The sequence below is a fragment of the Cyprinus carpio genome, chromosome A10 (assembly GCF_018340385.1).
Source record: "Cyprinus carpio isolate SPL01 chromosome A10, ASM1834038v1, whole genome shotgun sequence".
Classification (NCBI taxonomy): domain Eukaryota; kingdom Metazoa; phylum Chordata; class Actinopteri; order Cypriniformes; family Cyprinidae; genus Cyprinus; species Cyprinus carpio.
The window spans coordinates 19,739,249-19,811,337 of record NC_056581.1 but is presented as its reverse complement, the minus strand read 5'-3'; the positions used below and the strand labels follow the sequence as shown (position 1 = coordinate 19,811,337).

Genomic DNA, 72,089 nt, shown 5'->3' with positions numbered 1-72,089 from the left:
ATATCAAGAGTGAAGAGTGAAGACTTCAATGATGGAAAAAACTACAGTCCCATAAAGCATTGCAAATGACACAAGATCTTTCCTCTGACTGCTGCGCTATAATCGATCATTAGTCAGACAAGCAGCATTGCAGTCTAGTGATTACTCTAGATCTCTGGTAGTGTGTAATGACCGTTAATGACCAGTGATGATGGTGTTGTGCGCAGGTCCTCATCAAGCCCAAGCCCATGGCGTTTCAGACGGCGGTGGTCAGTGAACAGACCCGTCAGCTGGTCAGCGAGACGCTGCAGCAGGTCTCCCGCAGCGCAGAACCCCTCGCCGGCTCCGGTCAGGATGGCCCGTATACCGAGAGCAGCCCGGCGGCGTCAGACAGCACTCACGGTCAGCAGATCACGGCTTCAGAGTTTTATTCTTCTCTGTGTATTCTGAAGGTTAACATTTCAGGAAACTGTAGCCTCTTACAGTCCATTTGCATTCAAGCCACGCCCACATGCCAGCATCCAATCAGCATCTCACTCGGCTGTGTGTCAGAACTCTGTTTCAGTGTTTAAGAAGGTTCTCTGTGTTCAGACGCTCAGCCGGTGATGCACCTCATCACCTCCAGGGGGCAGGAGTGGACGGAGCAGGAGGTGTCTGTGGAGGCCAGTCCCAGCATCATCTACCAGGACATGACCGGAGAGTCTCAGTCGGCCACGTCCACCATCAAAGCCCTGCTGGAGCTGCAGCAGACCAGCGGTGTGTGTGTGTGTGACCCGCGTATCTGAGCACCTCTGTCGCGCTCCTGCTGAATGTGTGTGTGTGTGTGTGATGTTACAGTGAAGGAGAAGAGCGACGCCAAACCACGGCAGCACACTATCGACCTGAGTCAGATGGCAGTGCCGATCCCGGTGACGGCGGAGCGGAGACAGTCCCCGGAGCCGTCGGGTCAGAGCGCCGGAGACACGGACGCCGTCACCGAGTACATCCCCATCGGTAACATCAACACCTCGCTCAGCTCAGACCACACTCCAAACAGCTCATATTGCATGGTCACTGCGGGTCCAGAAGTCCACGTTGGTGCCTGAGATACATGATTCATACAGTATTCATTTTATTTATGCAGGTCTTAAAGACACACTTCTGTCATCCTTTACTCACCCTCAACCTGTGTGTTTAACCAAACAGCTGCTGGTCCCCATTGAGTTCCATAGTATGGAAGAAAGTACAGTGGAAGTCAGTGGGTACCGTCAACTGCTTGGTTATTACCAGCGTTCTCGTACAGGTTTGGAACAAGTGGAGAGTGAGTACGGGAGGACAGCTGTCCCTTTAATTAGATTTGAAAGACTTCACTGTGATGTTGCTCTGCTGTTTCAGGTAAAGTGTGTAAGGCTGTGATCGGAGGAGACGTCACTGCGTCCAGCAGCCAGAGTCAGTCAGTGTCCTGTCCGGCGTCAGCCAAGAGCAGCACCGCCGCATCCGCAGCATCCGGACACGCCACGCAACAGGTCAGAACCACACAGAGCCCGCGTCTGACGCATAAACACATTTACACTACTTTTACTTTACATGCATTTCCTTGATCCATAACCTTGGCAGTGAGCTACAGGAATGCATCTAAAACTGCAACAATAATGTTACGAGATTAATGTTTTAAATATGTGAATATTAATGAGAAAAATTTGGAAAATTCACTGGCAATTTTGTACCAGACTTGAAATACTAATATTAAATAATTATTTAAATTATTAATAAAAAATAATTTTAATATTTAATAAAAAACAATAACATTAATTTTAAAAAAATAAATTATTATGTTTATTTTTAATATATTGTATTATCATTATTGTTATTATAGTAAATTATTATTATTATTTTTAAATAGCAACAACAACAAAATATATATATATATATGTATTATTTTAATTGCATTGTTGCTATTTAACAATAATAATTGTTAATATTTAATAATTGTAATTATTATAACAACTAAATATAACAAAATTAAATTTAGTTATTTTATATTTAGTATTATTATTATTATAATAACTAAATTAAATAGCTAAATAATTATTATAATAACCAAATGAATGCTCTGATGCTGTGTATCATCTAAGACGACCCAAAGAGGCTCATACATTCACCTTTAAATCTTTACATTGCATCTTTACACTGAATTTTAAGCAGCCACAGAGCAGCTTTAACTCAGATGTGTAAAGACACTGTGTGAGCACCAGAGGGAGCTGTTTACCATCTTAACTAGATGTGCTACTTAACTTCACACTGTTCAGTATCAACCAAACACCTGAACTCTGCTGTCAGATGGACTCTAAACACTCCAGCATTGTTGAAGGTGTGTGTGTGTGTGTGTGTGTGTGTGCAGGTGGAGGTGTGTGTGCCGCAGGTGAAGCCGCTGCAGGAGCAGGTGGTGGTGGATGAGGGTGAGTTAGAGGGAGACACTCTGGATCCTCAGACAGGTTTGTTCTACCGCTCGTCTCAGCAGCACCGCAGTCCTCCACCCAAACCTGCAGCCGGCCCGCCTGACACGCCCACTTCCTCTAAGAGGGCGGAGTCACTGACAGCCCGAGTCTCCGTACAGAGAGCGTCTGCGTCTGCGTCTGCGGCCCTCGTCTCCTCGAACCCTCCACACACACCGCAGCTGCCCAAACTGCAGCAGGCGCCCTCCTCACACAACCGGCCCAACACACACACGCAGCTGTCGCAGCCGCCGCCGCTGCAGGCGCATCACCCCGTGGGCTCCAGCAAGACGCCCGGCAGCAGCCAGGTGAGACCTGCACATCTGCTGAGGGACATTTCATGCATCTGAACAGACAAAACATATTTAGTTTTATTTAATACTATGACAATAACTGTGACGGTAACTATAAGGATAACTGTTATGATAACTGTGATTATCATTGTATTGTTAACCAGGATGATAATTATAATGATAAGTAAAACCATATCTATATGTTAGCATTCACACCTGTGGACGATATCTTTGTTTATTAAAAGCATGCACTGCAGTTTTGTTGTGAAGGTGCTGGTTATAGTAATGGTGCGGTCAGTGACGGCTCTCTGTGTGTCTCAGCTGCAGCAGCCGATCATCACGCAGGGAGCGTCCGTCACCAAGATCACGTTCGGCGCTCACCAGTGTCCCCCGGTGTCCAGCAGCGCCGAGGCGTCCGTCAAGCTCCAGCCGGAGTCCAGCTCCAGCCTGACAGCCCCAGAGAAGCCCTCCGACATCCTGAAGATCTCCATGATGGAGGCGGAGATCGAGCCCATGGTGGTGGACTCGTCCAGTGACTGCGGCCCGCTGACCAAGACCCCGAGCGCCTCGCCGCTCATCAGCAGCTCCAAACAGACGCTCGCTCACGGAGCCTTCGGCCGCGTCAAGAGCAAAGACCTGGACATCATACAGGTGCTCCTCCAGCTTCACTCCGTACAGTACTGATCCTTTCAAAGCAGCTTCACAAGAGAAGAACACAATCAGTGATGCAGACTCCATCACATACGAGACAAACTCAGCTTAGCTGTAAGAGTGTCAGTGTCATCAAATCAATCATATTCCTGAATATCAGGTGTGTTTAGGCCCAGCTAAGCAAGCCGAAATAGTAAGAAACCCAAACCCTGTTGGTTCTTCTCCATAACATCTGTTACGTACAGCCCTGTGAAATCTGGTTTATGTTTTCCCAAATTATGTTATTTATTTATTTCTAAATTAAATTTCTTCTGGATTCCATTTTAATGGTTAAATATAAAAATTTTAAAAATCAAAAAGCATATCTAATTGAAATCATGAAGCATACAATTAAAAAAAAATGTATTAAAAGTTTAACAAAAATAACATTTTAGGACCTTTTGAAATAATACATTTTAATTGTTTCTCAAGTTCAGTTTTATTTTTACCAAATTCTGTTTTTTCCTGTTTTAAGTTTTCGGCATTCCATTTTTATGGTTTAATTAAATTTTAAAAATCAAAAATCTTGTCTAATTAATTTAATTCTTAAAAAAACAAATTTATTCATACTATACTATTTTAATTAACTGTTTAATCAAACGAAAATGAAACAATTTTTAATCCTTTAATTTGAAATATTACATTTTTTGGCAAACGAAGTGCTATACGACAGGTTTACTGTTAAAATTAAAACATGATGAAAAAGTGTGAACAGGTTTACTGTTAAAATTAAAACATGATGAAAAAGTGTGATTATTTCTTTAAAAAAAAAGTTTTACTAATTATTTTATTAGTAGTCATAGTATTAGAATTATTATTACATTACCTTATACATTACATTGAGAAATGCAATCTAGGGTTGTAGTTCAGATCTTTGTGTTTCAGTGTGTGTAGTAGAGCAACAAACTTTAATTCAGGATCTTTGTATTTCAGTATGTGTAGTAGAGCAAAACTGTAAATGCTGCTGAAGTGACACTCAGATGAAGGTGGTGTACAGACCTGCTTCTGATTTATTCACACAATAACACAAACACACACACACACCTAAAAACCCCAACACAATCAACCAGATCTGATTCAGTCTACAGACCTGCTTCTGATTTATTCACACAAGATTTATACTGTTAACTGTCTGGATTCTGCATGTTCCGTGTGGTTGAAATCATGTGTGTTTGTGGTCAGGTGATCCCGCAGTACTCCATCATGCCCGACTCCAGCCAATCAAACGTGGTGGTGGAGCCCAGCGGCTTCCTGGAGATCAGCGACTACACCAGCCAGCGTCTGGACGAGGAGGCCGCCATGGAACAGGAAGTGGACAGCAGCAACGACGAGGGGGCGGCGGCCAGCGACCAATCGAGTGGCATTTGATTACTTCAGAGGAGAAAGACCTTCTGTCATCACGTCATGCACTGAGAAAAAAATATCATTCAGACCCTGTTCACTTTACTACATCATATTAAAAACACCATCTCTTTAGTAATACACACATCTGAAGAGAATAAGATGCATGGAGATAAAAAAACACAACAGAAGATGTTATGAAGAATGGTGGTAAACAAACAGCCTTTGGTCCCCACGGACTTCCATACTAGAGAAAAAGGGAAGTCAATGGCTACCAGCAACTATTTAAAAATATGTTTGTGGAACAGCAGAAGATATTTTACTGGGCCCTAAAAATTTTATTTTTGTTAAAAAAAAAAAAAAGAAAAAGAATGTTAGTAACCAAACACTTGACGGCAGCCATTGACTTCAACAGTAGGGGAAAAATACAATGAAAGTCAATGGGGACCAAAATATTTTCTGTTGTTTTTAACAAATCATTCGAGATATTCCACAGGATTAAAAATCTAAATATATATTTTGAAGAATGTTAGTTAGCAAATAGTTGACGGCAGCCATTGAGTTCTACAGTAGGGGAAAAAATACAATGGAAGTCAATGGGCACCAACAGCTGTTTGTTTATCAGCATTCTTGAAAATATTCATACAGCTCTGAAACAACTTGATAGTGAGTGAACGATGACAGAATGATGATTTCTGGGTGAACTGTCGCTTTAATTTATAGTTATAAATAGAGCTGATGGACTGGAAGCTTCCAGATGAAGATGATGATGATGAGTGCTGCTTCGTCAGGACGTTTCGTGACTCCGCCTCCGCCTTTGTTCTGCTCTCTGATTGGTGTAAATAGCGTTTGATGCTCATGTAAAGCAGTGTCTCGTTTGTGCTCGATGGATGTAACGCTCAGCATTTTAACTCTATAAACTTTACTACAAAGCTCTGTGATTGTGTGTGTGTTTGCACAGGTGAGCGGCTCTCGGGTTACGCGGCGGGGCTGAGGCGGGTGTGTCCGCAGGTGCACTCACACACACACACCTGACACTGAGCATGATCATAAGAGCGTGTGTGTGTGTGTGTGGAAAGTACCAGTGTCATTATAAGGGCCGAGTTTCCCTGTCACTCCTCTTTGTGATGGAAACAAACGCGCGGTGGGTGTGAGCGTGGGACGGGGGTTTTGAGTGTGTGTGTGTGTGTGTGTGTGTTTCTGGGTGGATTCCGCTCCTCTGAAGTGGGCAGAGGCTCCAGAGGATGGCGGGACTTTCCTGCTGTCCCCATGGATCGGAGCGTGCTCCTCTGGGACGCGTCCTTCATTTGAATCTTCATCGGTCTGCTTCCTTCATCTCATCCACGTCGTTTCACTTTCAGCTCTACAGAAGACAATCTCTGTTAGATCCAGTTCTGTTCTCATCTAATACTGTCAGGGCCATCAAATACATATCACTTCACTTTAATTATTTTTTTATTGAAATTCTGTTTTTTATCCCCCAATTTCATTTTTTTCTGTTTTAATTTACTAAAAGTTATTTTAAATATAATACTAATTATTATTAGAAAAATTGCACTACAAAATACATTTTTACTTTTTTTTTTTTTTCTGTTTTTAGTTAAAATTTTACACAGCAATTAAAAATGTGACAAAAAAATACTTTTTTAGGGCCATATGAAATATATTTTATTTTTTCTCAAATTTTTAACAGCAATTAAAAATGTGACAAAAAAATACTTTTTTAGGGCCATATGAAATATATTTTATTTTTTCTCAAATTCAGTTTTATTTTTACCCAGTTCTGTGTTTTCAGTTTAAATTGTTCTGGATTCAATTTTAATGGTTTAATTAAATTGTAATAATCAGAAAGCATGTCTAATTAATTGAAATCATGATGAGCAATTCATTCAAAATTAAAAAAAAAAAAAAAAAAAAAACATTTTTAGGACCCTATGAAATGCATTTTATTTTTATTTAAATTTTTAAATTATTTTTTTTCCAAGTTTTGTTTTTAATTTTTCTGGATTCCTTTTTAACGGTTTAATTAATGTGTAATTCAACAGTTAATTAAAAGTTTAACAAATACATGTTACAAGTACATTTTGAGGGCCATATGAAACAAATGTAACGTTGTGATGCCTTCATTGAGTCGGGACAGAAGGGATTGGATCTCTTCTCACATCGTTTCATTTTCTCAGAAAAGCGGCGTTTATGTAACCGCTCATTAAACTAATTTGTTTTCCCAGAAGTAATTGTCGTGTTGCGTAATGCGTGTGTTTGATCGGGCGGAGCGAGGCTGTGATTCTCTCTTCCACATCAGCTTCACTACTGTCCATTCACACAATAACCATAAGCAGAACTCTAGAGCTTTAATAATCACTCTGACTCACACCACAGCTGTAATGATAACGGCAGAGGAGTCATTTTCTTCCAGATAATAGCTGTTAGAATAAAACATTATGCAAGCATTATGGAATATTAATGCATGCTAGTTTTAAACTGAAGTGATTAAACTATCAGTATATTCTGTAGAATAATAATGATATTCAGTTGTTATTACTGTATCTTTTATGTTTGCAATGAGCAGGGTTATTATAGTTCATTGGTATTATAGTTAGTGGTCCTGTGGTAACTGTAATAAAATCTAAAAAACTTATAATTAAAACTGAAATTAAAATGAATAAAAACGGTGTGGACTTTAAAAAAAAAAACAATTACTGAAAATGAAAATGGTAGTTATGCTTGTAAATCTTAAGTTACAGTGATTAAACTACTTTATATTCTGTATAATAATAATCATGATATTTAATCAGTCATAATGTGTTTTTATGTTTGCTGTGAGTAAACTATTATAGTAAAAATAACTTTTAAATTTATCTAATGAAAAAATAAACTGAAAAAATGCAATAAAACCTGATTTTATTTTGGCTCGTTGGCAAAGCAATATTACAATTTTAATTTCAAATTTTCATTAATGTAATAAAATAACTAAAACATAAATAAAGAAATAAAAACAAAATTAACAAAAAAAACAACTTAAAAAACATAATAAAAAAGCAAATAAAAAAATACAAAAACAAACAACATTACTAAACCTTTATTCACCTTAAAATAAAGACTAATTAAATATATATATATATAAACTGTAATGTATCTAATGGTATTATGAAAACACTGGCTGTATTTCCTGCTGATGTCTTTCATCATGACATCATCTGAGATCAGCAGAAGTTCCCCGGCTGAGGTCTTTGTTTGTTTTGTTTTTAGAGCTGTAAATAAAACTTTGATGTGTTTAATGCAAATAGCCGTCGGGATCCACCAGACGAAGGACTTTCAGTTTCGCTCTTCAGCTGATCTGCAGTCAGACGCTGGAAAACCCCTGCAACGGAAGATGACCTTCATCTGCTCTTAATTATAGTGTGGGGCCTCAAACGAGCTGGCAGGGGAATGAAGGGGAACGGCCGAAATTAAAGAAGTTGTAAAGGTGAGAATCTTCCAGCGGAACTCAGAAGTCAAACATCACAACAACACACAGATCACACTAAATCAGAATGACTGCGGGGGAGACGTACGGCGTGTACCTGCGGGGGCTTGTGTGTGTGTGTGTGAATGGAGCCGGTCGGCCCCATGTGGCCCCAATCAGAGACCTGTCTACGTCTGAATTTACGAGCCCAGGCTCCAGCTGGAGTCGCTCTCACAGACGTACGGCGTGTTTGCTTTGGACGCTCATATTTCTATTCCTCCACACATGCAGTGAGTGTGATTTGTGGCGAGTGAAGCTGAGCTCGAAGTGAAGGAAAGCAGCTGGGAGTTTGTTTCCTCGCACCGCTGAAAACAAAACACACATTCTCCCCTCAGAAATTCCTAGCAAATTTCACAAACGATTACACAGGGCTAAAACCAAAACATTAAAAACGTTTCCATCTAAAAGCCTTTAATATGCAGTGCATTATAAAGTAGTTTTGATGCATTAATTGTAATGCAGCTTATAATGCACTGTATGATCTCCACTCGATCTGGTTCTGTTCTCACACACACACACACACACACACACACACACACACACAGTTTCACAGGAGTGACCGCGAGCGATGTTGATGATGATGATGATGATGATCACAGACAGGTGTGTGTCTTCATTCATTCTCTGGAGTTTCTCCCATCAGTCCTCAACATGACAGTCACGTGTTTTGTGTATTCGGAGTATTTTTCTGTCTTCACTGAATGCCAGAATGAATTGAGATTTAAGAGTGGGAAGAGATTCTCAGAAACCAGTGAGCAGCACAGATCCCTTCCCTCTAGAAAAGCAATTCTATTGATTTTATTCTATCCTGTCTATTTTAATTAATCTGGAGTTAACCAGTGATTTGATTCTTTACTCGCTTTCTGAATACAGTCCATTTACTGGTTAAATATAATATTTTTCAAAAAATAAAAAATGTGCAAATGTCTAAAGATTCTAAAAATCAAGATACATTTATTTGGGAAACAATAACATAAGTTTTGCTTTCTGTAAAACTGATCAAAATGAATTGAGTTAATGATTAAAACAAGAACAAATATCTGCCAGAGGGCTGAGAAAAATCAAACCAAAAACAAGATTCGTTATATACGATTATATTATATATATATACAGTATAGATATCAGTACGACCAAAAGTTTGGAAACATTACTATTTTTAATTTTTTTGAAATAAGTTTCTTCTGCTCATCAAGCCTGCATTTATTTGATCAAAAATACAGAAAAAAACGTAATATTGTGAAATATTATTACAACTTAAAATAATTGTTTTAAAATTTATTATACTTTAAAATTATCATTTATTTCTGTGATGCAAAGCTGAATTTTTAGGATCATTATCACATGATCCTTTAGAAATCATTCTAATATGATGATTCTTATCAAAGTTGGAAACAGAGTTCTGCTGCTTAATATTTTTTTCAGAACATGTGATACTTTTTTAGGATACTTTGATGAATGAAAAAGTAAAAAAAAAAAAGAAGCTATGTTTTTAAAATATAAATATTTTTGTAATAACAAATATACACTACTGCCGTCAGTAATTTGGGGGTCAGTAATTGTTTTCTTTCTTTTTTTTTAAATAAAATCAATACTTTTATTCAGCAAAGATGTGTTAAATTGATAAAAAGTTATAGTAAAGAAAATATATTATTAGAATATATATTATTAGAATTGTTTTTTTATTTTGAATAAATGCAGTTCTTTTTAACCTTTTTATTGATCAAATATATTAGACAGCAGAACTGTTTTCCAACACTCATAATAAATCAGAATATTAGAATGATTTCTAAATGATCATGTGATAGACTGGATGTTACATGTGACACTGAAGGCTGGAGTAATGATGCTGAAAATTCAGCTTTGCATCACAGGAATAAATTATTTTTTTTAAAGTATATTCAAATAGAAAACTATTATTTATTACTGTTTTTTCTGTATTTTTGATCAAATAAATGCAGGCTTGATGAGCAGAAGAGACTTCTTTCAAAAACATTAAAAATAGTAATGTTTTCAAACTTTTGGTCTGTACTGTATATATATATATATATATTCGTTTTGATCAGTTTCTCAGAAATCAAGATTTCTTCTCTCATTTTGCACCTCCAGTAAATGTATCTTGATTTAAGGATATTTAGATATCTGTAATGGAAAACAATACCTTTTTTATTCACATTTTCAGAGATTTTCACATTTGTTACTTTGCAAAATTACCATATATTATAAATCACATTAAGTTTCTTCATCTTCCTTGAATATAATGATTTAGTTTTAGTTTAGTTTAACCCCACGATGCTCCAGCATCACAGCGGTGAGTTGGGAATATAATAGCTGCTCATGTTGATTTCTGACTGTAAGTGTAAAGAACTCTATTTAATATGAAATGAATTAATGAAATCCCAAACACTCATCAGCCCCGCTGTAGTGTTACTGACGTTCCTCTCACAGCCTCATCATGAGACGAACCAATCAGGTGATTAGGAATTATGGTACATGACATTTGATTATCTGTACAAATATAGTCAGACAGCATCAGAAGCTCATGTTATTGTTAAGATGAAGTGAATATAGACGTGTGACTCATTTAGTTCATCTGAGACAGGAAGTGTCAATCTGATTCTGAGTGTGTGTGTGTGTGTGTGTGTGTGTGTGTGTGTGTGTGTGTAATGATGTGGGATGCTTCAGACGCTCGGTGAATGTCAGATATGAGCGAGTGGCTCATTCCACAGAAACACTGAGGCAAAGCCCTTCAAAAAGTACCAGTAAGTGCCCTTGAGGAACTAGTGCGCACTAAAGTGTTTCTCAACCGTCATGACTCCATGAGCCTGAATATAACATTAGAATATTCATTTGTGTCTCCCTCATCTAACACACATCATTAGCAGAGACTGCGAGCTGTAGTCTGGATTATGCAATCAGATTCCACAAATTACTCATAACTGTGAAACACAATGTCTTCATCACATCCAGTGACCTGTTGATTCTGGGAGTCTGGACAAAAATATCTCCGTGCTGGAAGACTTTGGGTTGTGTAACGTGGTTGCTGTTTTCATGTTTATTAATGTTTGTTTGTATAATTAATTGATTTCCCAAACACCTCTGGCATGAAATATTTACATGAAATATCTCTCAGGAAGTTAATATTTAAATAATGTGACACATTTGCATATTTGATATTGGTTAATGGTCACTTTGACATGCAGGTCAACAAATAAAATACTTCTATTGTTAGTGTTCAAGTGCTTAAATTATTTTCATTTCACATTTTTATGATTTAATTATTAGCTCATTATCAGCTCACAAACCCACTGCGGTTCTTACATCAAGCCCAGTTTCTGATGTTGATATAAAAGATGGAATATATTTTCTTTCTCTTTGCTTTTTCATGTCAGTACGGTGTTTTAAAAAAGTTTAAAATAAGTTAAATTAAAAGTTTTCATCATGTAATCTGTAATCAGTAACAAACTACCCAGCGCTGCTGATATGTTCCTCTGATGCTTCTGTGGCTATAAAAAAAAATAAAAAATAAAATTGCACATCTTCAGCTGTGTGTTTTTTTAAAGCATTTCACATTTGAATAACTGTTAGACTCTTTGGGGATGTTCTTGGTCAGTTTTCTAAAGCTCCTGGTTGAGGAGGAGGAGCGCTGGTTTAGTGACACCCTCTGTGTGTTTAATGAACAAACCAAGAGAAATCCTGCTACAAAGCCAGCAGAGGAATCTGATTCAACACTGATAGAGTGTGTGTCAAATGCAGAAATGTTAATCCATGCGTTCATGACCTCAAGGTTAGATTATTGTAATGCTCTATTGGGTGGTTGTTCTGCACGCTTAGTAAACAAACTCCAGTTAGTCCAAAACACAGCAGCTAGAGTTCTTCCTAGAAGCAGTCCTCTGCTCAATCTGAGCTGCGCTGCAGCCTGGAATTAAACCACACCATGCTGGTTTGGTCTGGTCAGAGGAGAACTGGACCCCCGACTGAGCCTGGTTTTTTCTCCATTTCTGTCACCGATGGACTTTCAGTTCTTTTGGCATGTTTAGTTGGGGACACTTGACTGATTGCACAGACACTGTTGAAGAGAGCTGAACTGGACGATGACATCACTGAATCATCAATGAACTGACTTTAGCTGTTCTCTATTGTCCTCTTTCATTATCAACACGTTTTTCCTGTTTGACTCTATAAAGCTGCTTCGATACAATCTGTACTGTATAGAATGCTATATAAATAAAGGTGACTTGACACGACTAGTGTTTTAATCGTTGAGACTAAACGGAGATAAGTGAGCGTTCGGTGTTTATATCAGCAGATTCTTTTCTGTGTCAAACATGCTGTGTATTTATAGAGCTCGTCCTCGTGTCGTCTGCAGCCAAACAACTGCAACCATTCTGTCTGGAATCTTGTTGATTTCAGAAATGTGCCATGTACGTGTGTGTTTGTGTGTGTGTATCTGGTGTTCACAGTGTTAATCGGACCAAATGTCTCCACAAGGACAGTAATACTAGTAAATTCTGACCTGGTGGGGACATTGTTTGGTCCCCATGAGGAAACAAGCTTAGAAATCACACGGAATGGAGGGTTTTGAGAATCTAAAAATGCCTGTAGTCTTGTGTGAGGGGCAGGGTTAGGTGTAGGGTTGGTGTAAGGGGATAGAAAGTACAGTTTGTACAGTAGAAAAAACATTACGCCTATGGAGAGTCTCCGTAAACCACACATGGAAGAATGTGTGTGACCCTGAGACCACATGTATACCTCCGTATACTGTTATTCATCAGCGATCGAAGCTGAGATTCCTCTCTACACAGAGCAGCTGTGATGAGTGTGGTTTCTGCTGTTGTGAATGTGTCTGTGGGTTTGTGGGATCATCATGACTCGTGAAGTGTGTAATTGTGAGTCGGAACATGTTTCTTCTTTTTATAGCTACATGGTGTGTTTTATTGCCTGTGTGTCGAGCGGCTTTATGATTTGTTTGTTTGTGTGAAGAACATGAGAACATCGACATCATCTGAAGGTCTTTCTCCAGATGTTGGTTTATGGTTTGTAGATCAGATGGTTTGTGTTTCTGTTGTTTCTCATTACAGACACTTGAGAAGAACAAAAACATTCGCTGCCAAAACACCAAGTGCCTTCATCCTGACGTCAGCCAGCAGAGATCCAAAAACAGTTTAATTAGTCATCGAAGCAGTCGAGTGATTCCTCACATCAGACTCATCTGATCTCCACACATCCACACAGAATGTCTCAGTGTTTACATGATTCACGTTCATTCATCCAGCAGACGCTTTCATCCAGAAGAGAAGCATCACAAGCAATTATCAACCCCATAGCAACACCCTGGCAACCATAACAACATCCTTTCTTTCTTTATCTTTATTGTCCTTATTGCCATTTCTTTATGTAGACAGCAGTATACAATACATACACATACAGCAGCAGAACACACAACACAAAACACATCCTAGCAATCTCTGCTAACCATGACAACACCCTGGTAACCATAACAACATCCTGGCAACCATAACAACACTCTGCTAACCATAACAACACTCTGCTAACCATAACAACACACTGGTACTGGTAACCTAACTACACAATGCTAACCATAACAACACCTTGGTAACCTTAACAACATCCTGGCAACCATAGTAACACCCTGGTAAACATAGCAACACCCTGGTAATCTTAACAACATCATGGCAGCCATAGCAACACCCTGCTAACCATAACAACACCCCGGTAACCTTAACAACATCCTGGCAACCATAACAACACTCTGCTAACCATAACAACACACTGGTAACCATAACAACACTCTGCTAACCATAACAACACACTGGTAACCATAACAACACTCTGCTAACCATAACAACACCCCGGTAACCTTAACAACATCCTGGCAACCATAACAACACTCTGCTAACCATAACAACACCCTGGCAACCATAGCAACCCCTGGTAAACATAGCAACACCCTGGTAACCTTAACATCCTTAACAACCATAACATCAACCTAGCCAAACAACCCTGGGTCAAACATAGCAACACCCTGGTAACCTTAACAACATCATGGCAGCCATAGCAACATCCTGGTAACCATGACAGCACCATGGCAAACACTTAGTAACAATCTGAAAACCACATAGAAACACCCTGGTAACAATAGGAAAACCCTAGCAACTACACAACTACACCCAGGTATCCATATCAACACTGAGCAACCATAGCAACCCTGGTAAAACATAACCTTAACAACATCCAGGCAACCATAGCAACACCCTGGTAAACATAGCAACACCCTGGTAACCTACACCCTTACAACCTTATAACAAACCCGGATAAAGCTATAGCCTGGTAACCAGCCATATCAACACTGAGAAAACCATAGAAATACCCTGGTATCACTAAAGTAACAGGAAAACCCTAGCAACTACACAACTACACCCAGGTATCCATATCAACACTGAGAAAACCATAGAAATACCCTGGTATCACTAAAGTAACCCTGGCAACTGTATAACAACACCCTGGTAACCATAGAAACACCCTTACAACCTAATAAAAACCCAGATAACCATAGCAACACCTTGGCAACCACATAATAACACTGTGAAAACCTGTGAAAATCTGTGAAAATTATAGAAGCACCCTGGCAACCATATCAACACTCTAATAACCATAACAACACCATGAAAATCATAGAAACACCCTGACAATTATAGAAGCACCTTGGCAACCATAGAAAAAACATGGCAACCACTTATCAACACCCTGATAACTCCACGCCGCTCCAGCATCACATCGGTGAGTTGAGAATGGTAACAGCATTCATGTTTTTATAGAAGATGTTAAATCTGTTGATGAACTGATGAACACTGTGATGTTTCCAGACGGAGATCAGAGATGCAGAGAGAGACGTCTCCTCTTTTCTCAAGGACAGACAGAAGGAGCCGTAGATGAGATGAGAATGACCATCATTCCAGCCGCGTGAAATCACAGCGCTGTCAAAATCAGAAAGAGGAAAGTGGTTCATCCGTGACCCGTCTGACCTCCAGAAAGTGAGACTAAACTCATGCCTTACTCACAAAGAGCTGTGACTCACATCCAACTCATGAAGCCCCACGTCTGCTTACAATTTACTGACTGCAGGAACTTCCTGTGCCTCCCATTAGCTTGCACGCTAGTGTTCAAGACGCTGACATGCGTGACGTCACAGTCCTGAAAAAAACATCATTAACTACCTAAAAAAAAAACAAACAACAACAACAACAAACTCTCAAACATAAACAAAAATATTAAGTATAAGTATCAATGAGCTATAGCTTTTACAGATCTTTGTCAATGTTAGTTACTAAAAAATAATGTTAGTTCACAGTGCAACCATAAAGTACAGTTATAACAAAGCATTTGTTTTTGATTCTTGAACAAGAGATTAAACACAGCAAACTTATTCTTTATTCAGATAATAAGAAAGCTGTTAAAACAGCATCTGTGAATCTTTAAACCTGTTTCTGTCATTTTTAGCCTGACCGTCTGTCAGAGTTGACCAGACTGTAGGTCTGAATACACTTTTTCTTTATTGAAATTCAATTGAGAAACAGAAGGAAATACAAAAGTCAAGTATCATGTATCCTCTGGGTTCATCTGTGCTGGAAATACATTGGGACTGTGTGTTCTCAAAGATATGAGACGTGTAGAAGATGAGCAGATCCACTCATGACTCTGAATGAACAGCCTTATATGGGAATGTGTGTGTTTGGGAGGAGATGGAGCCGCTATCAGTGATTCCCACATGTGTAATTTAACCCCATACATGCGTCTGTCTCTGTGTGTCTCTAGAGGAGCGTCTCAGGAACGTCATGAACTCATCAGGGACTGGAGGAGGTCATGAGAAACATCTCCGCTGGCAGATCTACAGAAAAGCTTTTGTTGTCGCTTCACAACGTGCGAGGGAATCTGAGTTAGTTACAGTAAACACGCTCCACTTTCACTCACCCGAAAGCGAGCGGCGGTCAGTGGGTTAAGAAGACCACTTGTCCAAACAGTGTGTGTCGTCTGGAGCTGCTGGAGGCTCGTTCGTCATGTGAGGAGAGTCACTGCGCTCCAGTCAAATGAAAGTCTGCTAATTGACACCAGTTGTGCTGGTAAACTCACCGCTGGAGCTCCAGGGCCCGTTGGTGAGGAAGCTCATGTTCAGATTCACGTGAATTTGCCTCATTGTGGTTTTTGAAAAACTCAGTGTCTGAGGAAAGAAGCTTTGACTGATACTGAGAATCGAGCTCTTTAATGTCCCTCACTATCAGACTCTTCTGGAGAATTATGAGTTCTGATGCAGGCCACACACAGTGGAAAGAAACGTCACTGCATGGTGATAAAGCAGCCATCATGAACTAACTTGCATTATAACAGTTAGTTTTAGTGGAAAAGCGGTGTGTCACAAACTGACATTCAGTCAATTCAAGTCACATTTATTAATAGCATTATATGCAATGCATAATGTTATAGAAGCTTGTTTAATGTTATATGTTTTTTCACCACATTTCCAAAATTCCAAAATATAATTAAAAAATATAAACTCAGAATTGAGAAATAAACTCAGAATTGAGATATAAACTCAAAATTGCAAGATGTAAATTCAGAATAACTAGATATAAACAGAATTATGAGATATAAACTCAGAATTGCTTTTTTTATTTAGTGGTGGAAATTAGCTTCCATAGATTGTTTCAAAGCTGCTTCAAAGTGATAAACAGGAAAATAACTGTGTTAATGTTGCAAAACATCCATAAAGTATCAATAAATATTAGATGTTATTTAAAATATTCAAATTCAAATCAGTTACGTTCAGGTTTTGCTTTCCTCTGGCAGTTCCATCAAATCAATGATATTACTGAATATTAGGTGTTTTTTAAACTCTGTTTGTGTGTGAGTTTCAGAGTTGATGTGGATGTGGTGTGTGTGATTGATTTCTCTCCTGCTCTGTTCTCTCTCTCCAGGAACATTCGGAGTGGAGTTTCTCTCTCCAGGGATCAGCGAACGGGAAAGACTGAAAACCTGAACCCGGATGTTCCTGTATGAAATTGAACTCCAAATGGCAGTAAAAACCGAGGTACTTTCTGAAACACACCTGAGGTTTGGTGCTGTTTCACCATCAAAACCACATGAACACCTCACAGTCCCCCTCTTCAAACATACAAACTGTTCTTGACCGATTATATGTTTGTGCAGAAATAGATCAGACTGAATCCAATCCGATCCATTCTCATGAAAAACACTTGACACCTGAAAACAAACACAAACAGTAACAAAGCGGCTGTCAGCAGGATGAGTCTTATATAAGTGGATGGGTGTTCAGTAAACCGAGTACAGCTCTTTGTTCATGTTTACAGAATTCCAGTTTCAGGGCTGCAGGGTGAAGCAGAAGCACAAAGGAGTGAAATCCTGGAAAAAGCCGCCGCGAGGAGCGTCTCTGATGTGCTTGTGTGAAGCGTGTTTGTTGGCCTGTAGGTGACTATGAAAGACTCGCTGAACTCTCGCTCTTTTCATTCTACTTTAATTATCTGGCTCAGATATCCACTCATCTGATTACAGTGTTTCCTTTAATGTGACAAAGCAGCAGAGAATCTTGTGATCCGGCAGAATCCACATTCAGACCTTCTGAAGGCCTCAGATTTAACACAGATCTTGGTCAGACGCAACATGTGTGTGTGAATGTGTACCATAACCTAACCAACTAATACTAACACTGCAAGAAATGATGTTCCTCCTCAGTATTCTTGTTTTGTTTTCCAGGACATATCTTTTTCATTTCTTGCAATGGAAAAAAATATATATATTTGTGAATTTTTATGCCATTTTTACAAACAATGACATCCCGAAAAGGAGTTTTTGGGAGGTTTTGTCATGTTTAACCCACTTTTGAGAACGAATTTGTCCCTGAAACATGGTTAAGTACAAGTTCAAGCACATGATAGCATCAGTATTGCTAACAGAATTTCTTCTGAGCTTCAAAGCGCTGAAGTGAAATCAAAGGAATTCCGAGTGAAATTAGCAGCAGATGGAAGCAGACTGGAGCGCAGACAGACCAAACAAATCAGACACAGCCGATCTCACAGGATCTAAACAAATCATTCCACTCATATTTGTTTATCCGCCGTCTGGATCTCTCACACACCCACCATACACACAGTGACTGTTCTGTTTAAACCACATTAGTTCAGTTCAGAACTCCAGTGATCTGTTGTGTTCCTTCTTCACAGGCTGGTGAAGTTTCTTCCTCACCAGAACAGAAGCTAAAGTGACTCAAACACTGAACACACATTCATTCACTCTCTCTCTCTCTCTCTCTCTCTCTCTCACACACACACACATTCACACTTGCTCACACACACACCCATTCACACTTGCTCCCACACACATTCACACTCGATCACACACATACCCACACTCACACAAACACAAACACACACACACAAACACACACACACACTCGCACACACACATATACACTCAATCACACACACATTCACACTCGCTCGGCTCACAGACATTCACACTCGATCACACACACACATTCACACACACACACACAAACACATTCACACTCGATCACACACACACTAACTCACACACACACATACACACACATTCACACTCACACACACACAACACATTCACTCACAATCACACACACACACACTCACACACACACACATTCACACACACATCTCACTCATCACACACATTCACACTCACTCATACACACATTCACACTCGCTCACACACACATTCACACTCGATCACACACATTCACTCTCGATCACACACATTCACACTCGCTCACACACACATTCCCACTCGATCACACACACATTCACACTCGCTCACACACACATTCACACTTTCTCACACACACACATTCACTCTCAATCACACACACACACACTCACACTCGCTCACACACACATTCACACTCGATCACACACACACATTCACTCTCGCTCACACTCGATCACACTCACACTCGATTCACACTCGATCACACACATTCACACTCACGCGGCCACATTCACACTCGATCACACACACACATTCACACTCGATCTCACACACACACACACTCACACTCGATCACACACACATTCACACTCGATCTCACACACACACACACACACACACACACACACACACACACACACACATTCACACTCGATCACACACATTTACACTCGATCACACATACGTTCACACTCGATCACACACATTCACACTCGATCACACATACGTTCACACACACACACACACACACACACACACACACATTCACTCTCGATCACACACATTCACACTCGCTCACACACACATTCACACTCGATCACACACACATTCACACTCGATCACACATACGTTCACACTCGCTCACACACACATTCACACTCGATCACACACACATTCACACTCGATAACACACATTCACACTCGATCACACACAGATTCACACTCGATAACACACACATTCACACTCGATCACACACATTCACACTCTCTCACACACACACACACACACACACACACACACACACACACACACACACACACACACTTGCTCCCACACACATTCACACTCAATCACACACACACACACACACACACACACACACAAACACGTTCACACTCCCACAAACATTCACACTTGATCACACACAAACATTCACTCTCGCTCACACACACATATACACTCAATCACACACACATTCACACTCGCTCACACAGACATTCACAATCTCTCAAACACAAACACACACACACACACACATTCACTCTCCACAAAAAAAAATCAAAACCCTCGCTCACAACACAATGGCACACACACCACACACAGTCACCACACACACAAACACATTCACACTCCCAAATAGACACACACACACACACACACACACACACACACCATTCACTCTCGATACAATACATTCACAATTTCTCGCTGATAAACACACACATTCACAATCAAATCACACACACATCTAATCACACTCGATCACACACAAGATTCACTGCAGTCGATCACACTCACATTCACACTCGATCACACACACATTCACACTCAATCACACACACATTCACACTCGCTCACACACACATTCACACTTTCTCACACACACACACATTCACACTTAATCACACACATTCACACTCGCTCATACACACATTCACACTTGATCACACACACATTCACTCTCGCTACACACCCGATTCACACACCACACATGTCACACTCGAAAAACACATTCACACTCACGCAGCCAAATGACACACAATTTCTCGATCTCACACACACACACACACACACACACACACACTCACACTCGATCACACACACATTCACACTCGATCACACTTAGTGCTAGCGTTCACACCATCGCTCACACACACACAGATTCACACTCGATCACACATTCACACTCGACTCACACACATTTACACTCGATCACACACACATTCACACTCGATCACACACACATTCACACTCGATCACACACACGTTCACACTCGCTCACACACACATTCACACTCGATCACACATTCACACTCGATCACACACACATTCACACTCGATAACACACATTTACACTCGATCACACACACATTCACACTCGATCACACACACACGTTCACACTCGATCACACACACATTCACACTCGATCACACACATTCACACTCGATCACACACACATTCACACTCGATCACACATACGTTCACACTTGCTCACACACACATTCACACTCGATCACACACATTCACACTCTCTCACACACACACACACACACACATTCACACTCGATCACACACATTTACACTCGATCACACACACATTCACACTCGCTCACACACACATTCACACTCGATCACACATTGCAGAGGCACTCGATCACACACACAAACATTGATCACACTCGATAACACCACACATTTACACTCGATCACACACACATTCACACTCGATCACACCCACGGCTTCACTCCTGCGATCACACATACGTTCACACTCGATCACACACATTCACACTCGCTAAGGTCACACACACACACACACACACAATCACACTCGATCACACACATTTGGCTCCACTCGATCACACACACATTCACACTCGATCACACACACGTTCACACTCGCTCACACACACATTCACACTCGATCACACACACACATTCACACTCGATAACACACACATTCACACTCGATAACACACATTCACACTCGATCACACACAGATTCACACTCGATAACACAAAAATCACACAGACAGTCTGGATAACACACACATTCACACTCGATCACACACATTCACACTCTCTCACACACACACACACACACATTCACACTCGATCACACACATTCACACTCGATCACACTACAAACTCTGAACTTAATGACTAAAACAATCCAAAGAATAAATTCACAAAAATCATGAACAAAAAAAATAAAAAAAAAAACGAAACTGGTGATTTAAAGATGTTGGTTGTGTGTACTATATTTAAATTCATTGCAAAATATCCATATTTTTAATATTATAGCAGTGCTTCATCGGAGTGGGTGGTGCTTTTTGCACAATTTGCTTGTCGCAGTTCTCTGATTGGTGGAGATTTCTCTACAGAATCATGGGGAATGTAGTTTTTCACCAGGAATTCTGCTGTTAAACAATTATTTACAAAAATAAGTTGAAATAATGTGGTGTGATGGCTTCAACAACCTCGTAGCTCACATTAGGTCCGTCTTTAACGGTGTATATGTTTTCATTAAAAATCACTTCTCTGGAGAAAACGAATGGGATTTTTACTTTTGGAACCATCTGTTGCTCGGGACTTACTCCATCAATCTCCCATTCATACTAACCTCCTGGTTATTATACACCGTCTTTATTCGAAATCAAGTTTGATACTACATACAGAGACAAAATCAACATTTCTTGACTTCTGTATCATCTCAGATGGACTTTTCCTTTCACTCTGGCAAAGTAAGGAGTCTTAGAAGGCAGCATGTGTGTAGTGCTGTCTGTTGAGGTTGCTCACTGGGTTAGAAGTTGTAATGTCACTCATGCTGCTTTCATCTGAATCATCACAAATAGGAGCTTCCTTGTCAGAAATTGGACATGAACGGCTTCTCAAGTCATATTTTCAACCGGAAAAGTTTAAACATGGCTGAGAAGGGAACCATTCCTGTAGTGACTGTTTTGTTAGTTATCTGCTTTGCTTTCTCTTGCCGTTACAGTCATGTGCGTAAATAATCCGTTGATGCATATTCTATGTATTTTACTGTTTTACTGAAACTTCAGAATCATCAGCCGGATGACTATCTAGATATACGAGTGTATACAAGTAATGTTTATATGGCTGTCAGTGAACGATACGCTACATTTTATTCAAAATCCAATGGATACTGGTTGTATATTTTCAGGCTTTAATAAGATTTCCCCAAGAAGCAGGCAGGAATGAACCTGGTGTCCTCTATGATTCCTGTTCTTTCTGAAAACAAAGCACTTGAGCAGGACAAACTCGTAATTATGACTTTAGAAGGAAGTTTCCGAAGTTTCCGGAAGTAGGAAGATTCCTGACAGAGGCGGATCTGATCGACCGGACCAGTGAGGAAACACACACACACACCCATCAGAGCCTTCAGCCTGATGATGATGATGAACACGACTATTATTTCAGAGATTCCACAGAAACAAAGACACTCTTCAAACATGTGATTCCCATTCCGTTTCTAGTAATTACACGTTCATGTGAAAACAAGAAAGTCCTACACATCATAAAGATGGGATTTACAGTAATTATATAAATAACCCGCTTCTATTATAATGCATAATTGCCGGTCTTCAACTTGTTCACAAACAGAACCTGATATAGAAAGAAAGAGCTCAGAAACTCATGATGGTTTACCGCCGTCACGTCAGGAGGAATCATGTTCTCCTTGATCTGCACGGATGAACGGCTTCATTGTGCCATTAAACATACAGTAACGTTCACAACAAAGAAAGAAGAGTCGATCTGTGACATCATGGTGAACATTACGTGACCTCATTTACATATCAGCATCACATGACCTCATTTACATATCAGTTGACCAATCCGATCACAGAGAGGTCATGAGAAGGAAGTGCGATCGATACTATGATTCCTGAAGCGTTTGAGCGCTGATTGTTTGATGAATCTGTCATGATGAGGATCAAAACAGAAACCCTGTTACTCATTTCCCATGTGAAGAGGCGTTTACATCGAAGACTTGAAGCAAAGAAAAAACACCCGTTTCACTGTCAGGTGAAAAATAATCAAGAAAACCTAAATCTCAATGACGTTATCTAAATATCAATAACAAGTTTCCATCATGTTCAGTTTTGTCACAAAATAAGAATGAAGAATCAAATTCAAATGTAAAACATTTCTGCTTTAATGACTAAAAGAAGTATAAAAAATACACCGTTTAACTTACATCTGCAAAGGAGTGGGAAAATATGATCAGATGCCCCAATTCATGCCAAAGAACTTTACATAAACACAAGTTAATAAATACACTTTTCACTGAAAAAAAAAATGTAGCTGCATTAGTTATTACCATTTAAAATGTGTTCAGTTAATATCCAAAGTAACTAAAGTTATCATTTTAAATCAAGCACGAACACTTACTTTTTTAAAGCCACATTATTACTTATTTTAATGTTGAATTTCAAGTTGTGATAACTGTGATCTGTGATTCTATGTGGCTGTTTGGATGCAGTAGAAGCAGAAAATATCCGGCTTATATTTGCATTTTCTTCTGCCATAATTTTAACCTTGAAATCAGAAAATTCTCTTTAAATGTCAAAAAATGTCAACGTGTAAAAATGGGCTGAGAATTGATCAAATCTGTCTTTTTCTGCTGATTCCGAGAGAACACGAGACTTTACCACATAAATACTCATCGAAAGCAAAAATGACAAAATGCATCATATAGTAAAGTATTAAATATTTTTGGAATTGTTAAGAAATTAGTATTGGGTTTCATTCAGCACATATGATGCAGGGCTGTGTAGTAAATTGATAATATAATTTGAAAAATGAGCCCTTTAAGAGCTGAAACAGTGGGGAAACTGCAGCCAAGCACACACCAGCGTGTTTTTGAGAACTTGGTGTTCCATGTTTGTGCTGTGCGTTTCCTGTAGCACTACTTCCTGTTTGGACAGGCCTGATGGGCATTGTGCTGGAGTCGCTCTGCCAGCCCACACTGAGAACAAACATTTCTCTAATTATTGATCGTCCGTTCTGTTTAATAACCACATAACTGATTGTCAACAGAGCATTTGTCCTTCTGTAAACTCATTATCACTGCAGGACTGTTTCTATGAAGCACAGGCGCTGTAGGCTTGAGTAGCTGATGGCATCCGCTGGGATTGGTGGGTGTGAGACATCAGAATGCAGCCAAACTGCGTGTGAGTTTCCTAAAACAATGACTAAATGCACTATTGTCTAATATTACCCAGTAAGGAGTGATGTCAGTGGAAAGGTCATTTTAGAGAACCATTTCCTTTTCTGGTTATCAGGCAAACTGCTTTAGTATTGGTAATGATTTGGTAACAATTTATCTGCTTTAGACATTTTACTAATTATAAGCAACTACATGTCAACTAACAGTCATTAGAGTATTAGTTGTTTTATAGTATGTGAAGTTAAACTAAAAGAAAATGAGAAATGTTATATTTGAAACTGAAATAAAATGTTTAATTTTTTTTTTTTTTTTTGTAGTTAATATTTTACTTTAAGTAACAATTTTAATGGTTTTATTATTATAATATTTACTATGATAGCCCTAACAGACATTCTAGTGACTATGCAAGTACATGTCAACTTATTCTACTAACCCTAACCTAACTAATAAGCTAAAGAGAGTTAGGTATAGTTAGTGGAATGTCTAAAATGGACTAAATCGAAATTTTGCATTTTCTTATATATAATTTTCTTTGACATAATGAGCATTATGATGTTGACTTTAGCCTAAAGTCTTGATGTTGAACTAAAACACTGATTTGGAGGAACAGTGAACAGACAACACATAACAGAGACCTTTTATTTAGGAAAATACTTCATAAATAGATTTACACAGTAGTTCATTATACAAACATTGTGGTTATAATTCCTTCATATAGTGCTGGTGTGTAGTGGCTGCTCATACATGACGTGTGTGTGTGCGTGTGTGTGTGTGTGTGAGACTGCGGGTTTTGTCATGTGTAGCTGGAAAGCAGAAGGGGGCGTGGCCATGACTCAGACTGACAGGAGGAAGCTGCTGTCATTAGCACGTCAACAGCTCTGAAACAAACCTCTATTAATATCTGCGGTGATGATGTGCGCTTCCCTCAACAGGGATTTCCTGTCTATCTTTATCCACGCCTGATATAGACACCAGGGTCAAACTTATTTCAGCTCCAGGCTGAAAATATTTTTAAAAAGACCCGACTGACCAAACAAACATCGCAGGCGGTGTGTGTTTATGTGTGTGTTCAGAGTGGAGCTGAACCTGATCACCTGTCCAACACAGTTTAGTGTCACTGAAAGAGACTGAATGAATAAATCATCACTGCGAATGCAATGCAACGTTCACCGATAGGAAACTGTGCTCAACAACAGGAAAGCGACGCTGAGAGACGCTCTGCTGCAGGTGTTCCACCACTTCCTCCAGCCGATGAAATTCCTTCGGCTAATGCACAACGTACACGCCACATCGATATTGAAAACACACTCCTGCAATCAGGTGTCTCGCTCTAGAACTCTGTCCAGTGAATCTGACCTCTGCTTGCAACTTGTTGATGCAGTTTTCACATTATGCAAACACATCGCAGGTACATTTCACTCTCATATTCACAAATCACAATCCATAAAGTGCGTGCATCAGAAAGTGTAGTGTAGTTGCAGAAGATATCCTGTCTTAGCACAAAAAAAAAAGTTTCGTTTCGCTAATTCAGATCATTTGTGTAGTCTGAGGAGCCGTTCACTCAGGATGTGTTCTTGCATTTAGCTAGTTTTGAATGCAAGCACACGTCCCGCGTGACCCTCACTCCTGTTCACAAGTTTATTCTGTGAATATTGCATGCATTTCTGTTTAAATAGTAAATTTATGTGTGATGGTGATCAGGATTTCACATTGAACTTGTTCCAGATCACCCACGCATCACATACTGAAACCCGCTGCTGTGGCTGCTGTCATGCATGCGGCACCACAGTCAGGTGAGAACGCTTCGGTTTCTTTTCCCTCTTTGTCTGCAGACTCAAGCCTTGATGCCTCTTTTGAATCCATGTGTTTTTGAGTGACAGAGTTTCAAAGCGACAACCGACACCAGCGTCAGTCCGAGCACGAGCACGACAAACACACTGATCCACAACACCTTCCTGTCCACAGACTTGCAGTGCTCCGACTGCAAGGCGCTCACGCTAATCTCAACGCTCTCCGAGTCTCTGGTGTACCAGCAGGTGGCAGCGGCGATGTCCGGCACGTTCAGTCTGTCCTGCTGGAGCAACGTGAGGAGGTACGGGTTTCCGCAGCAGCTCAAGGGGTTCGAGCCCACGTATAAAGTTCTGAGGGATTTCTGCAGAGCGAAAACCGTGTCAGGTGTAAGCGTGACCAGACTGTTGTTCTGCAGGTTCAAGGACTCCACAGAAGAGTCTCCACTCCACAGAGAGACCCCCGTGAGCCGGTTCACCGACAGATCCAAAGAACTGAGTTTCTGGAAGAAGGTGAAGTCGACGGCTAGGGTTCGGAGCTGGTTTCCTCTTAGAGAAAGATGGGCGAGAGACGTCTCCAAACCTGAGAGAGACGACGTGCTGACATCCAGGCCGGGGTTCAGGGACAGATCCAGGATGAGCAGCGGGCTTCCGTGAAACGCACCTGGTGGAACCGATACGAGACTATTCTCAGAGAGGTAAAGGTAGCTCAGGGTCGGGATAGAGGACAGTCGGATGCAGCCATGCATTGGACCCTTGAGAGGAGGACAGATGCTGAACAGGTTCTGCTGAAGGTGAAGGCTTCGTATGTTGGGGAGCCTTGAGAAGATCCCGGCGTCTAACGTGCTCAGAGCGTTTCCCTGAAGGTGCAGGACTTCCAACGCAGCCAGCGTGCTCTCGCCGAAGGACAAGTTCTGCAAATTGTTGTAGCTGATGTCCAAGGTTTTCAAAGACTTCAGAAGGCCTTCTGAAGCCACATTGAAGCTCTCTAAACAGTTATTGCTGATGTTTAGGCTCTCCAGAGAAACCATGCTGCTGAAGAACGAGGACGGAATCGCTTTGAGCTGGTTGTAGCTCAAGTCCAAGTAGAGCAACTTGGGAAGTTCCTGGTGCCTCTGATTGACACAAAGGCAAAGGGGTTTGTCGTGGTCTGTGAACAGATACCCGCTAGCCTTCAGGTTCTCCAGTTCTTCTAGTGGACCGGAGCAGTTCACGCTTCTCAAGAGGTTTCTGGACAGGTCCAGGTACCTGAGTTTGTTCCTCTCGGGAAGCACGGGGAAGTACAGGATTTTATTTTCCCTCAGGTCCAGATACTGAAGCTCGAATTCTAGAGCCGAATCAACGGTCTGGAAGTTATTCAGGCTGTTTTTGCTCAAGTTTAGAGTTTTGAGCTGAAAGAGGTTAAAGTCTCTGATGCATGAAATGGAGTTCACCGACAGATCGAGTTCAGAGAGTCCCGTCAGCGACTCGAAAGCACCTTCTTCGATTTCTATGATGACGTTATTGTGCAGGTCAATGTTTCTTAAAGCCTGAGATCCATTAAATGTGTGTCTGCTTATTTTAGTAATGCTGTTCCCGTCTAAAGAGAGGTTGGTGAGGACCGGGGCGTCACGCAGGAAATAGTCGCTCATATCCGTGAACAGACCATTTCCGGACAAATCCAGATGCCGGACTGATTTGAGCGGCCCGACGTGTGTTTTCAGAGCCGCGTAAAGGTCCAGGGAGTTTCCCGATAGATCCAGCACCTCCAAATGGCTCGTGTCTTGGAACAGGCCCGGCTGGATGAACTGGATCTTGTTGGCGTGGAGGTTTAGATGCTGGACGGTGGAGAGCGCCGGAAGCTCCCGGTCCGTGAGGTTCTGCAGGAGGTTTCGTGACAGATCGAGGAGGTGGATGGAGGCCGGCAATTGTGCCGGGGCATGTTTGAGCTTCAGACCGCTGCAGTCGACATCCTCGTGGACCTTAAACCAACAAGAAAGAGTGCAATTAGCCAACATTATTTACCACAAGTGATGTCCAAACCATACTGACGTACACTGTGCATTACTCATGACATCATACAGCTGTTTCCTGGAATATTTCAACACAATGGACCCCACGGTTTTTAGCATGATGAATGACTGAAAGCAGCTCTCAGTTTACACTATCTGCGCTCCATCTACACGCCTGAGCCACACATTATTTATGCTCTCTGGATAACTGTGGCTCAGGAATGGTGTTTCAGGATTTTCCCTCATCTCTGGGATCGACCCTTTGTTTCCGCCAGAGTTCAGAGTTCAGAGTTCGACGTTACGGAGCACTGATGTATTTCATCCTACACAGACTTCCTCTGCACTCATTAGCCGTGTGTCACTGATGTCCAGTCACATGGCCAGAGGAGATTTCCTGTCACCCTGAACTCACTAGCCTGCTATAATCAGTTCATCTTATCAGACTCCATGTTTTAGTCTAAGACTCGTAATCATCCTCACTGGACGCACTGGGAGGATGTTTCTGCCTAATATGGTTCTCTAGTTGTGGGTCTATTTGGTCTTTGCCAATGTGTGTGAATCCATTTAACTAATACGAAAGCATTTTATAGACCCTGAGGATTGAGTGAGTCAATAGTAAGTCTTTAAAGCTACAAAATGAATGTGGAGCAACACGGATGATTTAATGAGAAACTATTGAATTATATTTCAAGGCTTTCGTTTACAAAACCGATCATTTGAGCATCTGAAGACACTTTTGAGTCACTTGTGGTTTTTCTTTCCTACAGGTCGACATTTAATTCAAGCAGCTAATTTATGAAGACTTTTCTAAATCTGATTGGCACTGAAAATATTCAGTTTCTTGCACATGATCATCAGTCGTTATAGTAATTGGTTCACTCAGAGAGAACACCAAAAGGCTGTTTGAGTCCGAAGTTGAACACCAAACTGATCAGACTTGGAGACTGAGAGATGCTGTAACTCACCACTTGACAGAGTGAAGCTTCTCCTGGACGTCTGTACGGAGAGACCTGGTTCACCACGAGCATCAGTATCCAGAGACGCGTCCCCATGATGCTGCAGAGACACAGAAGAGCGAGTGAATGAATGAGGATGAATGACACCAACATGACATCACTCCGCAGGCGCTCACGTCACAGCTTCTGTTTTTAACTCGTATAAAGTCTGCTGAAGTGGAACACTGAATCCTTCTCGATGTCAACAGATGTGTCACTCCTGTCTCAAATGCACTGGTCTAGTTTCTGTGCTGATATTTGACATGAACAGTAACGCCCACACGTGGTGAGCACAGCAGAAATATTAAAGGTTAATCTCCATTACCACATTATGTGTTAAACATATATCAGGGGGTGATGTTTCAGCAGAAATTAACCCTCTGATCTCCAGCAATTACTCATCTTGTGCCAATCAAAGGAAACCCATAAACCGCAAGAACAAAAAAGCAAACATCCGAAACATAAGTCTGACTTCAGAGTGAGGTAACAGTGAAGCGCAGGTGTGTTTGAGGTGTGTCACCTCAGTAGTGTGCTGCTCCTGTGCTGTTCTCCGCTGCTGACGGTCTCATGCTGGTCTCCTCAGCGTCTCTCTACAGCTGCGTGTGCTCCTCCGTCTCTCGCTGCTCCTCTACACATCCTGCTGTGAGAATATCCTGCAAATACGCTCTTGTTTTTTCCTTCTGCGCTCAAGCCTTGTATGGGATTGGACCTTCCTCCTCCCTCCTCCCTCCTGCTCTCTCTCTCTCTATATGTGTGTCTCGCTCTGTGTGTGTGTGTGTGTTTCTTTCTCAATTCAATTTAATTCAAATGCAGTTTATTGCCATGACTTGTACAGTTTAGCCAAAGCATTGGCCATTACATGAGCAATGAACAAAAAAGGTCATATAATACAAAAGCAAAACAAAAATGAATCAATTATTAAATTAACAAACAAATACAGATCATTTTTATAAACAACAAGACAATTATTAAGTCAAGGTTAAAAGCTTGTGCTCTCTCTCTCTCTGTTCCTGAAACATGTTCAGCACAGTTCCTTATTAACCTTTACCCGGTGTTATACTGTAAAACCGGAGTTAATGATGCACCTTCTTCAGACTCTGTCAGCTTCCACAATCTTTTTTTTTCTCTCTCTCTCTCGCTTTCTTTTTTAACTTTAATGTTAGTGTTGCCTGAATTCAGTTTAACTGAATCCTAAAGCGCTGCGTCAGTGTTTGCGTCTCATATGACAGTCTGATCGCGCCGCGTCTTCAGGGATTCCCGCGCGTCATTCAGGATTCCCGGCTGGGAAAACTGGAAAAACTTTCTTTTCACTCGAGCGCGTTGCTTTTGCTTGGTTTTTAGTTAGTTTTTTTTTTTTTGTGGTTTCTCGCGCGCAGCTCATGTTCTGTCGGATCAAAGGCAGAAAGCACGGCGTTACGACACTCGAGTCCACAGAGCGCGCGCGCTGTGCGGTTGTAGCGTCGCGTCACGCGGATCCGCAGCGCACGCGTTTGTGAAGCATTGACACACAGGCAAACAGAACACTTCCAGGTAACTTATGATTAGTTACCATCATAATGGCGTGTTTCTAATAACAGACACGTTGCTGGTGTTCACTGCGACGCGCGTCGCCGACGCTCACTAACACCGCGGCGTGTGCCTCCATCTAGCGGATGATTCTTAACATCACTGAACTCAAAACAGTCTCAGGTGATTGTCAGTTCTGTTTCTGGAATTGTGCTGAACACTTAAAGGAATAGTCCAACCAAATGAAAATAAAATGAAATTATATGTACTACAGTCTTTCAAAGTGTTATTATGGATTATAGACTCTATGTATTTTAGTTAAAAACGTCTTAATGCTGGATGTGTTTCATCTTTTGTCTTCTCCAGATGTTCACTGATGGACTGGAGTGGTGTGGATTACATGTGGATTATTGTGATGTTTTTTCAGCTGTTTGGACTCTCATTCTGACGGCACCCATTCACTGCAGAGCATCCATTGCTGAGACACTGATGCAGTGCTACATTTCTACAAACCTGATGAAGAAACAAACTCATCCTGATCTCAGATGAACTGAGGGTGAACACGTTTTCATTATTTATTTATTTTTGGGAGAATTATTCCTTTAAGAAATTTAATGTAACATTCACCTTAAATTTTTGATCAAATAAGTAAATAAATAAATAAATAAATATGTTTTTAAATAAACTTCAAAATAAGGCCAAAATATTTGCTAAAATATGCTTTAAAAAAATTATTAAACATTAAACATTATTGAATCATTGTAAATCTGTGTTTGATCTGTAGTGGCCTATTCCATCCATATTTGCATTTAGGTAAGCCAAGTTTATTTATATCACACATTTCAAACACAATGTCAATTCAAAGTGCTCTACATGAAAGGAAGTAAAATAATCATTAAAAAAAATAATATAAATAAAAACAAGGAATTTAGACTAAGCATAGGCTATACTGTAAGATTGGAAACGGATTTTCTTGCCCCTAAAATACATCTTGAAATATATTTTTCTATATGAATGTTGTAACTAAATACAGGTGCATCTCAATAAATTAGAATGTCGTGGAAAAGTTCATTTATTTCAGTAATTCAACTCAAATTGTGAAACTCATGTATTAAATAAATTCAGTGCACACAGACTTAAGTAGTTTAAGTCTTTGGTTCTTTTAATTGTGATGATTTTGGCTCACATTTAACAAAAACACACCAATTCACTCTCAACAAATTAGAATACTTCATAAGACCAATAAAAAAAAAACATTTTTAGTGAATTGTTGTCCTTCTGGAAAGTATGTTCATTTACTGTACATGTACTCAATACTTGGTAGGGGCTCCTTCTGCTTTAATTACTGCCTTAATTCGGCGTGGCATGGAGGTGATCAGTTTGTGGCACTGCTGAGGTGGTCTGGAAGCCCAGGTTTCTCTGACAGTGGCCTTCAGCTCATCTGCAGTGTTTGGTCTCTTGTTTCTCATTTTCCCCTTGACTATACCTCATAGATTCTCTCTGGGGTTCAGGTCTGGAGAGTTTGCTGGCCAGTCAAACACACCAACATCACAGTCATTTAACCAACTTTTGGTGCTTTTGGCAGTGTGGGCAGGAGCCAAATCCTCAGAGGCGTGTCTACGTGGTGGCCAGGGGTGGCACCGGCCCCCCCCCTGAAATTTGGCTGGCCACCCCAAAACTGGATGTGTGCTTTTAAATATACATTGTTCTTCTATGAATTGGCTCTGCTTTTGCTCAGAGATTACGTGTATGCTCAAACGTTCTTGCATCGCTGAAGACTAGAAGCGCCTTTTTTCTAATTCAGATGAGGAGTAGGCTTATCTCATTAAATGTAAGCAAGCTGATTATAGTCAGCCTTCTTTAGTTATTTATTTTATTAATAGCCTACTTATTTTAGTTAGGTGCTTAACTTATAAATATGCATTTATTCAATTGTTTTATTAAGTGCATTTGTATTTTGTTGTTTTTGTATATAGTTTTGCAATAAAAGCGTATTAACCAGGTTCCAGAAATAATCACAGAGGGTGCTTCTAAAATTAGTGAGGGTGCTCTAGACTCAATTCTCACCAAAACACCCCGACTACTTCTATGGTCATCATTGTGTCAATCTCTGCTACTTCGAGAGTGAATCCCACATAAATATGCAGATGTCATTCCCGAAACTTTGCAACGTGTGTGTGGCTGAAAAACAAAGTTCTACATTTTAAATGGATCATAGACTAGAAAGCTTGCAAAGAGTGCTCTTTACCACTAAAAAAGCTGTCACTCTTTGTTTAGTGAGTGTATACACGATGTATTTTAACATACATCGTGCCGCAAACCATAACCCCCCCCCCCCCCCCAAAAAAAAAAGCTGGTCAGCAGAAGGAAGCATGAAGTGCTCTAAGATTTCTTGGTAAATGGGTGCAGTGTCTTTGGTTTTCAAAAAAAACAGTGGACCAACACCAGCAGATGACATTGTACCCCAAATCATCACAGACTGTGGAAACTTAACACTGGACTTCAAGCAGCTTGTCCTATGAGCTTCTCCACCCTTCCTCCAGACTCTAGGACCTTGGTTTCCAAATGAAATACAAAACTTGCTCTCATCTGAAAAGAGAGGAGTTTTAACCACTGGGCAACAGTCCAGTTCTTCTTCTCCTTAGCCCAGGTAAGACGCCTCAGGAGTGGCTTAACAAGAGGAATACGACAACTGTAGCCAAATTCCTCGACACGTCTGTGTGTGGTGCTCTTGATGCCTTGACCCCAGCCTCAGTCCATTCCTTGTGAAGTTCACTCAAATTCTTGAATCTATTTTGCTTGACAATCCTCATAAGGCTGTGGTTCTCTCGGTTGGTTGTGCATCTTTTTCTTCCACACTTTTTCCTTCCACTCAACTTTCTGTTAGCATGCTTGGATACAGCACTCTGTGAACAGCCAGCTTCTTTGGCAATGAATGTTTGTGTCTTACCCTCCTTGTGAAGGGTGTCAGTGATTGTCTTCTGGACAGCTGTCAGATCAGCAGTCTTCCCCATGATTGTGTAGCTAGTGAACCAAACTGAGAGACCATTTTGAAGGCTCAGGAAACCTTTGCAGGTGTTTTGAGTAGATTAGCTGATTGCCATGTCACCATATTCTAATTTGTTGAGAGTGAATTGGTGTGTTTTTATTAAATGTGAGCCAAAATCATCACAATTAAAAGAACCAAAGACTTAAACTACTTCAGTCTGTGTGCACTGAATTTATTTAATACACAAGTTTCACAATTTGAGTTGAATTACTGAAATAAATGAACTTTTCCACGACATTCTAATTCATTGAGAAGCACCTGTATATTTTCAATTTCAAAAACATTTAATTTAACTTCACAGTTTACAACATATATTTAAAATGTATTTAATATGTCGGCCAAAAAATAAAAATATTTACTGTATTTACTGTTGTAAATAATACAGTAAATAATGGCAGGTTTTAGGAGGTTCTTTGTAATTTGACAGAATTTGACACTAGTTTCTAAAACTTTATTATGAAAATCTGAAATTAGAAACATTCTTAGTATTCTTCTTTCTAATTCGGCTTTTATTTGACACTTTATATAAGCTTGTCATACTATTGCTGTCGAAAGCCTATTATTTAATCTTCTTTCGTGATTGTAATATCTCAACCAGCCTGAACTGATAATGAAACCAAAGATTGTATCAAGCAGCACAATGATCTGTATGCTGATACACCTGTTTGCTTCTATCTTTGAACAAACTCAAGCGCTAATATTTCATGCCTGCTAAATTATTCAGAACAAAAGATGATTAAAATTGATATTTTATTTTTTATTTCCAAAATGTAAAATGATTATTAGCCTATATATTAATTTAAAATTACGCTGCCGTAAAATCAGTGTCTTGCTGCTTTTATGAAATCAAAAACTCCCAATGCTCATTAAACAATTACACAGAATGCGTGTATATCATAATCATACAATAACATGCAGACTCGTCTGGTTTGTTTTATGAAAGCCAGTATTATAACAGTTACAGATTTGTGTTATTGATCCTACAGTAAACTCTCAAAACTTGACAGCAGTTTCCAGAATTCATACTAAAGCACTGAAGAATGTTATTTAGTTCGTGATTTCGCAGCACTTGTTTGCAGTGAAGCACTACTAGAGAACAGGGAAGGGAAGTTGATTTAATGGGAACAGGAAATGAGTTTCCACGGCAGCCAGTGACATCACTGCTTGTGTATGTGCATAAGCTCCTCCCACTCAGAACGCAGCAGGTATAAACGTGTTGCAGGTGACGCGGCGCTCAATTCTCACCGCTGGTCTGAAGACTCTCTGAGCGTCCTTCACACAGGTGAGCTCTGATAAATACATGCTTTGCATCTGAAATAATAATTTATTGCTTTCATATAAATGCAGCTGAAAGACAGCAAACATGAAAAAACAGAAAGTTTGGGATAGTTGATGCATAATGTGACAGCAGAATTCTGGAGATGTTTAAGGGAAAGAGTTTGTTGGATTTTCATCATTTTTAATGATGTATATAATATATATATATGTGTGTGTGTGTGTGTGTGTGTGTGTGTGTGTGTGTGTGTGTGTGTGTGTGTGTGTGTGCGTGTGTGTGTGTGTATAATATGTATTTTAGGTTTTCATTTTAATTTTAGTTTAATTAATTTTGTTGTGTTTTTGTCATTTTTATTAGTTTTTGTTTCTTTTAAATCTTTCTGTATAGTTTATTATAATATTATAAATATAATAATAAAATAATAAAAATATATAACAATAATATTTTTATTTCAGTTTTAGTTTAAGTTATTTTAGCACTTAAAATTAAACTAGATGAAAATTTGCTTTGGCAAGTAGCTGAAATAAAACAAGATTTTTATATTTTATTTTATTTCATCCCAGCTAAAGTTTATTTTATAACAAAAATTGTAAAGTAACAAAAATGCTTTTCGTGGTTTCAGATTTAGATTTAGTTTTAGTTAATTACAATAACCCTGCTTGAAATAAAATAAACATTAACTGAAACAAATTTTTAAAACCTAAGCATATTATTTTTCAGCTAGTTACCAAAGCAAATTTTCACACTTTAATTTAGTTTAACTTGATGTACTAAAATAACTCAAACTAATACTGAAGTTTATTATTAAAACTAGTACTTAAAATTAATAAAAACTCAAACTACAAAAAATTTAAAAAGCAGACTAAATTAATGAAACTTAAAATTAATATAATATAACATATATTAAATTTAATTACACATATATATATATTAGGGGTGTAATGGTTAAAATTAATCACGGTTCGGTTTGTATCACAGTTTTATAGTCACTGTTTTGGTATGGTTCAGTATGTGTTTTTTTTTAGGGATAAAAGAAGTATACTGTCGAATAAAAATAAAGACAATATGAACAAATAATCTAAATACAAGCAACAGAACAAATAAATACAACAGAGCAAAGATAAATAAAATAAAATAAACAGTGCTTTTCAGGTTTTCAGGTAGGTCAGAAATTGAATAAATTAATCAAATGTAAAATAACATTGCTTGCATTTGATTGTATAAATTGAAGATTCATCCTTATTAAAGTTACAGAAGCTATTCAATCAAGAGCAGTGAGTGATTTCTTTGTCTTTGGTTGTTTGATAGCATTAAAAACTTAAAGACAATGCACAGATCTAGTTCAGTGATAGTGTAATGTTTGCTAGGAAACGGGTCGTGTTGACATAATTGTATTTGAATGTGAATTTGTCCATTCAAGTCTTCAAGAGAGCTCTCTGAGACACGGGTTTGGAGGAGCGCACACAGATCTGTTTAAACAGGCAAAGCTTGAATGAGTTTAGTTTAAACACAGATAGCAGCGAGTGCCGTTCAGGTCTTTAAACGATGCTGTCGCTCCTCGCAGTCGTCATCGTCCAGAATGGGTTTTGGCACGAACGGCGAGCTGATGGACGGCAGGTCAAAGGTCAGCTTCTGCTCGGGCTCGTGTCACGCCGAGCACATCCTGCAGGTGCTGAACTCGTACCGGCGCAGCGGCACCTTCACGGACGTGGTTCTGCAGGTGGACGGATGCGAGTTCCCGTGTCACCGCGCCACGCTCTGCGCCAGCAGCCTCTACTTCCGCACCATGTTCAGCAGCAGCTTCCAGGAGAACCAGCAGCCCGTGGTCAAGCTGCAGGGCATCTCCAGCACAGCCATGGACAACCTGCTGGACTTCATGTACGAGGGCCGGCTGAAGCTGGACGAGGAGAACGTGGAGAGCGTCTTCCAGGCGGCGGATCAGCTGGACGTCCCCGTCCTGTCCAGAGCCTGCGTGCAGTTCCTGCAGGAGCGCGTCAGCCACGCAAACTGTCTGGGGCTGATGGACTTCGCCAGTCTGTACGTGCTGCAGCCGCTGCAGGAGCAGTGCCAGACGCTGCTCTACCAGGACTTCCAGGAGGTGCTGCAGCACGACGAGTTCCTCGGCCTGCCCAAAGCCCGTGTGCTGGAGCTGCTGGCCTGCGAGCGTCTGCAGGTGACCGAGGATGTTCTGGTGACCGCCGCGCTCCGCTGGGTCCATCACCGGCCAGACGAGAGGAAACAGGAGCTCAGGGAGCTGCTGGAGCGGCTGCGTCTCCCTCTGCTGGACCCGGCGTTCTTCACCGCTGCGCTGGAGGCGGATGAGCTGGTGCAGGAGTGTGTGGAGCTCCGGCCGCTGCTGCAGGAGGCACGCATGTACCGTGTGTTCGGACGCGAGGTGCAGTCGGAGCGCACCAAACCCCGCCGGTGAGTCCACACACAGCGCTCAGCTTTCATTCGACCCATAACACGCAGAAAAACAGGCCTTCGTATCTGTGTTTTAACACCTTTTGCAAAAATTATATTTTGTAGTACATTCAGCTCAGTTTTATGTTTATAAAGTGACTGTTTTGCAGCTGATATCCAGGTGAACGAACGGAAACAGACTTTTTTTCAATAATGTGTTATAACATTCACATGCATTGGTTTAAAATCAAGAAAATGTATAGAATAAATTCAATCGAGAACACAATATGACAATTTGGACTCTAAATGGGAATGTATTCGCAACACTAGTTTAAAAAAAAACAACAGATCTCTGTTACTTTTTAATTCATTTGACAAAAAAGCTTGAATATCTCTGCTCCAAACACTAGAATATGGAAATAACTTTTACTGTAGCTTCTGATCACGCTACAGAAAAATGACCAGTCTACAGATTCTTAAAGCGAGATGCATTTACTTCAGAAGATGAGAAAAGATAAGTCTTTGTTTTATGAAGTGAGTTTAAGATTAAAACGATAACTAATATCTGGCAGTGGAGTCAGAAATATCAACTTAATTCAAAGGGAAAACGAGATTATTTTTCTGTTGACGCCGGAAGATATTTATTTTTTGTTTTATCCGCAAACTTGATTTTGTTCAATTTCTCAGAAACCAGCAGTAAATGATTCTTGATTTGAGGATGTTTGGATATTTGTACTGGAAACAAGACAAATACTGAGGAAGAGATTCATTTTTAGCAGTCCGTGCAACATTTAACGCCTCGACTTCACGAATCTAAGACTTTCTGTTTTGATTTAAGATCTTCAATTGCAGGACGAATAATTTTTACGACCTTTTTAAGATCTGCAGAAACCCTGTTAGAGGCATCAGGTTTCATCTTCATGCTTTGACATAATATTCAGTTTTAGAAAGATCCCCCAGATTTACCTGCAGAATGTTTTTGAGATCAACATAAAACTGAGCTGCTCATACCACACAGACAGTAATGAACTAATACAGCAGAGCACAGACGAGACGCACTGCTGATCACTGATTAATCATGAACGTGTGTGTGTGTGTGTGTGTGTGTGTGTGTGTTCAGGTGCTCTGGCTGGGCTGAGGTGATCTTCGTGATCGGTGGCTGTGATAAGAACGGTTTCTCCAGGCTGTCCTTCACAGAGAAGCTGAACGTGTCGTCAGGAGAGTGGACGTCCGCCGCTGCTCTGCCCGGTTACTCCAAATCTGAGTTTGCGGCCTGTGAGCTTCAGAACGACATTTATGTGTCAGGTATCACTGCTCATTCCCTTCTCTTCCCTCGCACTGATGACTAGCCTTAAAAACATCACAGAGCTCAAGATGATTTTAGGGTGTTTGGTCATCATTTACAGAGAGACTGGTGTAGTTTGAATCTGAAGGATGAGACGGATTGCAGCTTGGTCAAACTGTTGTTGACACTCAGTCTGCAGCGCTGTGTTTATGCAGCTGTCTGCGTGCATCTGTCTTCTGTGTTACTCTATCAGCTCCAGCATCAGCCTGGAATGTTTGACACGTGATTCCAGAGAATCCGATCAGGATCACAGACAAACACGCCATGATTACAACCTTGTGTAGTTATGGGCTTCTGTTAGGTCTGAGATCTGCATTCTTTCTTGTTTTTACTCACTTACAGACCCCTATGGTTTTCTCTCTCCTGTCAAACATAAAAGAGTTTTTGTCCGTGCGATGAAAGTTAAAGTCTAGTGTTGTTTGGTTCAAAGTATCTTTAAATCATAGAGGAACGAAATGAGGGAGAAGAAATGATGACAGAACGATGGTGTGTAAAAATACAGTTATGAGTGTCAACCAGCATATTTAATGTTTCATCTGGAATCTTCCGTGATATTCATGTAAATATGTGTGAAGCTGATAACTGTTGTGAGTAATCTGACCGTTAAATGTAGATGGGGGTTCGTGAGTGGATGAAAAACTATTTCAATCAAATGTTAAATTAAAAGATGTACTTGGATGCATCTTAGAGCAGAATTCAGTCTTGAATTCATAAAGTCATAGCATTGAATGTTGCATGAACTCCTTAAAAAAATCATATCTTCATTAGAATTTTAGTTGTTTTTCAAATATCTAAACATCCTTAAATCAAAATCAAAATTCTGAAATAAAACAATGCAATTATTGAACACTGTTTAATTAAATAAGCAGCCCATATATAGTCTGTTGTGCTGCATGTTTCAGAGCGAAAAGCATCACTGTGTTCATTTACACTCATTCAGCTGATAATCGCATGTTTTTAATGTTTAACATGGGTTTTGGAAATGCAATGTGTGCTAGATTCACTTTATTTATGACATTTACATCAATGATATTCACATAATTGCTATCAGAAATTTACAGCATTTTACCGATATTCCACTAAAATGAAAACTTGAGGTTATGAATGTTTGAACGTCAAGACTTGAAGACATAAATATTAGTGAACGGCCTTAAAACATTTTGTTTTGTTTTGTTTTTTGGTTGAAAATAAAGTTTGTAGAACGCTGAAAGAAATGTTTTTGTAACTTATAAATACCGTTTTAATCACTGCAGAACAAATGGACAGTTTAATGTTTTATAAATATTTTAAAACAAAGTTCCCACAACATTTTAATAACTAAATTTACAGCATGTTTCAAAGCAGCTTCACAGTGATAAACAGGAAAATAACCGAATCCATGATGCACACTTCAAATATGAGACAAATTCAGCTGCGAAGACAAACGTTCATCATTCGTCTGATAGTGTCAGAGATCAATTTCTGAATATGACGTGTCTTTTAAACCCAAACTAACATGATTTTATATGAAATTAAATGTACAAAATTGCAATTGTAATATATGACCAAATAATCACAATATAATGTTGGCCATCTTATCCAACCCTATAAAAAATTATAATCAAACAAAACAATTAAAATAAAATAAAACACTTACTAAAAGGGTAAACATTAAAAAAGTGAATTTGTTTATTTGCATGTCATGTGGTCATGTGAAAGTGTCCTCTTTCCTCTGCTATATAAATGAATGTAAATGTCCAATTATAGAAAAGCTTGAAATCTCATGTCTAAGAGCTTTGCCGTTGTAATGAGTGTGTGTGTGTGTGTGTGTGTGTGTGCAGGCGGGCAGCTGAACAGCGCAGACGTGTGGCGCTTCATGCCGCAGCTCAATCACTGGGTGCGGGTGCGAGGACTCATCCGCGGCCGCTGGAGACATAAGATGACCTCCTTGTGTGGGAAGGTGAGTGGACCTGAGACAGCCTTCAGTCAGACGGGTTTGAATGCGTGTGCTGACGTGTGTGTGTGTGTGTGTTTGCAGCTGTACGTGGTCGGCGGTTATAACGGCCGCGAGCGTCTGTCCAGCGTGGAGCGCTACAGTCCTCATGAGAACAGCTGGACGAGTGTTTCGGACATGCTGCTGCCGGTCAGTTCGGCCGCTCTGAGCAGCTGCTGCGGGAAGCTCTACATCATCGGAGGAGCTGTGAGTGACCACAACAACACTGACCGGGTGAGAGCCGAAGCCTCCTTCTCTGGAGCAGTACTGAAATGTAGAACAAATTCACTACACAATAAAACTAGATCTTCCATGGAACAGCACAACGTTTATTTAATGATTGTAAATTTGCTTGTGCCTCTTGGGGGGACTTACATTATTGATTATTTCCTAAATTTGACAAGATCTGTGAATTCAAAACAAATTTTCACAAAAAATTTCTTTCCCAAAAACTTTTTTCTCTCTTGTGAAATACATTTTTTCTCACATAAAAACATATTCACTTTCTTCAAAAACGTTTTCTCGCCAAAAAAAAAAATAAAAATTCTGTCCCAAAGAAAACTTTTTTCTCTTCCAAAAACATTTCTCTCCCCAAAACTTTTTTCTCTCTTGTGAAATACATTTTTTTCTCAAATAGAAACGAATTTTCTTTCTTTAAAAACTTTTTTTCCTTAAAAAAAAAATTCTCTCAACAAAATTCATTTTGTTTTCATTCTTCAAAAAAACATTTTTCTCTCAAAAAAAAACAAGAAATGAAACATTTGTTTCTCTCTTCAAAAAACGTTTTCTCTCTTAAAAAAAATTCTTAAAAAAACTTTTTCTTAAAAAAAAAAAAAACTGACTACAAAAAAAAATCTTTAGAAACATTTTCAAAAACTTTTTCTCTTCCAAAGAAAACGTTTTTCACTGTAAAAAAAAAAATCCGAAAATAAAACCTTTTTGTCAACAAAAAACTTTTTCTCTTCAAAAACTTTTTTCTCGAACTTTTTCTCTCTTCTATTTTTTTCCTTGAGAGGCAACACGAGAGAAAAAATATGAAAAAATTACGTCACAATAGGAAGAAAAGATCTATCTCTTGAACTACTTAAATATGAAGTATATAATGAATTATTAAAATATTTGAAACGGAGTTGTTAAGAGCCCAGGTTTATTGTGTGTTTGATGTGTCGCAGGTCCAGTGTTACGACCCGGTGAGCGACAGGTGGTCATACGTGTCGTCCTGTCCCTTCACCCAGCGCTCCATCACCGCCGTGACGCTCAACGGCTCCATCTACGTGACCGGAGGTCTGCTGGACCACATCTACTGCTACACGCCCCGCACAGACTCCTGGAGCCGAGCCGCGGAGCTGCCCGTCAGACTGGTGCGACACAGCCTCAGCTTTCACTGCGTGAGACCGTCATCAGCACTCAAACCACTGACCGTGTGTGTGTGTGTGTGTGTGTGTGTGTTTCAGGAGGGCTGCGGGCTGACCGTGTGTGACGGGAAGGTGTATGTGGTCGGCGGTCGTGATGAACACTCGGTTGCCGTGGATCAGATCTGGGCGTTCGACCCGCTGAGCGGTAAAGTGACGGAGGAGAAGCCGCTGACCCGCTGCCTGAGTTATCACGGCTGTGTGACCGTCCTGCAGCGGCTCTGACCCCAACACACCGCATCAAGCTCACTGAACCATGTGGACCACTTACCATTCATGATAATGTGATAACAAGTAGCTATGGAAAGCTGTTTTCACAATTATTCGATATACGCTCGGAATTCTGAGAAAAAAAGTTAGACTTGCAACATATATTCTGACGATATTTCTTGCAATTCTGAGTTTATATAATTCTCAGTTTATAATTCACAGCTCTGACTTTTTTCTCTGCAGTTGAAATTGCAAGTTTATATCTCATAATTCCAAGTTTATATCTCATAATTACTATAATTCTGAGTTTGTATCTCATATTTCTGACTTTTTTCTTGCAATTCTAAGTTTATATCTCATAATTACTATAATTCTGAGTTTGTATCTTATAACTCTGTTTATATCACAATTCTGAGTTTATATCTCATAATTACGATACTTCGGAGTTTGTATCTCATATTTCTGACTTTTTTCTTGCAATTCTAAGTTTGTATCTCATAATTCCAAGTTTATGTCTCATAATTCATATGTGAATATTTATCTCATATGTGAGATAAAAGGTTGGAATTACCTTTATTATCCCTTGAAGGAAACATGCTTCCATTAATACCAGTTTGGAACATCAAACATCATAAATGGACTTGGACAATGAAAATGACACCCGTAGCCTCGCACATTAAGTTAAAAATAATTGAAACTGTTCTTACATAAAAACTAAGGTGGATAAGTGAGATTTCTAGCTGAACTAGATAAAGCAGTTCTTCATTTTCTGATGATAAGACACAATCAGTTTCTCACATTCCACATGACTGACAAACCGGAAAAACTCTTGCGTGACTACAGACCTGCAAAATCTGTAGCAGAAATGTGAACGCGTCACTAATGCACCAACAGTTACATTATTGCTCGTTAATGAAGTCTGGGGATATATTGCCTGTGTGTATTGTGTATTGTGTTTGTGGAAACATTAGCGTTCTATAATACACAATGATTTATTTTCTAGTTATGGACTTGAACTTCTGGAAATCCCAATGTGAATCTGAATCATTATAGACTGTGAACATGTTTTTAACCACTTTGTATATATGATGTTAGATACATTTAAATAAAGACTGCATCATTTTATGTGTTTTTAATGTGTCAAATTGCTTTATAACAACAATATACTGCACAAATAAAAGATGCTGCATGAACTGAGACAGAATTTAAAATTAATATTCTTAGCGATGCTTAATGTATGCAGGAAAAACTATTTTCCATTAACTTAAAAAAACTCATTCTTTTGATCAAAATTAGTTGAGTGACTAAATATTTAATTTATATTAGCTCTGATATTAGCATAACATCACACTGTTATTATTTGAACGATGGTTTTGATCCTGTATGTTTGTGAATTCATGAAAGCTCATTTTCATAAAAATGTTACATTTAAATAATTTATGATAAAAAAAACTTTTAAATAAAATATTTAGATTTTTTTTTATTTCTTTTTACGTTAGTATTTTTGTCAACTTTTAGGGCCAAGCTATAAAAAAATAAATAAAACCATCTTGAGATTAAAGTCATTATAATGCAAGATTAAACTCGTTAAATTTCAAGGAAAAAGTCCAAAAAAAAAAATGTTGAGAATAAACTCATTAAATTCCGAGAAAAAAGTCCAAATAAATTGCTGAGAATAAACACACTCGTGTTAAATTAATGTTAAATTTCATTAAAAATGTCTAAATAAAATGTTGGAAATTTAATCCTTAAATTTTGAGAATAAAGTCGTTGTGTTTCGAGGAAAAACTCATTACATTTCAAGAAAATAGGTAATTTAAATGTTGAGAATAGATTCATTATATTACGAGAAAAAGTCGTGTTTCGAGAAAATCATAAAATTTCGAGAAAAAAGGTCAAAATAAATAGTTGAAAATAAACTCATTAAATTATGAGAAAAAAGTCAAAATAAATTGCTGAGAATAAACACTCGTGTGATGTTCATCTGATCTGGTTGGAGAGTGTTAGCGAGCGTCTGCAGTGTCGCGGGTCGTAGAGAGCGATGCTCGTGGATGAAGCGATGCGCTCGACCAGAGTTCAAATCCGCCTTTTGCTGAACTCACTATTCTTCTTTTTTTCATCACATATCACTTCGGATGCTTTTTACACTAAGTGAAAACAGTGATATATTCTATTTACACTAAGTGACAACGGCAGCATTTTTAGCGGTGTGCTATTTACACTAAGTGAAAATAGCGATTCTGTTTACACTCTTGTAAAAGTAGCAGTTTTTTTTAAATCTCGTTAAATCATTTCCCCTTTCTCAAATCTAGCCAATCTCAGATGCCTGTCTTTGTGACGTCCCACAGACAGGCCCCTCCCACAACTATTTGATTGACAGTATGTTTGTTTTCAGCACAGACTGGACTGGCGTCTTATCTTAGCTCCGCCCCCTGAGTGACTGTCATCAGTCTGCCATTGTCCACCAGAGCAATGTAGACAAGAATGACTAGTAAGTGACTGAGGTGTTCTGTTGTTGGATGTCATAATGAACGCAGCAGTCGTCATCTGAAGACGCAGTGGATAACGTTTGTTTCTGAAGAGAATGCGGCTCTGATCTATATTAATGCGTTTATGTTCGTGCGAATCATTCGTGATCCAGCTTCACCAACAGAAGCAGTGAGTGTAAGGTTTTAATGAATCTTTGCAAATCACCTTTCCTAATAATGTGCTAATTAACAAGTTTCACAATGAATGCTGCTAAAGTAAACAGTCCCTCAGAGAGCAGCTCGGAAGAGAGGGGCGGAGCCAGCAGAGCTCATTAACATTTAAAGGAACATGCACTAAAACAGCTTGCTCTGAAAAGAGCTGTTTCCGACAGGGTAAAAGGGTGTTTTTTACACTACCATTGAGAAATTTTAACTAAACTATGTTACAGACTTTTTATTAAGACCCTAAAGAATCATATCAACTTGTGAAAAATGGACATCCGATGACCCCTTTATCAGGATACAATAATAACAGTGTAAATGATTTCAATTAAAATGGTACAAAGTCCTCCCTAGAGCTTACTAACCTAAACCCACCCAATTAATACATCATTCATTACATATTTGTTGCAATTGATTTCCACTTTTCCGAAGTGATATGTGATGAAAAAAAGAAGACGCGCGAGTTCAGCAAAAGGCGGATTTGAACTCTGGTCGAGCGCATCGCTTCATCCACGAGCATCGCTCTCTACGAACCGCGACACTGCAGACGCTCGCTAACACTCTCCAACCAGATCAGATGAACATGACACGAGTGTTTTATTCTCAACAATTTACTTTGACTTTATTCTGATAATTTAATGAGTTTATTTTCAACTATTTATTTTGACCTTTTTTCTTGAAATTTAATGATTTTCTCGAAACAACTTTTTCTCGTAATTTAATGAGTCTATTCTCAACATTTAAATTACTATTTTTCTTGAAATGTAACGAGTTTTTCCTTGAAACACAATGATTTTATTCTCAAAATTTTATGATTACATTTTCAACATTTTATTTCTACATTTTTAATGAAATTTAACAAGTTTAATCTAGTATTATAATGACTTTAATCTCGAGATGGTTTTATTATTTTGTTATTGCTTGGCCCTTATCCTCTTCCGTAGTGAACTGAACGTGAATGTGTTGTTAAATTAATGACAGTAAATTTTTTGCTAAAAAAATTATAGAATAAAACAATCAAAATAAAACATTATTTAAATAAAATATTTCAATGTTTATTTATTTTTTATATAATTTTTTTATTTTTTAGTATTTTATATATATATATATATATTTCTATTCAGAGAACCATGAACATGTGTGTTCATAAATGACAGAAAAATTACAATCAAGTAAATATATAAGCTCAAACTGGTTGACAAACATTTCTTTTTTAATTTATAGGTAAAATTTTATACAAAGTCTGCTATGAATGCTGAGCTTGTGTCCAGTCAGATCTGTAAACACATGGTTTCCAGAGAAAGACTAAGACAATACATTAAACACATATTTCAAATTCTTCCACTGAGCTTCCTTTGAAAATAAGCAGGACTTTAGGTTAAGGTCAAGTAGAATGCAGTATGGCATGTTTCAGTGGCTCAGATTACAGATGAATCAGTAGATCTTCTTCTGAGGAAGGACACTGGAGCGGCTGTAATGTGGACGAAGAGCTTTGCGTCCCTGCGTTTGTTTGCAGTCTCATTAAATCACTTCCACTTCGGACTAACTCTAGATAACATTCTTCCCTGACACAAATTCTTTCATCCACTGAGAGTAAATGTTTGTCATATTTGAGTTATGTGTTTCTTTAAACGCTTTTAAGAATAAAGAGATTGAGTGTATAGCACAGCTGATATGGAAAGATGAAGTGCAGATGGTCATTCAAAATGGAAACAAAAACAAACCTGCTTTCATTCTAAATTTGGATTTCAGCCAAATTCAGCTGAAGAGTTTATCCCCTGATGAGTCTGGAGTAATTGTGCAGATTATTTCCCAGTAACCCATTACTATGGAAGCTTGTTTCCACTACAGAATAAAAAGATTAAAAGACAATTGTGACTTATCTCACAATTCCTGCTTTTTTCATCAGAATTGCGAGACACAAACTTGCAATTGCAGAACATCAATTCTGACTTTTCTTGCAACTATAAATTATATCTCGCAATTCTGATTTTTCTTGCAATCACAAGGATACAGGTGCTTCTCAATGAATTAGAATGTCGTGGAAAAGTTAATTTATTTCAGTGATTCAACTCAAATTGTGAAACTCGTGTATTAAATAAATTCAGTGCACACAGACTGAAGTAGTTTAAGTCTTTGGTTCTTTTAATTGTGATGATTTTGGCTCACATTTAACAAAAACCCACCAATTCACATCTCAACAAATCAGAATATGGTGACATGCCAATCAGCTAATCAACTCAAAACACCTGCAAAGGTTTCCTGAAGCTTCAGAATGTTCTCTCAGTTTGGTTCACTAGACTACACAATCATGGGGAAGACTGCTGATCTGACAGCTGTCCAGAAGACAATCACTGACACCCTTCACAAGGAGGGTAAGACACAAACATTCATTGCCAAAGAAGCTGGCTGTTCACAGAGTGCTGTATCCAAGCATGCTAACAGAAAGTTGAGTGGAAGGAAAAAGTGTGGAAGAAAAAGATGCACAACCAACCGAGAGAACCGCAGCCTTATGAGGATTGTCAAGCAAAATCAATTCAAGAATTTGAGTGAACTTCACAAGGAATGGACTGAGGCTGGGGTCAAGGCATCAAGAGCACCACACACAGACGTGTCGAGGAATATGGCTACAGTTGTCGTATTCCTCTTGTTAAGCCACTCCTGAGGCGTCTTACCTGGACTAAGGAGAAGAAGAACTGCACTGTTGCCCAGTGGTCCAAAGTCCTCTTTTCAGATGAGAGCAAGTTTTGTATTTCATTTGGAAACCAAGGTCCTAGAATCTGGAGGAAGGGTGGAGAAGCTCATAGCCCAAGCTGCTTGACGTCCAGTGTTAAGTTTCCACAGTCTGTGATGATTTGGGGTGCAATGTCATCTGCTGGTGTTGCTCCATTGTGTTTTTTGAAAACCAAAGACACTGCACCCGTTTACCAAGAAATCTTGGAGCACTTCATGCTTCCTTCTGCTGACCAGCTTTCTGAAGATGCTGATTTCATTTTCCAGCAGGATTTGGCACCTGCCCAAACTGCCAAAAACACCAAAAGTTGGTTAAATGACCATGGTGTTGGTGTGCTTGACTGGCCAGCAAACTCTCCAGACCTGAACCCCAGAGAGAATCTATGGAGTATTGTCAAGAGGAAAATGAGAAACAAGAGACCAAACAATGCAGATGAGCTGAAGGCCACTGTCAAAGAAACCTGGGCTTCATACCACCTCAGCAGTGCCACAAACTGATCACCTCCATGCCACGCCGAACTGAGGCAGTAATTAAAGCAAAAGGAGCCCCAACCAAGTATTGAGTACATGTACAGTAAATGAACATACTCTCCAGAAGGACAACAATTCATTAAAAATGTCTTCTGAAGTATTCTAATTTGTTGATACTGAGAGTCAATTGATGGGTTTTTGTTAAATGTGAGCCAAAATTATCACAATTAAAAGAACCAAAGACTTAAACTGCTTCAGTCTGTGTGAACTGAATTTATTTAATACATGAGTTTCACAATTTGAGTTGAATTACTAAAATAAATGAACTTTTTCACAACATTTTCATTTATTGACATTCTAATTTATCTCAGAGAGCTTTTGTATGCACCTGTATATGTCACAATTATAGCTTTTGCATATCTTGCAATTCTAGTTTTTTATTTCACAATTCAGATTTTTTCTTATATTCCTCCATTCTAACTTTGTCTCGCAATTCGTACATTTTTTCTCGTATTCACAAACTCTTTTTTATTCTTGCGGGTTAATGTCAACTCAGATTTTGTAACTCGAAACTGTGAGTCTATATCACAACTCTGAGAAAAAAGTAAGAGTTGCGAGATAAAAGAAGTCACAATTACCTTTATTGTTTTTTCTTCAGTGGTGTAAACAAGCTTCTGTACAGTACACAGTCAGACACACAAACACACATAACAGGCGCTTTAATTCAGTTTGATATATTTTTATATATGTATGTATAAAATTAGACAGATATGACTGTGTTCATATACAAAAAGCAAATAAAACAAGAAAACACAGGAAGTGTGAAACAGGCATTAGTCGATGAAGGCACTCTCATCCACAGTGTTCCAGTTAACATGATCATGTGACGCAATAGTGCTGCAGTCTGAATCAGAAACAGCGCAGGATTTGCAACCGCAGTAACAGAATCAAACCAGTACCGACAGGCATCATGGAATGTGCAGTACAAAAAATAATCGTCATCTAGGCAAAAAACAAAATAAAACAGGACTCCAGCATCAGAAACGCAAAGGAATGATCCGTCAATCACAGCACATTTTGGTCTCAATAGTGTTCAAAAGTGTCAGAAATAAAAACAAAACTTAAGTTATGACACATGAAATGTACATAAGAAGATTTTTTGTAAAAACTTAAGACTTAAAAGTGGAGTGTTTGAACTCAAATGGCAGACATGCATTAAATGCAGAACATACAGTCGAGTTGACTAAACTATCACTGAAGACTAGGAATTTCTACACACCTATGCTAACAGGATTAGTGCGGTCTTGTTAACAAGCTAACTAGTCTAACCATTGAGACGTGCAAACAGTCCTCCTCCGTTTGGCAGCTTCTGGAGTGTTTTGGAGTGTGTCTTCTTGCATCATTGACAAACTCTTTTCCCGTTTGACACTGTAAAGCTGCTTTGACACAACCAGTACTGTATAATACTGGACTGTAGTGTACTTGATCTGACAGTGGTTAGAACGTCAGTTACATGCAGACGCAGCCAGACCGGCGCAGACGCTGCAGTCGATCTCACGAACGCATGCGGATCACGTCTCACCACACAAACTGGAGTCTCACATCCAAACATTCTACTTCTCTTTGGGACAATTAATGTAAAAAAACACAATAACATCACAATGCAAATTCTCATAATGCAAAAATAATATGTAATGTAAATTTAAAGTATTTATACATAATGGCATTTTGAAATGTTGATTAAAAACTATTACAGTTATGAAATCGAGGGTTCTTAATTATCTTTACGGGATGTGTGTGAATGCACACACAGATTCTGGAAAATCACTAAATCAAACGATCCTTGGACAAATCACAGGACACATTATCGGTGTATTTTCCAGAATTTCTTTGTGAAAGAGCCTCTGGTCTAATAGGCTTCATTTTCTCTTCACAAAACAAATTTTGATTTGGTGGTGAAATGTGCATAAAAATAGATTCTTGACCATTTAAAAATAAAAATAATTCTCATGATCAATATGCAAAATATATTACTTAAATTGAAAAATATTTATGTTTTTTTTTTCGTTAATTAAAAAAAAATGTATTACAGTAATATTATAATTTAATGCAGTAATGAGAATATAATTTCTTTGTTTGATTGATTTTGTGGTGAAATGTGACATGGATGCTTACAAAAAAATATAAAAAGTAACTTGGTCATTAACTTAAGAAAATAATAATTGATATTAATGACAAAGCAAAAATTGGCACACTTTCCCATAAAATCTCATGATCATTATGTAAAATCAAAATATATTACTTCAATGGCAAAATATTCATGCATCATGATAGTACTTATGTTGATTTAAATGTAACAAAAAACAGTATTTTTGAATTTAATACAGTAAAAGAGTACTGTACTCCAGTAATGAGGATCTAATGAGACTTTCTGCATTCATGAGGATTGGGGGTGATCGTATCATGACAATAACGTCATAAAAAAAAACATTCTCTCTATGCAACGTCTATATAGTTTGAGTGGTGAGACGTGTGAGATCCGTCATCTACAGCTGCGTTATTTTATTCTAGAAACTCACATTGACATAAAAACAGACACAGAAACAGAAGAAAGAGTCTGTGGTCACGTGCCGTCATCAGTCCAGTACTAACCCACCCGTCTGACCGATCACGCCAGTCTCACAGGACCTCTGAATGACGTGAAGAAGAGATGCACATGCCGAGGCGCTCTAGTTCTTGCGGATGTCTGCGTACACCACCGGCTCCATCTTGTGGAAGGAGTTCTTGCTGCCGGAGTGATCGAGCTGGGCGTAAATCACCGGCCCCTGGACAGAGACACACACACAGTGAGAGAGAAGCACGTGCCTGACACACAAACACACACACAGATACCCGCATGAGCGGCACTCTTCAGCAGAGCGTGAACCTTTGAGTTTACACAATGACAGCAGATGGTGATCGCTCAAGCTCCACATAACAGAAAACACAGCGCAAACGCCAATATGCCTGCTTTCACGGGAAATGTGTTGCGTGTCAACAACTCACTCAGATTAAAGACAAAAACCTGTTCCCCCCCATTCAACAACAAAAAATACTATTATCACTCAAAATATTATTTGTTTTAATACAAATTACCAAAGAAATATATTGCTATTGTATTGTAAAGAATATTTAATGATGCTAATAATTAATATTATTACTCATTTTATTTAATAAAACAGTAAAATTAATAATAATATTTATATAATATTTCTAAATTAACAAAAATTGACGATCCATTTCTGTAGTGACAATAAGACTAATTATTTTACAGAATTATTAAATTCAACTCAAATCAATTTCAAGCAACACTCACTTCACAAACATAAATGTAAATTAATTTCTTTAAAAACAATGATGTTTCAGGGACCTTTAACAGGCTTCCCTAATGAGTCTGATGTCTAATGACAGTCATGAAGTTCGATGAAACTTTTTTTTAAAGGAATAAAGTCACATTTATGTTTGTAGAGTGAGTGTTGCACTATTTTCTAGAATAGAATTATTTTTAAAAATTGTCATTTACAATTATTGTTGTTGAGTCTTTCCAGTTGGTGTCACTGTTGTGAGTATTTGAAGTGTTTGAATCCTAATTTAATTATTGTGTAAATTAAACTAATAACTGAGCAGATACTGCATCTGGAATCTCAGTGAGAAACCTGTGTGTGTAGACATATATGCTTGAAGGGACAGTTCACCCAAAACTCAGCGTCATCATTTACTCACGCTCATGTCGTTCCAAACCTGTATGAGCTGCTTTCTTATGTTGAACAGTAAAGATATTTTGAAGATGGTAATCAAACAGTTGGTGGTTCCCATTGACTGTTTGATCACCAGCAATCTTCAAAATATCTTCTTTTATGTTCAACATAAGAAAGCAGCTCATACAGGTTTGGAACGACATGAGCGTGAGTAAATGATGACGGTGAGTTTTGGGTGGACTATCTCTTTAAGTGAATAACAAATAAGTTTGAATTCAGAGGCTGCATTCATGACAGGCTGAACACGTCGTGACAGGTTGTGAAGCTTGTTTAGTTTTCAGACTGTTGAATATCACTTTTACAAACGTTACTGCCGCTGGTCACAGCTAACAACACTCGCTTCAGCCTCACAGCATGCAGCCACTGAACTGGGACAGTTCTTCTGTTCATTCCAGACAGAAACATTCAGAGACACAGTCACACACCCAAGACATGAGGCTGAAAACATACTGAACACAGCATCAATACTGAGGGGAACACACACACACACACACACACACGCACACACACTCGCTCACACTCACACACACTCACACACACTCGCTCACACACACACACTCGCTCGCTCACACACACACACACTCACTCACTCGCTCACACTCACACGCTCTCGCATCGCTCAACACACACACACACACTCGCTCGCTCACACTCACTCGCTCACACTTACACACACACACACACTCGCTCACACTCGCTCACACTCGCACACGCTGGCTCACACTCGCACACGCTGGCTCACACTCACACACGCTCGCACTCACACTCGCTCGCACTCACACTCACACACGCTCGCACTCACACTCACACACGCTCGCACTCACACTCACACACGCTCGCACTCGCTCACACACACTCGCTCACACACACTCGCTCGCACTCACACTCGCTCGCACTCCTCGCTCGCACTCACACTCGCTCGCACTCACACTCGCTCGCACTCACACTCGCTCGCACTCACACACTCGCTCGCACTCACACTCGCTCGCACTCACACTCGCTCGCACTCACACTCGCTCGCACTCACACTCGCTCGCACTCACACTCGCTCGCACTCACACTCGCTCGCACTCACACTCGCTCGCACTCACACACGCTCGCACTCCACACTCACGCACTCACACTCACACTCACACACGCTCGCACTCGCTCACACACACTCGCTCACACACACTCGCTCACACACGCTCGCACTCACTCGCACTCACACACGCTCGCACTCACACACGCTCTCGCTCACACTCACTCGCTCACACTCACACACACTCGCTCACACTCACACTCGCTCACACTCACACCACTCGCTCACACTCACACTCGCTCACACTCACACTCGCTCACACTCACTCGCTCACACTCGTCACATCACACTCGCTCACTCACACTCGCTCACACTCATACTCCCTCACACTTACACATACACACACTCACTCGCTCACACTCACACACAAACTCACACTCGCTCACACTTACACACACACACTCGCTCACACTCGCTCACACACTCACTCACTCACACACACACATTCACACTCACACTCACACACGCGCGCGCACACACACACTCACTCTCACACACACACACACACACACAGGCTGTGGGAGGCTCGTACCTGTACGGGGGCGGAGGGGCTGGAGCAGCGCGAGTTGTCGTTGCTAGACTCCGCTTTCTTCCCCACCCGAGTGTTCTGTGAGCTCACACTCTCTAACGAGGTGCAGCTACACACACACACACACAGAGATGGACGCAAACACAAATGAGATGAGAGATGACAAGCAATATGATACAAACGCCGCAACACCAGCTGCTCGGATCAAAACACACACGGACCTCAGACGGATGAGATGACACACACACACACACACAGACAGAACTGAGCTAACGACACAAATAACACACCAAACACACCATACAAAAATCAATACTCTACTCCCTCATATTTCACACACAAGCAGCAGAAATACGCACCACATCATGTTCTGCTTAGAGCAAATAAAGGATGTTTCATCATGTTTCACAGAAGGTGTGTTCACTTACTCTTTTCACCAAATGAATTTAATCCAATTTGAGATTCAGAAAGCTGTTTGCATGAACCCTAACCACTGAGATCTGCTTCTGTGTTCTGAACAAAACTTCAGCACACACACAGTGCTGCATTCAGAACCAGATAAAACCACTACCAATGTCAACAAGAGCATGAACACTGTCTGTGCCTTGACAAAGCTCTAAAAACAAGAGATTTTTAACAAATATTTAGTAAATATTCAGTCTCTTCCACTGAACAGTTATTAAAAGACATAAATAAACCAACGCATGTTTACACTGTGACGTTATTTTCATGTCAATAAAACACATTTAACCCTGTAGATTAATGACAATGATGAGTCTTAGACTACTGCCAGAATTATTATTAACTAAAAACTAAAAGCAAAACCATAAAAAAGAAAAAAAAGTTTGTTATAATAAGTTGTCTTACTTAAATCATTATAAATTCACAACAGCACCACTAATAAAATTTTACAACATAAATAATAGTGTGTTTTACACATTAAAGTACTGTTCTTGAGGAATTTGAGGAAAATGTGTTTGTTCTCATGATAATAAGGTCACACTGAAAAACCTTGGTAACACTTTACAATACGAACTAATTAGTTAACATCAGTTAACTAACATTAACACTGAGGAATTAAATTTTTTACTTCATGAGTGAATCTTTGCTAACATTAAAATACTGTTTAGTTCCTGATAGCATTATATAATATACAAGCATACATTTTGTTATTAATGATATAACTATATTAAATATTAAAATTAACATTAACTAGGACTAATAATTGCTTAAGTCGTGTTAGTTCATGTTAACTAAAGTAGGTAACTAAAGTAGGTTAACAAATGAAAGCTTATTGTAAAGTGCGCCTCAAATGCGCTTGATTTATTTTGTTCTGCTTTGTTCTGTGGTGAAATATGAGCCGGAGATGTTTGTGAGCTTCATCTGTTCAGAGTTGAACTCGTGGAGCGGTTCACCGTGTTCAGACCGAGTCGTCCGTGTTCACGTCAGTCCAACACAGAGTCTGGTTTAGTGTCAAATCAGTCGTCATGCTCCATGCACACGAGAGTTAACGGGTTAACCCACACCATCACGACCCACCGACACGGTTCATCGATCACACACACGTACCCTTCGTAGACGTGACTGTGCTCCCGTCGTCTGATGATCAGGTAGGTGACCACAGCGATGATGATGATGCCGATGACGGCTCCGATCACGCCGCCCACGATCACCGCCGCGCTGGTCTGAGGAAGAGCCTCTGAACACAGAGAAACACGCTCACTGTGAGCCCAAAGCTGTGATCCAATCATCTAAATATATACACTGTGTTCACTTACACGTGAGCAGCTCTGGATCTGGTGTTTCACAGTAAATGATCAGTTTTCCATCAAAACAGAAGTTGGTTTAAATATGAGTACTGTTAATGTAAATCAATAACATTATTTTTCTTAAATATGCAACTTTTCTCTGTAAAGCTGTTTTGACGTTATATGTATTGTTAAACTGCTATACTAATAAACCTGAATTTAATTTTTACAGCACTATAAAAAAAAACTTTAAAGAAATCTCACTATTTCTGTTTCACTTTTTTGTTTTTTAGTAATCTTTAATAGTTTTATTTAGAAACAATAATAATCATTTTTAATAGACATATTAATACAGATATTATTTTCCAGATAATAAGAGTATAATTTGCAACTGCATCGTTAAAAGAAAGTCGCGTGACGCATGTTATTAAATTCAGAAATGATGTAAAATATCTCTAAATCAAATGTTTATATACACTATGGTAGCATTCGTTATAAACAGCACTATTGAGACCAGACTTATAAACCGATTTGTTTAAAGCGAAGCTGAAAGTGAAACCACCGTTGCAGAACCCAAATGTTTCATCATTCATGACCCTAACCTATAGCTATTAAACTATTATTTATTTTATAAAAAAGGCATTGTAGTTCACTCATGTCCAGATAACCACATCCAACACAAACCAAAAGTCTGGGATCAGTGAGACTTGTACAGTTTTAAAGAAGTCTCTTCTGCTCATTAAGGCTGCATTTATTTGATCAAAAATACAGAAAAAAAACAGTAATCTTGTAAAATGTTATTAGAATATAAAATAATGATTTCTAATTTAATATAGTTTAAAGTGTAATGTATTTCTGTGATGTGCAGCTGTATTTTCAGCATCATTCCTCCAGTCTTCAGTGTCACATGATCTTCAGAAATCATGAAAATATAATGATTTAATATTAGAGTTATCAATGTTGGCAACGATACTTTTTAACAATTTAACACATCCCTGCTGAATAAAAGTTCTTTGATGAATTAAGAGTAACAAAAGAACAGCATTTATTCAAATGGGTTATTATTGTTAGCTAAAATGACAACTAAAATTTAAAAAGTTAATTAAAATAAATGTTTACAAAAAAAAAAAAAGAAAGAAAAAAAAAAAAAAAAAAAAAAAGAATAAAAATGTACTGACCACAAACTTCTGAACTGTAGTGTATATTGATAGAAATGATTTTTATTTTAAATAAACGCTCTTCTTTTGAATTTTTTATTCATCAAAGAATCCTGAAAAAAGTATCACAGCTTCCAAAAAAAATATGAAGCAGCACTGATAACAAATCATCATATTAGAATGATTTCTGAAGATCATGTGACACTGAAGACTGGAGTAATGATGCTGAAAATACAGCTGCACATCACAGAAATAAATTACACTTTAACAGAGATTCACACAGAAAACAGCTGTTTTAAATTGAAAAAACTTTTTGCAAGATTACTGTTTTTTTTTCAGTATTTTTGATCAAATAAATGCAGCCTAAACTATTGACTGGAAGTGTATATAAACATGACAAAATGTGTATCTCAAACCTCGATGTAAGTCACAGGATATTTCAGATGATAAAAATGTGTGACTTATTCCAGACGGCAAAACTGTGCAGCCTCACAAACAAGCTGAGAAAACCCGGAATTTTTAAAATCACAAATTATTCACAGTTAGTTTTTTTCACTGTACGTCGGAGCACGTGCCGCCCGCTCACCTTTCATGACCACCCTGACTTTAATGAAGGACATCTGTCCGGAGATGTCCGGAGGGTTCTTCACGTCGCAGCTGAACGTCCCGTTGTCCTTGAACTGCATCTGGATCACGCGGATCGACCCGTCCTTCTTGTTCATGTCTCCGGCCCATTCCACACGGGACTTAAACTGCGGCACGGAGCCCGGAAACTGCTTCCCAGCGGTGTAATAGAAGATCTGCAGAAGAGACACACACGTGCTGATCACATGCTGACCGACACAACACACGGACAACACGTGAACAGCTCTTACTGAAGTGAACGCTCCGGCTTCTCCCTCCGGAAGGAAAGACCAGGTGACGGACGCCGAGCTGCTGATCACTTCTCTAGACTTGAAGCTGCAGGACAGAGTCGCCGTGGTCCCGTTCTCCACAAACACCTCGCCCGGAGTGAACACGTCTATCGCTGACACGCCTGAAACACAGATACACGTCACACTAACACACATGATCTCCATCACAGCAAACTAGACAGGGTTACTTCAATCAAGACCAGAGTATTACCGCGGTACTCCATCTTTAGTTAGAGTTATCTCTTTAAATACAGAGATACAGGACAAGTTAAACAGAGAGTGTAGTAGATGTTATTTAAGAATGTACACCATCTGCTCATTTAAATACAAGTAATATAATAACGAATTCAGATGTTTATTTGAGTCTGTATTGTTCGTTTCTAATGTTAGCTCAAGGCTGATCGTTCAGGTTTGATTAAACTTATTATTAAACATTAACAATATCAGGACTACGTGATTGAATATATAAAAGAAGACGTAAACCCTGGTTTGTAGACGTTGTTAATCGATCAGAAGCTGTTTTCGTGTAAATATGAGGGAGGCTAATGTGCTAACAGAACAATACGAGCTAAACTTCCTGATTTGAGAAACACGTTAAACACTCGCACGCTGTATTTGTTTGCGTCACCTGCTTCAGAACATGATGTTAATACAACACGAGAGCTGTTCTTTCTGGTTTCAGCTCATGTGGTGTTATTATTAAACCAGCAGATAGATTATAGCGTGAACTGGAGCTAGCGGGTTAGCATGGTTAGCAGCGCTAACGCTCACAGATGAGATCAGAACGCCTCAGAGGAATACAAACACATCTTACCTGCGAAAACAAACACCGCGGAGACACACAATACAACATGATTGTGTGTGAAACTCGGAAGCCTTATTTCCATCCTTTAGATTTTCATTAAATATCGTCCGTGTTCCGGAGCCTCGGCGTTTATTTACTAGTGATGTCCGGTTCGCGAACGAATCGTTCGATTCAATAGTCCGGTCGAACCGATTCACCAAACCGGACTGAATCGTTCAAAACAGTTCGTATCGAGTCAGCGCTGATCCACAGTTTTCTAAAGTTTCTCACTTTTAGACATGCCTTGCGACTCGAAATGAACCACTATCCCGGAGTATATGATACTCCTGTTATACTCCAACAGCACTGAAACACACAGCAGAGCGAGAGAACCGACGAGCACGAGCAGCTGAACTACAGCGGTTCTCGAGTCACCGGTACACTGAACCGAGAACCGTTTCTCTCGGACACGTTCGACTTACTGAGAACCGATGAGCTGGAGGTACTGAGCATGCGTGGAGCTGAAACTGAGGCTGTGCTGATATTAACCCTGAAAAGGACAAAGCTTGGTCTCTTTTTAAAGAAGACACATAGCAGATTATTGCTGAAGTGAAAGCATTTAAAAAAAAAAAAGAAAGTATAAAAAAGTTTAAGTTTACTGTAAATATATTTTGGTATACTAATTGTTTTTATTAAATATAAAATACATATTTAATAAAATATGTTGCACTCTAAAGTTGCTATAAAGTCAAAGCTGTATAACCGATTTATGTTCCAAATTTGAAGTTGATATCACAAAAATTGTGGTTCCGGTGAGATTTTGTTTGAGCGCTATACCAAAAACCACCACTGGGTGTCACCCAAACTCTACTGAATTCTTCTAATGCAGTTTTCTGTCACAAATCATTCATTTTATTACAAAACAGTCACCAAATATGGAATCTTGATTGTCAGACCTTTCCAACAATGTGTTTTGTCAAGATTACAAAAAGATTTGTTTTTCTAAAACACAAGCCAGAAAGCCACTCAGTCTATCTGTATGTTTTATATCTTGATTTATACTCCTAAAAGTGTGAGGTGTGCCCTGAGATATAAACATTTAGAGACCAATTAAAAAAAATATATAAGCATTTAATTTATAAAATTTAAATGTAAACCTAATAAGACAACACGACGGAAATGTGACTACGGGTTTGACTAAATATGATAAAAACTAAAAAGTACATTTGACACAGGACTAAGACTAAATTAATTAAAAGCTGACAAAATGAACCACACATCTCTTGGATTCATGTGTTTATCAGCTTGTTTTCTTTCGATTAGCACTGCTGCTGTGTTTCTGTTTTGATCGTAGGCCTCATCAAGCTGAGCTCAGGCTCCAGCAAAAGCATTATTTGTGGAATATTTTGGCTCAAAAACTGAGGTGCATGAGCTCAGATCAAGATTTTATTGATAATATAGCATCACATGTTTTGATCAGGAACACCGTAAGTGTAAATTGGGAAACAAAAATTCTTAAAAAGAAGAGCCGAGATGCTGAATTTTCTGGGAAGTTGTTAAAAACTGGTGTGAGGCAGTCAGTCAGATTCAGCTGAAGAGCTGGTGAAGAGCTGCTTGTCTAATGCTCTGCTCAGTGACCCTGTTATTGGCTGAAGACCAGCTCTTCCAGCGGACGGAGAAGCACTTCTCGTCAGAAATATTTCATGTGTTTACCTGCATGTCAATGTGACCATTAAGACCATCAGAGAACATATGAATGTGTTGTTGAATTATTGAAATATTAACTTTAAATCTCAGGGAGACTCGAATAAATTAAATAACTTGGGTAATAATTCATCCAACCAGTTCTGCAGCTCTACACACTCATGTGTTGTGTGTGTGTGTGTGTGTGTGTGTGTGTGTGTGTGAGGCAGTGAGCTTCAGAGCAACCTCTACACGTGAAGAAAGCACTGTACACTGCTCTGTATTTGCGTTATTAAAGATGTGATGTTGTTTTATGTTGGTGTGATGTGTCTGAGTGAATGTGTTTCTGAGTTTGGACACGTGGTGGCGCAACAACATCAATTACAAGAAACAGCAACTGTAGTTCTGCTGAAATAAAATTGAAACTGATATATTTTTGGCTATTTTATTATATTACAGTTTTTCTGAATTGCTAAAGCACTAAATCTCTGAACCAAATCCTCACTAGCTACCTTAAACACGTTCAGGCAGTTAGGCTCTGTTTGCAAATCTCATGCACTCTTTTTGCAAAACTCTAAACACATTCTCATTCACTTAAACACTTGTCACACTGTGATGCATTTGTGCTGCAAAATGCTAAACACAAACGGCAAAAGTTAAACACAACTAAAGCACAGGTGTCATCGTTTACACACAACGATTCAAAATTGTTCACACTTGTTTCTAATGATGTGATCAAAATATGAGTCAGCTCAGAGAGCACAAGAGGCACAGGTGACTGAATGATGATACGAACAATAGATGAACACAATCTGAGAAGAAGAGGAGGAAGAGGAGAGAAAGAGGAAGGTTTAGAGAGTGTTATCAAAGCTGGATCTGTCAGAACAGAGGGTTTTCTCTTTGTCTAGCAGAAAAGTCTTCAGACTGGACTCAAGCACAGAGACATGATGCTGAGACAGAATGAATCTCTCACTGAGCCTGATTTTACAGTTGCACAACTTACAGTATTTGAGTGTACTGTAACTGCTGTTCATTTAGAGTTTTATTTGACGTTTTTGGCCTTTGCAGTTGGACTGCAGTATTTTTGCAGTAACCAAGTGCTGAATATATACAGACATGCAGTACTATTCAATATTCAGCACAATACTATTCTTGTAGTACATACAGTAGGCCTATACAATATATTCACCTTATAAATTACTTTTTTTTTTAAAATTGATTACTCAATACTATATCCTTTTTTCTGTAATGTTCTGGATGCTGTGTTCTGTTTTCTCTGTAGTGTCTGATGAATGCTCTGTAGTGTTTATATTGACTCGTGTGTGTGTGTGTGTGTGTGTGTGATCTGCGAGGACCGTTTGATTTTGAGTGCAAGTGAAATGGTTTTTCAGTGATTGTTTGATTGTGACGGAAGAGTCAGAGGTTTCGTGAATTTACTTTACGTATTTGGATTTGTGTTTAAGGTTTTGAGAAAATGAGTGATGGTTTCAAGAAATATGTTTTAGCAATTCAGAAAAACTGTAATATTGAAACCATTGTATTTTGCCATTTTTTATTTCAGAATTTATTATAGGAATATTTCTTGTATTTTTTTTAAAACAAAACCAATTTTCTATTAAAAAATGGTTGAATTGTAGTTTAGAAAATATTTTACTTTAATAAAAGCCTTATAAATACAGACAGAAGTTTGGAAATGTTATTAATAACATTTAAATCATTTTATTTCAGTTTTTGGTATCATTTCTTAATTTTATAATTTATTATAGGGATATTTTATCTTTTTTATAAAATTATAATTTGACATGAAAGCAGGGAAAGCTCAATGAAATCTGTTTAAATATTCATTGCATCACAATTCCATCATTCAAAACCTTTCCTGGTTAGTTAATTCAGAGAAGCTTCATAACGCTAGCGAGAATCAGACAGTATTTTATCTGATGAACTTTCAGCCCGAGGCCTCGTGTTCTTCATCTGTCTGCTGAACGAGTGTGTGTTTAACGCTGAATATTCAGTGCCATGTTTCACGATGATGGTGCGAGTGTGAAGATGTTCAGTGGGAGCGGTGAGAATCTCACAGTGTGTCCCTGTCAAAGATCTCAGGTCTTCCCACGCCCTGCAGCGCTGCTGATGAAGCACCTCCAACACACACACACACACACACACACACACACACACACACACACACACACACACACACACACACACACACACACACACACTCACTCTCTCTGAAGCAACACACACACACACACACACACACACACACACACTCATAGACATACATACAAACAAACACACACACACACACACACACACGTACACACACTCTCTCATGGACACACACTCACACACACACACACACACACACACACACACACACATACTCACACACGTATACACACACATACACAAAACCCTCTCTCTCTCTCTCTCTCACGCACACACACACACACACACACACACACACACACTCTCTCATAGACATACAAACAAACACACACACACACACACACACACACACACACACACACACACACACACACACACACACACACACACACACTCTCATAGACACACACACACACACACACTCTCTCTCTCTCTCTCTCTCTCTCATAGACACACACACACACACACACACACACACACACAGACACACACACACACACACACACACACACACTCATAGACACACACACTCTCTCTCACACACTCACACACACTCATAGACACACTCATAGACACACACACTCTCTCTCACACACTCACACACTCTCTCTCATAGACACACACATACACACACACACTCTCACAGACACACACACACACTTACACACATCTTTCATAGACATACAAACAAAAAACACACACACACTTACACACACTCTTTCATAAATACACACACACTCACACACACTTTCTCATAGACATACAAACACACACACACACACACACACACACACACACACACACTCTTGTGCTAACGCTGGTCTGCATGTGTCAGCTAGTTCTGAACCAAAAGAGGAATTCCAGAGTTCCACAACCATCAGCATGAACCAGTGCTTAATAATATGAGACGCACCCTTACACACACACACACACACACACACACACACACTGATGAATGTGTCTGATCATGTTTTGTAATGAATAGATGTTCACATGTTCTACAGTGTAACATAGTTTACAGCTTTGCATAACTACAAAAATACAACATTCACACTCTTTTACATGGCTGACAATCTCTTGATTTCAGTTCTCACTTTAAAGGCACAACATGTAAGATTGTTTTTATTAAAATATCCAAAAACCACTAGAACAGTGTTATATATTTTGCTAACTTGTGTATTAACATTATCCCAAATGTTTCGAAGAATGTTTAAATCCAAAGAAATAAACAGTTTTGTTTTGTAGAAAACATAAAGAATGTAATAAACTCTCTCACTCTCGAAACTCAACTTCTCCAAAAGAGACATTTTTGGGGTTCTAAAATAGATAACATTCACTGGAGGAAAACATGGTTATTACCATATAAATACTGTACACCCAACAAAGTGAAAGAAGTGCATTTGAAAATTTTGCATAATTTATACCCTTGTAATGCTTTTGTGTCGAAATCTTGTGATGTAGCTGATTTATGCACCTTCTGTAAAAATGAAAGTGAAGGTGTTTGTCATTTATTTTTCTCATGTAATGTTTCATCACTTTTATGGGAAGAGTTGAGTTCCTATTGTTTTTCTAAAGTTAATTTGAACTGTAAGTTACACATTAAGGATGTTGTTTGCTTCTGTAAAAACCAAAACAAATCTTCAGAACTTTCTTGTCCTTGTGGGAAAATTCTATTTTCACAAACAAAGGTTTCTTAAGAAAATACCTGATTTTATAGATTTCTTATGTGAAGTGGAACATTTAATCAAATCACTAAGAGTAATTAACAACAAAAAAAAATATTTATTTTTTGAAGAGATATGATGAGATATTTCATGTACAGTGATTAATACTTTTTTTGGTGTTTTTTTTGTTTGTTTATTTGTTTTTAAATCCTCTTTTCTTTATTTGTTCTGTTCCTGCCTTTCTTTGTGTTCTTAAAAAGCTATTTAAATGTTTCTTCATCTTTTAACAGTCAGTCAACTTTTTTTTCTTTTCTCTCTCTCTTCTCTTCCATATGTTCAGATGACATTTGATGTCTTGTTGATACATTCTGTGTAATGTATGCAAACTTGCATTTCATTAATGTCCTCTCTGAAAAGTTCCAGAACCACTGCAATGTTCTGGGTGGTTGCTAGGGTGGTCTGGATTGTTTTGATGTGGTCGCTAGGGTGGTCTGGGTGGTTGCTAGGGTGGTCTGGATTGTTATTAAGAGGTTGCTAGGGTGTTCTGAGTGGTTGCTAGGGTATTCTGGGTGGTTGCTAGAGTGTTTAACAGCTCGTAGGGAGTAATACTGCTTAGTAAGTTAGTTTAAGGGGGAAAATTAAACTGCTGGCATGTTTATATCTACCAGAAGACTAACACAATCTGGTTGAAGTGCCTCAGGTCAGCATGAGCATTAGTAATAGCGATGGTTGAGTTAGCAAACACAGTTAGTGAAGCATTGTGGGGAAATCCCTGCGCTGATGCATCCGTCACACACGCGCGTAAGTTACTGCATCTCACCTTAATATGTAAAGCCCTAAAAAAAAAAAAGGTTTGAAAGATAATGTGTGAGTTCTTCACATTCTGTGTCATAAACGCAGGTGTGTCTGTCTGTGTTTACCCATCGCTGACTAGCCCTCCATTACCAGATCTCACAGGTTATTTCACAGATAAATAATTAACCCGAACAGCCGTTAATGAGCGTGCTGATGGCCTCAATCATATCAGTGTGAATTCTGATCGAATCAGTAAGCGCGTTCAAATGCGTCACAATCTGACCGCACTGAACATCCATGATCCTCTGCAGCCGTCTCAACACGCCCGACGCAATAAACCCCCCGCTGCGGGAAATTTGCATGTGCGTTAGATTGCGCAAATGTTCTCTGCGTTGTGGTTTTCAAAGTTTCGCTGTTGTGCATGTTGTATCTGAACAGAGGAAGTTCACATCAGGGTAGCTGTGACTTCAAGGGCGTCCTGTGATTGTGTGAATATAACGACAAGATTCCTGTCTAACAAACACACTGTGCTGAGCTCAAACCCAGCTCACTCTGACACTTGAGTCTTCTTGTGCTGGTTGGATTGTTCTTGTGTTCAGGCTGGTTCCCAGGAGGAGGTGGCGAGGAGCGCGTGACTCCTCCCTCAGCTCAACACTGACCGTAAATGACGCTCCAGTAAGACATTTCTCAAGAAACTCAAACAGGCTGGTGCTGTCAATCATTGGCTCTTTGTTTGTGTTTTAGAGGCCCGCGCTGTGATCAGGCGCACTGATAATGTGTGTGTGTGTGTGTTTATCTGTGTGTGTGTGTGTGTGTGTGTGTGTGTGTGGGTGTTTAGCGGAGGCGGATTCATGCAGATACCTGCGAGAGGATCGGTGCATTACTGCTCCTGTGTGCTTCCAGAGGAACCTGTGAATCTGACTCAGGCACAGATCGATCCTGGAGCTCAAACCGTAGAGCATGCGCTTGCAACCGAGCTTACAGGCTCGATTCCCAAGGAATGCATGAACTGTTCAAATATAGGCTACTCGATATCCTCATTGCACACACACACACACACACACACATACACACGAACACAAACACACACAAAAACACACACACACACACACACACACATACATACATACATACATACAAACACACATTTATTTATTTAGAGTGAATAAAAAGATAAAATAACACACACATACATAATACATATAATTTATAATATACAATATAATTGATGTATTTTATAAACAAATTGTTATTTTTTCTGATGTTTCAGCAGCTGATATCAGATTTCTGTGTAATTATGAACTGTGTTTTCCTGCTCACTGAAATAAAGATAAAGTCATAAAGTCTCAGGGACTCGCTGCAGTGTTTTAATGAAACGTGGGCTGGTTGCCATGACAGCGTGACGTCAAGCTGCTTTAATGACTGGGCTTTATTACATTACAGGGAAAAGCCCAATAAAACTATGTGTGTGTGTTTATGTGTGTGTTTATAGTTGTGAGGACCAAATGTCCCCACAAGGATAGTAAAACCTTACATTTTTGACTTTGTGAGGACATTTGGCCGCTCCTCACAAGGGAAATAAATTATTAAAAATACAAAATGTAGTTTATCTTAAAATGCAAAAAGGCTTCTTGGAGGGGTATGTTTAGGGGCAGGGTTAGAAAATATTGTTAGGTATACAGAATGAGTTTTTTTGAGAAAGTAAAAATGCACAAAGTTTCCTTTTAGGGTTGGTGTAGGGTGATAGAATATACAGTTTGTACAGAATAAAAACCATTACGCCTATGGAATGAACCCACTTTCCACAAAAACAAACATGTGTGTGTGTGTGTGTGTGTGTGTGTGTGTGTGTGTGTGTGTGTGTGTTTGTTTGTCTGCTTCTACAAATGACAAACATATATAAATGACACAAGCACCGTGAGTTTGGACTAGAACTCATTGACTCAGAATCACTCGTGAGTCACTCTGAGTACAGTAGAGACGCAGCTGTGTGTTTTGTGTGTGTTGACTGTGCAATTATTCATTAAAGGGATAGTTTACCTAAAGATACACATTCTGTCATCCTTTATTCACCCTCATGTTACTTCAGATCTGAATGACTTATACAGAATTTAACACCAAAGAAGATAAACTGAAGAACTAAACCCCACTGACTTCCAAATTTAGGAGACATTTTTCTAAATATCTTTTTATGTTTCACAGAACAAAGTCATACAGGACATGGTTATTTTTTTGGGTGAGCTGCCCCTTTAAGGCTCCTCTTGTGTTAGTAACGGTTGTCTCGGTGAGTAACGGCCCGGAGCGGCTCACAGGTAACGGCTCGCAGAACTCACGGATTAATAACGGAATGAATGGAGATGTTGAGAAACACACAGGTCATCACATGCAGACAGACACTAATGAACACCTCTCATGATCCTGACGGCGCGGTTACTGCACGTTACACAGACGTTTATGGGTTTATTGACTGTGTGTGAGTTTACAACCACAGTAACTCAGACATTTAACGTCACTGCCTCGTTACGTTCATAAGGGCTTTTCACACTGCGTCGTTCTGAACCCCATTTAAAACCGCGGTTATGAAACCCGCTCCATTGAGAGAATGACGCGCGCTTCACGTGCTTCACCGTTTATAAACGGTAGTTTCAACATTTGAGGGAGAAAATAAAAGAACGTGTCAATTGGAGTTAAGAAGAGTTTAGTTATTACCTAAATAGAACAAAAATTCAACCAAGAAAAATGACCCATAATTATAATTCACTCTTCATATAGATTCAATATCATATTTGAAATCACCAATGAAATCTAACAACAACTGTCTCATAAATGTTGTTTCCTTTGCTCAAATAGCGTTAAAAAGCTTATTTTTCAGGCCAGACCAATCAGTGCGCATGCCAGTTCTATAGCAACCGGGACTTATAATGGTAGCTGAAGTGAAGCGTTGACTTTACCGATTGGCTCTTATACTCAGAAGGCGGGGCTTCCTTTCATAGAGCAGCCATATAGACCCCTTAATCGTCTACGTCACTGTGACGTCACCGCTCTAGCTGGAGGCAAAACATAAGGAAGAACTCATAGCAGGCGCGCTAAAAGTTTGAGGTTTTGACTTTAAAATGCCGTCTTGTTGTGTTTTTGGCTGCCAGAATAGAAGGAACAGCACTTTTTGTTCAAAACTAAAGTTTCACCAGATCCCGGCCGACATTCCTTCACAGAAATCAAGAAGACAATTGTGGTTGAATGCAATACGGCGTACAGACTAGACAGAGACGATCATAAATAATGCTCGTGTTTGCAGTGCACACGAACCACCCGAAAGTAATTCATATGTTGTCTAGGAAATATCCAAAACCTGGTTAAAATGTTTCCAATGAGAACAAGATACAAGAACTACACCAGGCTTAGCTAAAAATAAATAAATAAATAAGTTAGGCTACTGTAATGTTATCCACTGGTCATTATATTTTGGTCAGATAACCAGTTTGGTCAGTGAACTGAGTGATCAACTGAATTAATTGATAAATGTATGCTAACTCCCACTTTTTTTATTATTATTTTTTTTGTCACGGTCCCGCAGAGTCAGTGACTGTACATATTCAGACTGTTCCGAACCTTCTTCTGCATCCATGTTTAATAAATCCCTCCTAAAACGTGCTAGTTTACGCTTGTCAACATTGCGTCCGCGTCTCTTTTTGCCTCCAGCTAAGCCCCGCCCACCCGGAGACGTTGCAATGTTTACAAACTTTTAAGGGGTCTATTGAGCGTTGCATTTTTCCCCATTCAAAACCCTAGATATGTACAGGTAGATGCCCCATTCAACTGCACCAAACATGTAGACGCATCCGCTATCTCACAATAGTCAGCTTGACGTCATTCACCAGAATATTCATATCCTGCACAGCCGATGGTTGTAAAAGAAGAAACGGGACAGCCTTTCACAGATGAGAATATGTTGGTTTGTGTTTCTAAATGTATAAACTCAATATTACAAGTTTTGAAACAGTGGTAACTTATGTTACTGTTATAGTGAATGACGTCAAGTTGACCCTTCGAGTATTACGTATAGCGGCCCATAGTAACAGTTGCTAATGAAGGATCTACATATACATATCTATGTTCAAAAGTATTCGAGCGACACGTCTTGGGTGTTCTGTAGTCTTTGGTAATAGTAGGATGCCTAATGCTAGGGCCCTTACGTCAACATGTCACGTGCTGCGTTCATCCAATCAATGACACTAACATTGCAAATATGCAAATAAGAAAGTTAACCCAGCCTTTTTAACCCAGGATTAAAGATGCGTTCACTCAATGGTGAAATTACTGTAATGTCAAGGTTTCAACAAGTAAAAACATGTTCCTGTGGCTCAGTGGTAGAGTATTGCGTTATCAGTGCAAAAGGTTGTGAGTTTGATTCCCAGGGAACACATGTTAGATAAAAAAAAAAATGTTAGCCTGAGTGCACTGTAATTCGCTTTGGATAAAAGTGTCTGCTAAATGCGTAAATGTAAAAAGTGCTTATGTCCTCGTAGAACTCATAATCGTAACTACAATAGGACTTTTTTTTTTTAACTCCTACAAATGACCGCTGTACCACCTGACCACTGCAGATTCATTAAAGCAGTGTTCACACCATACCGTAATTACGAGATAGCAACGTGTGTGTTCACGTTCTTGGTTCAGAATGAAGAACAGACAGTCCAATTTATTTGATATTTGTAACATTACATATACAGTGGGTACGGAAAGTATTCAGACCCCCTTAAATTTTTCACTCTTTGTTATATTGCAGCCATTTGCTAAAATCATTTAAGTTCATTTTTTTCCCCTCATTAATGTACACACAGCACCCCATATTGACAGAAAAACACAGAATTGTTGACATTTTTGCACATTTATTAAAAAAAAACTGAAATATCACATGGTCCTAAGTATTCAGACCCTTTGCTCAGTATTCAGTAGAAGCACCCTTTTGATCTAATACAGCCAGAGTCTTTTTGGGAAAGACGCAACACGTTTTTCACACCTGGATTTGGGGATCCTCTGCCATTCCTCCTTGCAGATCCTCTCCAGTTCTGTCAGGTTGGATGGTAAACGTTGGTGGAGAGCCATTTTCAGGTCTCTCCAGAGATGCTCGATTGGGTTTAAGTCGGGGCTCTGGCTGGGCCATTCAAGAACAGTCACGGAGTTGTTGTTGTGAAGCCACTCCTTCGTTATTTTAGCTGTGTGTTTAGGGTCATTGTCTTGTTGGAAGGTGAACCTTCAGCCCAGTCTGAGGTCCTGAGCACTCTGGAGAAGGTTTTCATCCAGGATATCACTGTACTTGGCCGCATTCATCTTTCCCTCGATTGCAACCAGTCGTCCTGTCCCTGCAGCTGAAAAACACCCCCACAGCATGATGCTGCCACCACCACGCTTCACTGTTGGGACTGTATTGGACAGGTGATGAGCAATGCCTGGTTTTCACCACACATACCGCTTAGAATTAAGGGCAAAAAGTTCTATCTTGGTCTCATCAGACCAGAGAATCTTATTTCTCACCATCTTGGAGTCCTTCAGGTGTTTTTCCATGTGTCTTGTACTGAGGAGAGGCTTCCGTCGGGCCACTCTGCCATAAAGCCCCGACTGCTGGAGGGCTGCAGTGATGGTTGACTTTCTACAACTTCCTCCCATCTCCCGACTGCATCTCTGGAGCTCAGCCACAGTGATCTTTGGGTTCTTCTTTACCTCTCTCACCAAGGCTCTTCTCCCCCGATAGCTCAGTTTGGCCGGACGGCCAGCTCTAGGAAGGGTTCTGGTCGTCCCAAACATCTTCCATTTAAGGATTATGGAGGCCACTGTGCTCTTAGGAACCTTAAGTGCAGCAGAAATGTTTTTGTAACCTTGGCCAGATCTGTGCCTTGCCTTTGCTCTGACATGCACTGTGAGCTGTAAGGTCTTATATAGACAGTGTGTGGCTTTCCTATCAAGTCCAATCAGTAGAATCAAACACAGCTGGACTCAAATGAAGGTGTAGAACCATCTCAAGGATGATCAGAAGAAATGGACAGCACCTGAGTTAATATATGAGTGTCACAGCAAAGGGTCTGAATACTTAGGACCATGTGATATTTCAGTTTTTCTTTTTTAATAAATTTGCAAAAAATGTCAACAATTCTGTGTTTTTCTGTCAATATGGGGTGCTGTGTGTGTGTACATTAATGAGGAAAAAAATTAACTTAAATGATTTTAGCAAATGGCTGCAATATAACAAAGAGTGAAAAATTTAAGGGGGTCTGAATACTTTCCGTCCCCACTGTATACGAATTGTAGTGTTTCTAGTAAATGTATAGAATGTTTAATTGTAGTAAAATGACGGTTGTTTGGTTAAGTGCCTGTGGATGAGGTGTCTTTAGCTGTATCATCATTAGATGGAGATGCTGCAGAACTGGTTACTGAACAGATAATAATCAGTTTCATTTCTCATTCTTTCCTGTCTCAGATACGCTCCTTCTGTGTTCATACGCTGATAAATCATCTCTCATGGTGTCTGTAATCAGCTATTAGCTCTTCACAGGAACAACATACGATAACACACTCATCAGTCAAGCATGTGTGTGTGTGTGTGTGTGTGTTTCAGGCCATATGTAGAGGGCAGGTGTGTATCGAGAGCATCAGTTAAGTCTTTATGATGAGTGTTGACTCAGCTGTGTGTGTGTGTGTGTGTGTGTGTGTGTTTAATGTCTGAGAGCTACTGGTTAAACACACTCAACCAGAATCTTCTGTGAGTCACTAATGCAGCCTCTCAACCAGGGGTCCGGGGTCCACTAGGGCCCTCAAGACAAATAAACAAATATAGTTCAGGCATGAAACTTAACTAATCACTAATTGGCTCATTAAACACTGTGGCACCAGCCAATCAGGGGTGCGCGATTATGAAAGCTTATTTCATCCCTCCTCCTCCCCAGCACCACCTGTACAGATCTGCTTGGCGTTCTACATTTCCTGCAGCAGCCTTCCTTTGTTATTTTGGCCTAAGCTGAACAAATGATTGTATTTGCTCAGCAGCGTAGCAGATCTCATCCGGCAAAATCAAGCTGATGTATATTTCATGCCCAGGCCGATAAATGCTGATTGAAATAATCACTCAGAGTTGTCACGACTGAACTAAAAATCACATGATTCACCTTCTCAACATCTGTTGTTTTT

At 39.3% G+C, this 72,089-nt stretch overlaps 4 protein-coding genes across 5 annotated transcripts in view; 2 read left to right on the top strand and 2 right to left on the bottom strand.

Moving 5' to 3' along the window:
- Nucleotides 1–4,804, top strand: part of LOC109101355 (BRCA2-interacting transcriptional repressor EMSY-like) — a 16,829-nt gene extending 12,025 nt beyond the window's left edge. Inside the window, exons 15-21 of the mRNA XM_042765724.1 lie at nucleotides 207–381; nucleotides 571–735; nucleotides 817–972; nucleotides 1,354–1,484; nucleotides 2,360–2,761; nucleotides 3,068–3,397; nucleotides 4,619–4,804. Coding sequence (XP_042621658.1) covers nucleotides 207–381; nucleotides 571–735; nucleotides 817–972; nucleotides 1,354–1,484; nucleotides 2,360–2,761; nucleotides 3,068–3,397; nucleotides 4,619–4,804 — 1,545 coding nt within the window. The remainder of the gene's footprint in view (nucleotides 1–206; nucleotides 382–570; nucleotides 736–816; nucleotides 973–1,353; nucleotides 1,485–2,359; nucleotides 2,762–3,067; nucleotides 3,398–4,618) is intronic.
- A 20,567-nt stretch (nucleotides 4,805–25,371) lies between these two features.
- On the bottom strand, nucleotides 25,372–30,202 carry lrrc32 (leucine rich repeat containing 32). The gene is made up of 3 exons (XM_042765677.1): nucleotides 30,040–30,202; nucleotides 29,490–29,580; nucleotides 25,372–28,494 (listed from the first exon to the last, which is right to left on the bottom strand). Exons 2-3 carry the CDS (start codon nucleotides 29,574–29,576, stop codon nucleotides 26,581–26,583), a joined length of 2,001 nt encoding a protein of 666 aa, XP_042621611.1. The 5' UTR covers nucleotides 29,577–29,580; nucleotides 30,040–30,202; the 3' UTR covers nucleotides 25,372–26,580.
- Nucleotides 30,203–34,407: 4,205 nt separating this feature from the next.
- On the top strand, nucleotides 34,408–43,817 carry klhl35 (kelch-like family member 35). 2 transcript variants are annotated; one of them, XM_042765675.1, is made up of 7 exons: nucleotides 34,408–35,356; nucleotides 36,915–37,774; nucleotides 38,874–39,058; nucleotides 40,919–41,037; nucleotides 41,116–41,304; nucleotides 42,243–42,431; nucleotides 42,525–43,817. In XM_042765675.1, the coding sequence occupies exons 2-7, from the start codon at nucleotides 36,930–36,932 to the stop codon at nucleotides 42,705–42,707; spliced, it is 1,710 nt and encodes a 569-aa protein (XP_042621609.1). In that variant the 5' UTR covers nucleotides 34,408–35,356; nucleotides 36,915–36,929; the 3' UTR covers nucleotides 42,708–43,817. The 2 variants fall into 2 exon arrangements, with proteins under 2 accessions (XP_042621609.1, XP_042621610.1); XM_042765676.1 differs by lacking the exon at nucleotides 34,408–35,356 and having other exon boundaries at nucleotides 36,504–37,774.
- A 5,492-nt stretch (nucleotides 43,818–49,309) lies between these two features.
- On the bottom strand, nucleotides 49,310–59,042 carry LOC109097321 (myelin protein zero-like 1 like). Its single transcript, XM_019110945.2, has 6 exons — nucleotides 58,627–59,042; nucleotides 57,774–57,934; nucleotides 57,485–57,698; nucleotides 55,563–55,692; nucleotides 53,997–54,102; nucleotides 49,310–51,411 (listed from the first exon to the last, which is right to left on the bottom strand). Exons 1-6 carry the CDS (start codon nucleotides 58,697–58,699, stop codon nucleotides 51,316–51,318), a joined length of 780 nt encoding a protein of 259 aa, XP_018966490.1. The 5' UTR covers nucleotides 58,700–59,042; the 3' UTR covers nucleotides 49,310–51,315.
- Nucleotides 59,043–72,089: the final 13,047 nt, after the last annotated feature.

Coding starts and splice junctions, on each gene's coding strand:
- lrrc32 (XM_042765677.1), bottom strand. CDS start 29,576: ATGGGGACGCGTCTCTGGATACTGATGCTCGTGGTGAACCAGGTCTCT. Junction 28,495..29,489: donor AAGCTTCACTCTGTCAAGTG/GTGAGTTACAGC, acceptor TGTTGGTTTAAG/GTCCACGAGGATGTCGACTG.
- klhl35 (XM_042765675.1), top strand. CDS start 36,930: ATGGGTTTTGGCACGAACGGCGAGCTGATGGACGGCAGGTCAAAGGTC. Junction 41,038..41,115: donor TGACCTCCTTGTGTGGGAAG/GTGAGTGGACCT, acceptor GTGTGTTTGCAG/CTGTACGTGGTCGGCGGTTA. Junction 41,305..42,242: donor ACCACAACAACACTGACCGG/GTGAGAGCCGAA, acceptor GATGTGTCGCAG/GTCCAGTGTTACGACCCGGT.
- LOC109097321 (XM_019110945.2), bottom strand. CDS start 58,699: ATGGAAATAAGGCTTCCGAGTTTCACACACAATCATGTTGTATTGTGT. Junction 57,935..58,626: donor CGCGGTGTTTGTTTTCGCAG/GTAAGATGTGTT, acceptor TCTGTGTTTCAG/GCGTGTCAGCGATAGACGTG. Junction 54,103..55,562: donor CACAGTCACGTCTACGAAGG/GTACGTGTGTGT, acceptor GTGTGTGTGTAG/CTGCACCTCGTTAGAGAGTG.